Consider the following 51808-nt stretch of genomic DNA (forward strand, 5'->3'; position numbering starts at 1 on the left):
GCTTGGTGGCTAACTGGCTGGCATGGGGCCAGGTGAAGATGGGGGAGGCCTGAAAGGAGGTGCCATGCCTGGAAAGGGGCAGGGACCAGCCCAGGTCCAGAGTAGGAGGAGGAGACAGGCAGTGAGGGTGTTGGCTGAAGACCACAGTGTCTCAGTAGGGAAGGGGGGTTGTGGGAGCTGGGGTATCCGAGGCTCCCTGGTGGGTGGGGCCAGGGCCAGGGGCATCTGGGAAACAGACCTCCTGAAATTCAAAGTTGAGCTGCTAGCCACTGGCTCCTGGAATCTACAAGACAAAATTGAAGACTGCAGACAGGGGCACCCAGGGCTGCCACACTCCGAAAGGACAGCTTCTGGGTGAGTATGACATACTGCTGGACACATGGACTCCTAGACTCAGTTTCCAGGATTTTTCTCATTGCCTTGACCCGCAACTAGCAAGAGGAGGCCCTTTCCCTGGATCCAGGGTGGTTGCTCAGGGACTTAGCAGTCAACACACACAGCAGAGCAGAAACACACACCTGCAGAAATGAGGGGATGTCAAGCCAGGACCTCAAGGCCAGGACCTAGCTGGAAATAGCTTTGCCACTCCCACACCAGCCCACTGCTGCCTTACCTACCCCAATTTGATCTCCCAGTTGCCTGTGTAATCCTGATTACTCCAGAAACTCCACACTGAGCAGCTCTCGGCCATCCCTTGCTGGCAGGGCTGACTTCAGGAGTTTTTCTTGGGACCAACGTGGGATGAGAGAATGCTTGACTCCAGGTTCCCAAGCCCTACAACTGTCTGGAGGCTCCTTTCTTCCCTGAAGGCAACCCTGAGCCCTCCCGTTAAAGAGATCCCAGAACTTCAAGTGTGACCTACAAACCAGATCAGAGGCAAACCAGACTCACCTGTGGCTGGGCAATTCTAAGGATAAAAAGTGGGACAACCAATGTCATTGAAACTAACAAAATCTCCCTCAAGTCCCATGTTTTTACCCCAGTGGAACTTCCTCCCTATGGAAGCCTCCCACTAAAGTGTTATTAATATATGTTTATGCAGCAACTTCTGCGCACTTGGGGAGAGTTTACAAAAAAGCCACGTTCCCTTCTCTCCAGAAGCTCATGGGATGAAGACAAGCAAAGGGAGCTTACTGGGTTCAGAGACAGATGAGAGAGGCCTTCAGCAAAAGATTCCCTATGGGTGGTAATCCTTGAGTGAATTAGAGGAAAGGGAAAAGATTGGGGAAGGAAGGGCAGGTGCCCCGGTGTACATGCAGGAAATGATGGGGGAAGCAGGCAGGGGCAAAGTCACTCACTACACATCCCCGACGCAGGGATCAACCCCCGCCCTTCAGAGAACATCCAGGGCTAGGTTCTCCTGGGAAAGGGGCAGCGAGGTGGGGGCATTTGCCCCTTCTTGCGGGGGTTCCGCTGCATTTAATGGGCTGTCCCGCTGTTCTCTCCAGCCACTCGCCATGTGGTGGGCCCTGCTGCTGCTGCTGCCTTGCGCGATAGCGCCGCGACCCAGCCAGGCGGGGCCGCTCCAGAACAGCCTTGTTTTCCGGATCACTCAGCAGGGCCCCTGGGGGAGCGGGGCCGGTAACTCCACGGTCTCGCCCTGCGAGTGGCTCCCAGTCGCGGGGGTCACGACCCTGACTTTCGTGAACCGTGGCCTAGAGCGCCTGCCCGGCTGCCTGCCGCGCGCGCTGCGCAGCCTCGACGGCAGCCACAACCTGCTTCGCGCCTTGAGCGCTCCGGAGTTGGGCCACCTGCCGCAGTTACAGGTGCTGACACTGCGCCACAACCGCATCACTGCGCTGGGTTGGGGTCCCGGAGCGCCCGCAGGGCTGCACTCCCTCGACCTCAGCTACAACCTGCTGGCCACCCTGCCGCCGTGCACCGGGCCCGCGCTGCCCGGTCTCCGCGCGCTGGCCCTGGCCGGGAACCCGCTGCGGGCGCTGCAGCCCGGGGCCTTCGCCTGTTTTCCCGAGCTGCGCCTGCTCAACCTGTCCTACACCAAGCTGGGCCGCGGTGACCACGAGGACATCGCCGACGCTACCTTCGCGGGGGTGGGCGGCGCGCCCCTGGCCGCCCTCCAGGTGCTGGATCTCAGTGGCACATTCCTCCCCCGCGGTGAGTGCCGGCGCGGAGTGTCTAAGCCTGCGGGGTGGACGATCCCGGGAGGGAGGGCTGTGAACTTCCTCGAGGGGCGCTGTCCGGGGCGTCTTCTTGCAGGAAGGCTCAAAGAGACCCCAGAGATTCCCTGAGCCTAGGGCACCCTGTTTGAAGCGCCTCACTGGTCTGCACTCCTTGAGTCCCAAGAGTTGGGGAGTATTACCTCCGCTCTGCTTGTGAGGAAACCAGGGCACAGAAAGGAGAATGGCTGGCCTGCAGCCTCCCAGCTCCTTAGCGGTGCCTCCACGTCTGAACTGTGGCGTTCTGGGTCCAGAGCCCACAGGTTTAACCTCTGTTCTGCTCCCCAGCAGAATGGAGAATGGGGAGTGGACGCAGTGCTTTGGGGCTGATGAATGGACAAACCCGGTATCAAACATTTTAACATGAAGCACTTGATGTTCAGAGGATGCTTTCATTGATTTCTATTAATACTTAGTTGGCTAAAATTCTTTCTGTGAATGTTAAATCCTTCAAACAAGACACAGAAGAGAGGTGGGAATACCTATTCTCCTGTACTTGGGTATTCTGACTCTGATTTACAAGGTTGGTTTTATTTAAAAACACTTCACATGTGATAATCACCTGCTCCACCACCAGAGAAGGGGCACGTTCTCCATTTACTAGGAGAGCGATGAAATGAGATTTCCGGCCTCCTCCTGCCCCCTCCTCCTCTGAGCCTCCTTCCTTACATTCCTCAAAGATTTCCCCTGCTCCTGGTAGCCATCACATTGAAGGCTGGGGCTTCTGTGTGGGGTTTAACAAGAGGGTGGGACAACAGCGTACTTGGAGGCAGCGTCCTAGAGTCAAGCTCAGCCTTGTTCCTTCCTTGTCGTGTGGCCGTTAGCCAGTCATCGTCCTTTGGGACCTCAGCTGTGCGTCTGAGATTCCTGAAGCTGCCTGCTGTCCCCATGCTCAGCAATGACCTTCACCACTCACCTTGTCACTCTCATTGTTTCCTTAATGCTGTGCCAGCCTCATGGGTTCATGCCTTCCAGGATAGTGGGCAGTGTCCCATCTGTATTTCAGTTCGGTCGGGATGGATCAGAAACCTGCCACGGCTCACGTCGCTCTACCTGAGGAAGATGCCAAGGCTGAGGAGCCTAGAGGGGGACATTTTCAAGATGACCCCTGACCTGCAGCATTTGGATTGTCAACATTCGCCAGCACTTAGCTCTGTCCATACATATATCTTTCAAGACACGCCTCACCTACGAGTCCTTCATTTCCAGAAGTAAGTGTTTCTAAAACACATGACTGAATTTTGCCCATTATACTAAATTTAATAGTCATAACTATTTTATAGAATAAACTAGACCTTCCTTTCCCTCCCATTGCTCTTTCCTCGTTGGGGTCTTGTTCCTCCTTATGCTTTGGATGATATGGTGAGCACATCCCAGAGAGTCCATCCGGCCTAAAACCCAACCAACTCAGCGCTGTCCACAGTAATGTTAAAACTTCAAACTCTCACACGTGTCAAGTTTCCTTCAAGTCCAGGATGAGAAATTTCCAGTGGGAAGAGGGCATCAGGGTCTTTATTTCTCCATCCACCTGCTTCTCCATGTGTTTATGCAAATCAGCAGCCCCTTCCAGGGCTTGAGCAGCTCCTACTTGCACTGGGACCCAGGGGTGGTTCCCTCTGGGCCAGGGGTTATCCCAAGTCTCACCATATCCACCCTCCTTCCCAAGAGCAACTACTATCCTGACTTTTAGCAGGAAGGGCAGCATACCTCTGAAGATGATCCCTGGCCACCTGCTTTCCTGGGAGCCCACAGCTAGGCCCTGGGAGGCAAGCACCATTGTGCTGCCATCACTCTTAATGTTGCCACTTCTCTTTTTTCTTGACTAGCTCCAGAGTATGCACTTTGGGGCTTTTCATGAGGGGAAAGGAGATAGAACACACAGAGCACTTAGCTCAGTGCCTGGCACATGTGTGTGCTCTCTAACATTAGTGAAGATCATGGTGGTTGTGATGGTGGTGAGATTATGTTGACAGTGATGGTGATAATGGTGTCTCATGGTGGTGGTGGTGGTGGTAATGAATGGTGACAGGATGGTCATGGTGATGATGATGATGGTGGTGATGACGTGGATGAGAGGGATGTCACGTCTGGCTTAGACTCCTCTTTTGAGTTCCAGACTGATGAAGCATTGTTTGTCAGATGTGAAACCGAACTGCTTGGACTCAATCCTGACTCCACTTACCACTTCCTAGCTATGTGAGTTAGGGCAAGTTAACCTATGCTCTTGAGGCTCAGTTTCCTCATCTGTAAAATGGGAATAATATCCAATCCTCGCCTACTGCATTGCTGTGAGAGGAAATGCTTTGATATGTGTCTAGAACAGTGCCTGGCACAGAACAGGAGGTTTGTGTAATCACTACTGGGCATCTCCACTGGATGCTTCCCAGGTCTTTCAGGATCTAGGACATATCTAGATACATAAGCCTGGAGCTCATGGAAACTCTGGGCTGGAGATTCCTAAATGAGCATCCTCAGCACGGAGGTAGTTGAGAAAGCATGAGGAGATGACAGTGATGATGCTGATGAGGATAGTAGTGAAGACACCAGTAACCGTGATGGTGTTGATGGCCACAAGATGGTGATGGTGAAAGCATGGCCTCTGCTTTCAGGGAGCACACAGTTCTGTAGGGAGAAACATCTGTCAATTGTCATGATATATTGGGATCAGTAACAGAGGCACATGCCACGTACCATGTCATAAGGCAAGTAGGGTCAGTGATCAGCTTCAGCAGCCTGGAAGAAGAACATAATTGTTCCATATCTTCAAAGGTGAGTCTAAACTCCCCAGGTGGAGAGAGGCAACCTAGAGTCCAAGAAAAGCAGGCATCCCTGGATCAGACGTAGGGGCTGCTTCCTCTTATCCCTATACTTCTCAGTTTGCTGCAGTCTGACCACTGACTTCAGCTTCATGATTGAATGGAACCAGTGGCATTTCAGATGCTATGTCCAGTGGACACTTCTCTATCCTCTAAGCCCCTTCTTGAGTCCTTCCTCCCTCATGACACTCTCTCTTCTCATCCTTAGGATGCTGCTCTGGTGCTTCTCCAGATTTTCTGGATAGGCCTTCTTAAGGCCCTTGACTATTTCCTCATCTTCAAACTTTTCTGCATGTCATTACTCACCCTACATGCTTCCTCTAGCACTGTTTCCACTCACTTTTCCAATGCCATAGGATTTGGCAAAATGTGGGCTGTTGGCGATGTTCATTCTCAATAGAGCCAGAATGGAGCCCTGGTCACCAGGTCCAGCCTGGTCTCCATTCCCAATGGTTCTGTGCCAGCCCTTCCCACCCACCCTGCAGGGCAGTTTGAGGTCAAGTTCTCATCATTCCCTACCCAGCTAACCAAAAGCCTTCTAACCCATGACCTTCAGGAGTGCACAGGTTAGTGCAAGGAATCTTAAACGCTTTTGTGCCATGGACTTCTGTGGCAGTCTGTGAAGCCTGTGGGACTTTCTCAGAAGAAGGTTCTTATATACATAATATCCAGTTCCATCACTCATGGCAAATAGATGGGGAAAATGTGGAAACAGTGAGAGATTTTACTTTTTGAGGCTCAAAAATCACTGTAGATGGTGACTGCAGTCATGAAATTAAAAGATGTTCCTTGGAAGAAAACCTGTGACAAGCCTAGACAGTGTATTAAAAACCAGAGGCATTTACTTTGCCAACAAAGGTCCGTATAGTCAAAGTTACGGTTTTTCCAGTAGTCAAGTATGGATGTGAGAGTTGGACTATAAAGAAGGCTGCATGCCAAAGAATTGATGCTTTTCAACTGTGGTGTTGGAGAAGACTCTTGAGAGTCCCTTGGATAGCAAGGAGATCAAACCAGTCAATCCTAGAGGAAATCAATCCTGAATAACCATCTAAAGGGCTGATGCTGAAGCTGATGCTTCAATGCTTTGGCCACCTGATGCAAAGAGCCAACTCATTAGAAAAGACCCTACTGGTGGGAAAGATTGAGGACAGGAGGAGAAGGGGACGACAGAGGATGAGATGGTTGAATGGCATCACTGACTCAGAGAGGTTCCCTGGCTCAGGCGGTAAACAATCTGCCTACAGTGCACGAGACTCGAGTTTGATCCCTGGATTGGGAAGATCCCCTGGAGAAGGAAATGACAACCCACTCCAGTATTGTTGCCTGGATAATCCCATAGACAGAGGAGCCTGATGGGCAATAGTCCATGGGGTTGCAAAGAGTTGGACTTGATTGACTGACTAACACTTTCACTGACTCCATGGACATGAGTTTGAGCAAGCTCTGGGAGATGGTGAAGGACAGGAAAGCCTGGTGTGCTGCAGTCCATGGGGTCCAAAACAGCTGGACACGAGTGAGTGAGCAACAAATGTAGGATTCCAAAGAAACCAATTATAGTTATCAAAATATTTCTAAGTGTGTGTTTCAGGAGTATGTATGTGTGGTGTGCTTCTTTATTTTGTTGTTGTTGTTCAGTCGCTCAGTCATGTCCGACTCTTATAGACCCCATGGTTTCCCTGTCCTTTACTATCTCCCAGAGTTTGCTCAAACTTATGTCCATTGAGTCAGAGATGCTATCCAACCATCTCATCCTCTGTGGCCCCTTTCTCCTGCCTTCAATCTTTCCAAGCATCAGGGTCTTTTCCAATGAATTGACTCTTTGCATCAGGTGGCCAAAGGATTGGAGCTTAAGTTTCAGCAATTCAGGGTTGATTTCCTTCCTTTAGGATTGACTGGTTTTATCTTCTTGCTGTCCAAGGGCCTCTCAAGAGTCTTCTACAGCACCACAGTTCGAAAACATCAATTCTTGGGTGCTCAGCCTTCCTTATGGTCCAACTCTCACATCCATACATGACTACTGAAAAAACCATAGCTGTGACTATGCTGACCTTTGTTGGCAAAGTGATGTCTCTGCTTTTTAATATGCTGTCTAGGTTGGTCATAGCTTTTCTTCCAAGGAGCAAGCATCTTTTAATTTCATGGCTGGAGTCACCATCTGCAGTGATTTTGGAGCCCAGTAAAATATAGTCTCTCTCTGTTTCCACACTTTCCCCATCTATTTGCCATCTATTTGAAGTGATAGGACCAGATGCTATGATATTCATTTTTTGAATGTTGAGTTTTAAGTCAGTTTTTCACTCTCCTCTTTCACTTTTATCAAGAGACTCTTCAGTTCCTCTACACTTTCTGCCATAAGGGTGGTGTCATCTGCATATCTGAGGTTATTGATATTTCTCCTGGCAATCTTGATGCTGGCTTGAGCTTCATTTAGGCTGGCATTTCTCATGATGTACTCTGCATATAAATTAAATAAGCAAAGTGACAATATACAGCCTTGATGTACTCATTTCCCAATTTGAACCAGTTCATTGTTCCAGTCGATTCTAACTATTGCTTCTTCATCTGCATACAAATTTCTTAGGAGACAGGTAAGGTGGTCTGGCATTTCCATATCTTTAAGAATTTTCCACAGTTTGTTGTGATCTACAGTCACAGGCTTTAGCGTAGTCAATGAAGAAGTACATGTTTTCCTGGAATTCACTTGGTTTTTCTATGATCCAATGGATGTTGGCAATTTGCTCTCTGATTCCTCTGCCTTTTCTAATACTGCTTGTATATCTTGAAGTTCTGGGTTCACGTACTGTTGAAGCCTAGCTTGAAGAATTTTGAGCTAAACCTCACTAGCATGCAACATGAGTGCAATTGTGAGGTAATTTGCACATTCTTTAGCATTGCCCTTCTTTGGGATTGGAATGAAAACTGACCTTTTCCAGTCCTGCAGCCACTCCTTAAATTTAAAAAATCCAGCAGGAGGTCCAATAACTTCAACAATTTTGATGATCATTAAGTTCAGTTCAGTTACTCAGTCATGACCGACTCTTTGTGACCCCATGGACTGTAGCATGCCAGGCTTCCCTGTCCATCACCAACTCCTGGGGCTTACTCAAACTCATGTCCATCGAGTCAGTGATGCTATCCAACCATCTCATCCTCTGTCGTCCCCTTCTCCTCCCACCTTCAATCTTTCCCAGCATCAAGGTTTATTCCAGTGAGTCAGGTCTTTGCATCAGGTGGTCAAAGTATTAGAGTTTCAGCCTCAGCATCAGTCCTTCCAATGAATATTCAGGACTGATTTCCTTTAGGATGGACTGGTTGGATCTCCTTGCAGTCCAAGGGACTCTCAAGAGTCTCCTCCAACACCAAAGTTCAAAATCATCAAATCTTCGGCACTCAGCTTTCTTTATAGTCCAACTCTCACATCCATACATGACTACTGGGAAAACCATAGCTTTGACTAGATGGACCTTTGTTGGCAAAGTAATGTCTCTGCTTTTTAATATGCTGTCTAGGTTGGTCATAGCTTTTCTTCCAAGGAGCAAGCTTCTTTTCATTTCATGGCTGCAGTCACCATCTGCAGTAATTTTGGAGCCCCCCAAAATAAAGTCTGTCACTTTTTCCATTGTTTCCCCATCTATTTGCCATCTATTTGACATGATGGGACCAGATGCCATGATCTTAGTTTTATGAATGTTGAGTTTTAAGCCAATTTTTTCACTGTCCTCTTTCACTTTCATCAAGAGGCTCTTCATTTCTTCACTTTCTGCCATAAGGGTGGTGTCATCTGCATATCTGAGGTTACTGATATTTCTCCTGGCAATCTTGATTCCAGCTTGAGCTTCATCCAGCCCAGCATTTTGCATGATGTAATCCACATGTAAGTTAAATAAGCAGGGTGACAGTATACAGCCTTGATGTATTCCTCTCCCGATTTGGAACAAGTCTGTTGTTCCAATGTTCAGTTCTAACTGTTGCTTCTTGACCAACATACAGATTTCTCAAGAAGTAGGTCAGGTAACCTGGTATTCTCATCTCTTAAAGAATTTTCCACAGTTTGTTGTGATCCATGCAATAACTTTGGTGTAGTCAATATAGCAGAAGTAGATGTTTTTCTGGAACTGTCTTGCTTTTTCTATGATCCAATGGATGCTGGCAATTTGATGTCTGGTTCCTCTTCCTTTTCTGAATCTAGCTTTGAATATCTGGAAGTTCATGGTTCATGTACTGTTGAAGCCTGGCTTGGAGAATTTTCAGCATTACTTTGCTAGTGTGTGAGATGAGGGCAATTGTGAGGTAGTTTGAACATTATTTGGCTTTGCCTTTCTTTGGGATTGGAATAAAAACTGACCTTTTCCAGTGCTATGGCCACTGCTGAGTTTTCCAAATTTGCTGACATATTGAGTGCTACACTTCACCAGCATCATCTTTTAGGATTTGAAATAGCTCAACTGGAGTTCCATAGCCTCCACTAGCTTTGTTTGTAGTGATGCTTCCTAAGGCCCACTTGACTTTACATTCCAGGAGGTCTGGCTCTAGGTGAGTAATCACACCATTGTGGTTATCTGGGTCATGAAGCTCTTTTTTGTACAGTTCTTCTGTGTGTTGTTGCCACCTCTTCTTAATATCTTCTGCTTCTGTTAGGTCCATACCATTTCTGTCCTTTATTGAGCCCATCTTTGCATGAAATATTCCCTTGGTATCTCTAATTTTCTTGAAAAGATCTCTAGTCTTTCCCATTCTATTGGTTTCCTCTATTTCTTCACATTGATCACTAAGGAAGGCTTTCTTATATTTCTTTGCTATTCTTTGAAACTCTGCATTCAAATGAGTATATCTTTCCTTTTCTCCTTTACCTTTAGCTTCTCTTCTCAGCTATTTGTAAGGCCTCCTCAGACAACCTTTTTGCCTTTTTGTATTTCTTTTTCTTGGGAGTAGTCTTGATCACTGCCTCCTGTACAATGTCATGAACCTCTGTCCATAGTTCTTCAGGCACTCTATCAAATCTAATCCCTTGAATCTGTCACTTCCACTGTATAATTGTACGGGATTTGATTTAGGTCATAACTGAATGGTCTAGTGTTTTTCCCTATTTTCTTCAATTTAAGTCTGTATTTGGCAATAAGGAGTTCATGCATTGTGATTAAAGTGAAAGTCGCTTAATTGTGTCCTACTGTTTGTGACCCCATGAACTATACAGTCCATGGAATTCTCCAAGCCAGAATACTGGAGTAGGCAGCCTTTCCCTTCTCCAGGGAATCTTCCCAACCCAGGGATTGAACCAGGATCTCCTGCATTGCAGGCAGATTCTTTACTAACTGAGCTATCAGGAGAGCCCTTTGATGATCATAAATGACAGAAAACTACTGAAAAGTGATTTCAAAATATCTGTTTTGTTGGTGATTCACCTGTGGTTTGTTGCCTTCATTCGTCACTGAAACAAATGGTGAATTTCAGTTAGAGATTTGTGAAAGAGACCTCTATCCAAGTTCATATACCCTGTCTCCAAGGACCTCTGGTTGAGAACCCCTGTAATCCAGTCACCATATTCAGCCAGGAGATCTGTCTAAATTATAATCTGATTGAGTTTTAAGACAAATGAAAACTCTTCCATGGTTGGAGGAGAAGGTTTACCTCTTTGGCTGGCTCATCCCTGGACTCTATTGCACCATCAACCCCACCCCAACCCCGTGCTCCAGCTGGGGAAGGAGCCACTTCCTCTCTGGGAGCTCTCAAGCCTCTGAAGCTCATTAGATGTCATCTCCCCTGTGGAACCCTCTTCCCTTTTTCTCAAGCCCTCCTTGCTCTTGACTCTCCTTACCTCACCCAATGTCTCCCCTGGGACATTATCTGTGATAGATGCTGGCAACATGTGTGTTCCTTGGCACAGCCAGCACTCTCTGGAGAGGGGGTAGCACCCTCCTGGCTTCTCTGCCAACCTGGCATGCCCAGTGTCCTCCACCATCCTCTCTGACAATGCTACATGCGGGAGGGAGAGGCCTTTGGCAATATTTCAGCAAAAAAAGAAAACAGGGATTATTTGGAAGATAAGTAGAAACTTCTTCCACATTAAGGCTCTTTCAGTTCAGATGCAGAGAATACCCAGACACGGACACGCCTCAGGACCTGAAGCAGGCTCTCCCGTCCTTGGCATGTGATGGGAATGCAACTTGTCTTTATCATGTGCAAGTTGCAATGTGTGGCAGAAAGGGCCACCAGAGAAGGAAAAGGCTCTTTTTCCTTATATATAAAAATGAATGAAATATTGGAAATTCCAGTAGTTACTCGGCAGTTTCACTCCCAGGGGCCCAGGTTGAGTCCCTGGTCAGGAAACTAAAACCCCATAAGCTGCTGGTTTGGCCAAAAACAATAAATAAATAATAAGTGAGTGAAATATTACCTACCTCATGATTGACATAAAGATATCAATGAGATAATGTTATTATCTGAATACTAAGCAATGTTGTGTATGTTCAGTCACTCAGTTGTGTCCAATTCTTTGTGACCCCGTGGACTGTAGCCCACCAGGCTCCCCCGTCCGTGGGATTCTCCAGGCAAGAATACTGGAGTGGGTTGCCATTTCCTTCTCCAGGGGATCTTCCCAACCCAGGGATCAAACCCAGGTCTCCCACATTGCAGGCAGATGCTTTAACCTCTGAGCCACTTATCCCAAAATACAGCAATCCTTTTCTTCTCCCACTTCAGGCAAAAAAAAAAAAAAAATTCCTTTGCAAAATTAAGTGCTAAGTAAACTCCTTTCTAAGATTTCCACTCTAGCTCTGTGAAACCTGCTAAAAGCAAGTATTTGCATGTGTGTGTGTGTGTGTGTGTGTGTGTGTGTGTGTGTATATACACATACATACATTCATTACCACACGTATATGGGGCTTCCCAGGTGGCACTAGAAATAAAGAACCCACCTGTCAATGCAAGAGATGTAAAAGATGCGAGTTTAATCCCTGAGTCCAGAAGATACCCTGGAGAAGGGCCTGGCAACCCACTCCAGTGTTCTTGCCTAGAGAATCCAATGGACAGAGGAGATTGGTGGGGAGTCTATAGGTTTGCAAAGAGTCAGACATGACTGAAGTGACTTAGCATGCACTCATGCATATACAGGAGAAGGCAATGGCAACCCACTCCAGTACTCTTGCCTGGAAAATCCCATGGATGGAGGAGCCTGGTAGGCTGCAGTCCATGGGTCACTGAGTCGGACATGACTGAGCAACTTCACTTTCACTTTTCACTTACATGCATTGGAGAAGGAAATGGCAACCCACTCCAGTGTTCTTGCCTGGAGAATCCCAGGGATGGCGGAGCCTGGTGGGCTGCCGTTTATGGGATCACACAGAGTCGGACACGACTGAGGCGACTTAGCAGCAGCAGCATGCATACACATATATGTGGGTTCCACCTAAGTTTCAATATAATGGCACTCACATATGTTCAATGCTCCACAGGGGACAACTATCAGGTGCCCACCAGCCAGGAGTGTTAGAGAAGATCTGGGTGGTGAGCCCTTCATTGCCCAGAACATCTGCATCTCCCCTAGAGCAATAGTAGAAAGTTCCCAGGTAGATGAAGAAAAGCCAGTCTTCAGTTGGAAGAGGCCTGTGGATACAGTGCAGTTCCTGTTGCTCACGATTGTCAGATTGTAACTAGAATGTGTACAAGAGGCTGGGAGACTCTAGGAGTTGAGACAGTTGAGGCCAAATACTTTGGGCAGAAAGAGCAGAAAACCAGGAGGGAGCCTGCCATTGCTAGGTGTGGTACATTGTTGGCAAATATGGCCCCAGTAATTCCTCCCATCATCCTTGTATACACAGCCCTTTGCAAATGTGACTTTGCAGCTCTTCCCACTAAGAAGTAGAGTCTATTCTCCACCTCTTAAAGCTGGGCATAGCCTTGCGACATGTTTAGGCCAGAGGGACATTAGCAAATGTGATGTAAGCAAAGACTTGAAAGTAGTTAAGCAAATTGGGGCTCACCCTGTCTTGCTGGTAGAGACTGGCACACGACCATGTGCAGAAGCCTCCTGGGTGATGAAAGACACAGGCAGAGAGGCCCTGGCAAACCAGTGGAGACTCCATATAGGTGAGGCAATCCTAGATCTTTCCGGCCCAGGTGAGCCGGCCCAGACCATACGAACCACTGAGTCAACCCACAGAAACACGGAAAAGAATAAACATTTATTGTTTTAAGTTAAGCTGCTGCTGCTAAGTCGCTTCAGTCGTGTCCAACTCTGTGCAACCCCATAGACGGCAGCCCACCAGGCTCCTCCACCCCTGGGATTGTCCAGGCAAGAACACTGGAGTGGGTTGCCGTTTCCTTCTCCAGTGCATGAAAGTGAAAAGTGAAAGTGAAGTCGCTCAGTCGTGACTCTTAGCGACCCCATGCACTGCAGCCTACCAGGCTCCTCCATCCATGGGATTTTCCAGGCAAGAGTACTGGAGTGGGGTGCCATTGCTTTCTCCATAAGTTAAGCTAGTAAGAGCTAACTGACACACTTCACTGAGGCATCTTCCAAAGGACTGGTGTGGAATGCCATCAGCTACAGTCCACCTGCAGTAGTATACAGACTGTTCTCATTAAGAACATGTGTATACCTATGGCTGACTCATGTTGATATTTGACAGAAAACAACAAAATACTGTAAAGCAATTATCCTTCGATTAAAAAAATTTTTTTAAATTTCTGCCCTTTCTTCACTGGTCTATAATAACAATATCATACTTTTATGTAGAGATCTACATTTCTAAGTACTTTTATAATCACCAGCAGGTGATTTTTTATATAGCCAGCAGGGAGAATGTCTCCATTTGTTATGAGAGGTGATACTGACTAGGTTAGGTTGGTATCTCCACAGATTAAAAAAAAATCCAAGGTCATTAATAGTTTTCTCAAAGCAAACTAGCCCCTAACAGAATGGTTTTCCCATGACACTACTATGGCTGTCTGGGTTTAGTGTTGACCTAATTGTACAAGCCTGAGTTAATTAATTTTTGTGTGTTTCAGCTGCAACTTGAGTTCCTTCCATCCTTGGAACTTGCATTCCTCCCAGGTCCTGTCCATCAACCTCTTCGGCAACCCTCTCACTTGCAGTTGTGAGTTGTCCTGGCTCCTCATGGATGCAAAGAGGATTGTCCTAAGCAGGTAGCACGTTTAAAAAGCAGATGACTGAGGGGTGAGGATCAAATCTCTGGGGCTGAAGTTCTCAGTTTGTATCCTGCTCAGGTAACAATGCTGGGCAGGTTGGCAGTGCTGGGTGGAACTGTTCCCCATGTAGTCACAGTCAGGGACCCAGGAGATGAAGGCTCTGCCTCCATCCCAGCAAGCCTGAGGAGCAAAGAGCTGGAGGAGCCCACTCAGGAGGCTTTAAAGGGCCAGGCCATCACTTTCACCCACATCCCATTGGTCAGATTAACTTAGCAGGTCATGCCTACTGCATTGGAGGCTGGGAAATGTAGTGTAGCTGTGTGCCCACTAGGAAAAGAAAATGGGCTAAGTAAACAGCTAACTCTTTCTCCTAAAGTGGAGTTATCATTGCTCATTTTACAAATGAGCAAACTGGGGCAAAAAGAGGAAGGTACTTGCTTAGATTCATGCAGCCACTGGGTGGAGGAGGTAGGATCTATTGTCTTCCAAAATTCTGCTCTTGGGACTTCCCTGGCTGTCTGGTCATTAAGACTCTGCTGCTTCCAATGCAGGGGACCCCGGTTCCATCCCTTGTTGGGGAACTAAGATCCCATGTGTGGCCAAAAAAAAAAGACACAAAAATGTGTTCCACTGAGTCCCCAAAACAGAGCCTGGCTTTCTGTGGCATTCAGTCCAGTACCAGTGGGCTTATAGAGCTCTCATGGGACAGAAGCCTGAATATCAAGTGAGGCTCAGTCTGCCACCCCTCACCCCTTCATCTTGCCTATAGCACCAGGCTCTTTGCAGTGAGTGAAAATGTTGAGAGTTCAAGCTCTTCACACCACTTACTACTATTGATTTTGGCTGTTACTTAATCTCTTTGTGCCTCTACCTCCTCATCTGTAAAATGGGTATCTCATGAGGTAGTGGAGATTAAATTAGTTTCTACATAAAAGTGTTAGCAATAGTCCCTAGCATGTAGCAAAGTACTCAAAAAATTTTAGCTAGTATGAGTGTTGTTACTAGTACTCACCACCAGGAAGCAGAGAGGTGAGAATAGAACGACAGACCGCACTTAGGGCATCTGGACTGCCCTTCACTATGCTCACCCTGGGTTTAGGCTCTGCATTTGCTAGCCATGCTATCTTGGGCAGTTAGTTCCTCTTTCTGAATTCCCTTTTCCTTCTCTGTCCAATGGGACTTACAAGGGGAGCCTCCTTGAAGGTCACTGAGGTGACCCATGTTGAGTGTGTACCATGTGGCAGATGTGTTACACAAGGCTTGGGAGAGGGATTATCTGCTCTAAGGACTCAAAGCCCAGCACAGAAGCAGCCCCTCTAACTGACTGACCTCTCCTCTAGGGCGGCAGACATTGTGTGCAAACCAGCTGCAGGATCCAGTGGTACCTTCTCAGCCCCTCTTTTGCTGTCCCAGCTACCAAGTGTGTGCCATTCGGATCAAAACACCACCCTCCTTGATTCCAACCCACCCTCCTCAGTCATCTCCACCCACACACCATCTGCTCAGGGTTCCTCCACCTTGCGGAGCACAACACCCTCCACCACACCTGCGGGAGGCCAACAGAGCGTCACCAGATTTCCCTCCCTCCCTGTGGATTCCCCTACACGAGCAGCCAGGCTGCGGTACAGCCTTGCCAAGGATGGGGCCACTCCCTCAACTACTGTCTCTCCAACAGGTTCAAGCAACTCTGGCGACCCACCTAAGTCTGTGAGCACAGCCTGGGCAGAGCACCAAGAATATGCTACCGGGCTTATCCTGGAGCCTAGTAGCTCAGCGGCCTCCATCCCATGGGCCAGCAGACACCCTGGTCTCTCCCCTGCCTCCCGGGAGTCAGTGAGCCTGCCCCAGCCCGCCTGGGAGACTCGAGCCACCCTGCAGTCTCCCCACCCGCCTCCTTCCGAGGGCGGGATTCCTGTCCTGCTGCAGGACGACTCCAGGGAGGAGGAGGAGGAGGAGAGCGGAAAAGAGGAGGTAGGGGCGCCAGCCTGGGATGTACCCTGCGATTACCACCCCTGCAGGCACCTCCAGACACCGTGCGCAGAGCTTCAGCGGCGCTGGCGGTGCCGGTGCCCCGGCCTCAGCGGAGAAGACACCCTGCCAGAGCCTCCCAAGCTGCAGGCGGTGGCGGAGACCACCGACACGACGGCACTCGTGCGCTGGTGCGCCCCCAACTCAGTGGTGCGCGCCTACCAAATCCGCTACGCACCAGAGGGCTGGCCAGGGAACCAGTCGGTGGTGGGGGACGTATGTGCCACCGCGCGCCAGCACGCCCTGCATGGGCTGTTACCGGCCACCGCCTACCGGGTGTGCGTCCTGGCGGCCAACGGCGCGGGGCTGAGCCAGCGCGGGGCGTGCGCCGCCTTCACCACCGGGCGCAGCCCGGTGCTCATCACAGCGGCGCTGGGCTCCGCTGGCGGCCTGCTGCTAGTCAGTACAGCGCTGCTGGCCACCGGTCTCTGCCGCCGGGGCCGGACGCCACGCACCCCGCCCTGCCACACGCAGCTGCTGGCCTACCGCAACCCCGCCTTCGGCCCTGTGCCCGAAGCCCCGCTCTCACAGGAAGCGGTTCACTGAGCGTCCACCGCCAGTGTGGAGGAGGCGGTCCTGGGGTCTGGAAAGACCCGTCTGCCTATTGCTTCCTCGAGGCTTGCGCTCCTTGGGCACATGTGGCACTGGCCGAGCTGGGATCCTCAGCCCCGGGAACCTCTTGCCTTCCCTTCTTGCTGCTTCTCTGTTCCCAGAAAAGTTGCGGGTCACCTTGCTGGGCACCCTGTGTTGGTTTTTCCGCAGCCGGTGTCCCTCAGCACCCGATAGAATAGAATTGTGTCAGCCGTTATTGTCCTGTTGGAAGCGACATCTTCAAGTCATTTCAGTAAAGTTCCCTCAAGGTCAATCTCTGGCTAAGGTTCTCCAGCTAAGAGATCGACTCCAGCGGATTCTCTCCCCAGCTCCCTGTTCCACACACCCTGACCGCCCCCCTCCCCCTGGACCCCTGCCAGTGGATTCTTAACCTGAGAACCAGTTATGGTCCCTGAAGCCTTCTGTTCATTTCAGGGTATGGCAGCAGGTGTACTTCTAGCTTTAAACTGCAGTCTTCCCAGAACATCTGTGAAACACAGGCAGGGGGAAGGCTGTCTTTTCAAACTTGGTTAGTGCATTTCACTTAAGACCAGGTGGGTAGAGGAACCATGAACTTTTTGAAGGAAGCATGTTCAAGAACTTTTCTGAGAGAAAAAATGAACAGAAGGAAACCCTCAAGGCTCTAGCTAAACGCCAAAGCACTTCTCTGCTCAAATTGCATCAAACTTTCTCTTATTTTACTTCTATACAAACTTAGGAAGGAAAGTGATTTTATTAAATTAAAATGGGGTCATAGTTCTAGATTTTAGTTTTCTACCTTATCATTTATGTAAGTTTCCTGTGGCAGCCGTAACAGACTACCACAAACTTGGTTGCTTCAAACAACTTAAGTTTATTCTCTTACAGGTTAGGCCAGAAGTCCATAGTCAAGGTATCAACAAGGTTGGTTTCTTCTGGAGACTAAGGGAAAACTGTTCCATTCCTCCCCTCTGCCCTGGTGGGTGCGGGGAGGGGGGTCAAGTAGCCAGCAATACTTGGGTTCCTGAGCTTGCAGGTTCCTTATCCATGCCTCCTTGTCTTCTGACAGTGTCTAAATCTTGCCCCCCTCCTTTTTTTCCATTATCTTTTCTCCAGTCTTGAGATATAACTGATGTATAACATTAAGGTGTACCATGCAATGATTTGAGACTCCTGTGTATTATTGAGAGATAATTATAATGAGGTTAGTGAATACATCTGCCACTTCATAGTTATCTTTGTGTACATGTGCAATAAGAACTTTTAAGATCTTAGCTACTTTCCAATATACAGTATGATTAACTGTAGTCATCATGAACTTTCTTATTCCATTTGACCACCTTCACCCATTCCCCATCCCACCTCCCACCACTAGGAACCAACAATCTAATTCTTGAATTGGTTTTGTTAGATTTTGCATGAGATCATGATGAATTTGTCTTTGTCTTATTTCAGTTAGTATAATGCCCTCAGGATCCATCCATTTTGTTCCAAATTGCAGGACTTCCCTCTTTTTATGGTTGAATAATATTCCATTATATATATATATATATATTTTCTTTATCCACTTATCCATTGACATTTAGGTTATTTCCATGTCTTGATTACTGTAAATAACACTACAATGAACATGGGGAGTGAAGGTATCTTGAGATAATGATCTTATTTCCTTTGGATATGTACCCAGAAGTCAAATTTCCCTCTTCTTGTAAGAACACTAGGCGTTGGCTTAAGGCCCACCCAAACCCAGCACGACCATCCTAATTTTGATTACATATGCAAAGACCCTATACCCCAATAAAGTCACTTTCACAGGTACTGGGGGTTAGAACCTGAAAAATATCTTTCTGAGGCACAGTTCAACCCAAAACAGCATTTACTTCTAAGAAAAAAAAAATTAAATTTGATTCTCATGGTACCTTTTGTTTCTACAACATGCTGCAGCACAGAAACCATGCTGCAGAAATTAAGCATATCCAAGTTTATCGGGATAATGGAATTGTACTACATATTTCTAGATGTTTGAAGTTCTGAAAAAGCTTCCCAAAATTCTAAGGTGGGTCCCTAGTTTTATCACATACGTAGCCAAGAAAAATGGACTGATTTAAAAGATCTACCAGCTCCAAATTTAAAACTGCAAGGCAAAAGCCCAAAATGTGACTAATATAAAAGCCCTCAAGCATGTAATTAAATTATCCCAGTGCCTTTTTAAGTTTAATATCAAGATTGAATCTGTTATGTAGAGGCACCAAAATGAATGTCATGCTTGGAGTCTGTATGCATGACTCAAATATACCTAATACAATTCCAGTGTTTTATAAGCCAGCAGAATTTATTTTATAGCAATTCAGTATCCAAAAACCTACAGGTTCGGGGTTGGGGAGTATATTAAGAAGAATCAGATTAAGACTTGACTACTAAAGAGACTACGGATCCAACTATAAGTCACTCCAAATAGTACCAACGCTAGAGCACAAGTGAGCATAACAAAAAACAAAATTCTAATTTCCCCCCTACTTTATTTCAAGTTCTCCCTTTTAAAAACATACTCATGTGCTCATACTTTGCTAGTACTGAGACATGTTCAGTGTGCCTCTTGGGTAGTCCAGCAATCTGACTTCCACTTCTCACTGCCACCCAGGCCATTAGGAGACATTAAAGGAGGTTCCAGAAGGGGAGAATGACTAGCTTCACACACCTTCTCTCACCCACTTCCACTGGAGTCCATAGCAGTGTCCATGGCTGCAGGCTTCTGTACTTTTCAAGCCAGGGGTGACTCAGCAGCTAATCTGGGAACAAGGAAGCCAGGACCAGCAGACAACAAAGGACACACTGATCCAACGATGCCACAACCGAGAGGCATGGATTCTGCTTGTAACTCCTTATAATTTTAAACACAGCTTAACAGGCTACATTTAGATAACCTCACGGTATGAGGCTATATTACACTTGGGTTAGAACCTAGGACAATGAGCAACAACGGGCCTCCACTCTGAAGGGGAAGCAGCCAGCACTAGCCACACGTCTTCCTCTCCTTGTACCTTCCATTCTCTTAAACATAACAGTGTAGTGAGAAAAGGACTTTGAAGTCAGATGATCCTAAATCAATTATTTTTATAACATAAGTGCAAGTGACACAGCTAAATGGACTTTATGAATCATAAAACTTCCACAACAGCAGATGACCATAGGATGCTATACAAACAACCCAAGTTGAGGGTCATTTTTTTCCCAGCTCTTTTATTCCTTTAACATCTTAACAAAAAACATCTTAACATTCCTCAAGTTTAAAAAAAAAAAAACTTTGAAAAATATACAGTTTCATATTATTTACATAAGATACAAGTACAGGTCCCAGTATCATATAAACATATGTTAGAAATATAGTGGGAAGGTACGATATAACTCACTGTCTCCTGAATGGCTAGGGTAACAGACATGTTTGCATTTTCCAACTACCTTTGTCGCTTATTATCCTGATGCAAGGCACCTGAGAGGTTGGAAGACTTCTGAATGTGAACTTCAATAGCTTCTATTTTGATCTTATTGATTTCAAAACTGACTACATTTTAAATCTCTTTACAAGTTTACTTTACCCAAAACTAAGCTACCTTTATAGTCATTATCCTAAATAATCAAATATTAATCACACGTACTGTTAATACGTACACAGATCTAAGTCAAACATACAACTGTGCAGCTAAGTTATACATGATTTTATATTTAACCCCAGGACACTCCCTAGTGCTCTGTGAGCAATCCAAATTTATTAATGTGCCAACTCTTCAGTTTCCATGCTCTCAACTGGCTTTTTGAATGTATTCTTTTAAATGGCTTAAAAAAAAAGACTGACAATAATCAGAATAATTGCTACTTATAAATTAAGAAACCTAAGATAAAAAATCCTAAATTATAGTTTTATTTGTATTTAAAAATATGTTGGAAATTCTGCATATGCCCATGATCAAGCTTATTGTCAATGCACATTACTTAAAATTTTGATGACATGGTTTGTTCTGACAAGTCCTCCTTCAAGCTGAACCAAAATAAGGGAACTCCTGTAGACTCCCACTGGCCCTGCCATTGTTGATGTGTGCTGCTTCCTTGTTGATGATAATGATGACTTTTCATCTGCCTTTTATCACCTGGACAGTTTTCCGGCCATAATGATAATAACTGTAAGCTGATGCAGCTGTGGTAAAAGCTGTAAAACACCTTTTATGGAAGAAAAGAAAATTTAGTTTAAATGGTAACTATAAATATACATAAAGAATATACATAATATATACTAAAGAATACATTTAAAAGAGTTGTTTAAAAGTAAAAAAGGCTGTTAGTATAATTTTTTTTAACAAGAATCTAAATATATCGCTTTTCCTTAAGACTTCATTTGAATCAATAATGTCAAACAATTAATCTAGTTAATGAATCTGAAAAAAATAATAATAGCAATTGTCATTTTTACCCAGACATTTTTGTATGATAGGTAGTTTTATTTTCACAGCCTTACCTTACAGAGGAAACACTGCCCCAGAGAGCTTGCTCAGGGCCACAGAACTATGAGTCTGGCCTGGTTCCAACTCTAGAGCCCTCGTGCTCCTCCCACTGTTCCATGCTGCTTAGAGTATTAGTATTAGAAGCTATTTCTTGCAGATTTGGGGAATTCTAATAATCTGAGTCATTTTAAATACAATTCAGCTTTCTTTACTTAAAATTAATAGAAATTAATCAGATTCTCTTTGAAATGACACGTATGATGCCCATGGCTCGCTGACTGTATGCAGCTTTCTGCACACATGAGCTTCTGCTTCTGCCAGGTGAGGTGCAGGCTCATCAAGACCATTTTTGTTTGACCCCAAACCTGTTTATGCCAGTTTAATATCCTAAATTCACACATAAATTTAATGAAATATACATGTAGGACAAGTTGCTATTTCTGGGAATTAAGCTAGAAGCCTTGGAAAGGCAAGGCAATCTGCTAAACACTACTGCTGAAGTAAGTAGACAATATGGGCTTCCTTGGTGGTTCAGTGTAAAGAATCTGCCTACCAATGCAGGAGACACAGGTTTGATCCCTGGGTCGGGAAGATCCCCTGCAAAGGAAATGGCAACCCACTCTAGTACTCTTGCCTGGGAAATCCCATGGACAGAAGGACCCTAGCAGACTACTACAGTCCACGGGGTGGCAAAGAAGTTCAATGCAGCTTAGTGACTGAACAACAAGTAGACAATATAATTGCTAAAATACTGGAGAAAATAATAAAAATCTACAAAGTTTCTATACTCTGCTTCATAAATGTCTTACATTCTTATATCATTTTAAAAGAAAAGAAAATGAAAATCAGAGTTTATATTATGGATGCAGTTTTTTGCAAGAAAGAAAAAATATCCTACTGATAAGCCTATAATCAAAGAAAATGAGTTGGGCTTATACCAGAAGATATAGGACGAATGAGTGTACAATTTATATTTTAGCAAATAAAATGTTCAGCATGTGTATCATTTTTAAAGCTTCTTAGCTTAGCTGACTTTAGTTAACCATTTTCTGGCTCAGACTGCATCAAGCAATGCTTTAATTAAACTTTAGTATCGGTGTGATGTACGTGGACTCAAAGTATGAATCTGACACATTTTCAAGGCTACACATAATCTTAACAAAATAAAATTCAAACTCCTTTCTCCAAGTTTCTTCCCCACTCTGCCCCATTCATTAGGCTGGGTGCACTTCCTTTTACCCACTCTCCTATACATCTGAGTTTGCTCAGGGTCTGTCCTTCACCAGAAAGGCTTCCCCTCAGTCTCTTTTCATCTAGACTTCATGGCTCAAATGCCACTCCTCCCTGAAGTTTTTCCTCTTCTTCCTACTTGGAATGTATTTTTCTCCTCAAAAACCCCAACATAGTATCTCTCATCCCTTATAACTTGCATGAAAGCCCCTATAACTTCTACATCCTATAATTGATAGTAAGCTTCTTAAAAATGGTATCAATCAAAAAATATAGCCCCTATAGCTTTTCCCAGTGTTTAATAAACATGATTAAGGACAAAGTAATTCTAGGATTGTCACAATAAGCCATTTAGTTGACGTCCTCAGAAAGTACTTCTAAGTTAAGCTTACCATAGGATCTGAAGGTAAATGCTGTCAGCATAATTGAAAACTGGAGCTGCCAAAGAAGCTGCCACCAAGATTAACTGGACTGCTGTGTTCACCTTTAAAAAAAGAAGTCACAAAAAACAGTGCCAACCCAGTCGTGTTTCAGGCTTACAAGAGAAAGGCATAACCCATCACAGTATAACACAACAGACTCTCAGCATGCCTGATATTGTAACATCTCTGCCAAAAAAGCTGGCATTCACACAAATGGCTGAACTTCACTAACTGGCTCATCTGTCTGCATAGCTACCCTTTGCAAAAGGTGGGGAAGGGCAACTATCAGAAAACACCATTATCTTGAATTTTCATAGCAATTCAGTAATACTGTAAAGTTCTTTGCCTTTTTCTCAGTTACCCATTAAAACAGACCTGAGAATATGGAAATAGTGAGGCTACTCTTCACAGGTGAAAAGGTAAAGAGTTAAGTGACTTGCCTACAGTCTAGCAGGTTACAGATCAAAACTGAGAACCCAGATTTCCCGGCACTTCATTTAATGCTCCTCTCACTAGCATTAGGTTAGATATGCAAGTTAGAAAGTTGAAATGCATTCATCTCCATGAGAGGCTCTCAGGAGGAAATGAGGTTTCCCTACCCTAAAAGACAGTATGGTGGAGAAAAGGAAGACGACAAAACCACTGGAGATTTTCTCTACTCATCTAGATGAGCATTCTGGGAAAGTAGGTGATATGTTGAAGGAAGCACCAATGTTCTCTTATCCATTCTGCAGCTAGATTATAAGGATTCCACTCCATTTTTAAAAAGAAGTAATAAAAATTGTCTGAAGAACTTCTTGCAAGACCAAGGAGTTGAGGCATTTGTTCCTAGCACCTCTTTAAGCCACTTTCCATATGGTGCTATACTCCAATTACTGTACTTGATACATATATAAGTCACAGAAATAAATAAATAGGTAAATAAACAAATAACCAACCAACCAATCCATACTTGTAGGTAAAAATTAACCCCAGGGAGTCTCTGGTTTAAGAGTAATCATCCTTTTGTCCCAAAGATGATTGGCATTCTTAACCTGTTAAACCTCTGTCACAAGGGATGGAGCAAAATAATTAGAGCAAACTTATGTGCCTCAATAGGCATTAACAGTTTCCTCTCTGTGTGCAAAGACTAGCATGCAATTATTGTCCTGAAAAGGGCTCAGGACAACAGATGGATAACTAAGAGCAGGAGTTGTTTATTAGTGAATAAAACTTTCTCCTATCTTTTTCCATGTAACTGCATGGATATTGCACCTGAAAGAGACCTTATTATATGATGTTTCCACTACAGGGAGGGGTGGGTAATGAAAGCAGAAAGAAATCTTCATACTCTCTTTGTGTCTCAATCAATATGCAATTATGCTTCTACTTTCTCCACCTCCCCTAAGTGATGGCCCTAATACTTCATTCAGAGACTTAAATTCTTAGACCACCAGACCACTAACACAAAACACACATGTATACTAGAGCTCCAGAGAGCCTGGACGACAAAAGAACAGGGTTGGTGACTCCACTCTATCCACTATGGTCAATGCATTAAAATCTATCTTATTTTCAGCCGCTCTAGACTGAGGTTTATAGTCATTATAATAATCCACAAGGGAATAATAACTTAAAAGGATGTTGTGTGTCTCTTACCTTACTGATGAAGGTTGGTTTTAACCTAGCAGTGGCATAACAAGGATTGAAATACTTAGAAAGTGTTCGCTGGCAGAGGACAAAAAAAAAGGATAAACTTTATTCAATTTATTAAGTTTAAAATAAATATTTTGCTATTATTAATATATGTAACAGTTACTGAGTATATACCACATGCCTGGCTATATTCTAGATCTATCATAAAGTCAGGCTGATGACATCTTTTTACTAAACAAATTTCCCTCATCATTATTTTTCCTTTATAGGCTAAAAATCAAAATGAATAAAATGTTGACATTTTCACTGGACTGGGAATCAAAAGATGAGACTGTTACGCTCATGTAGTGATTATTAGCTACGTTATACTTATCTGCTCAAATATTTGTAGAACCAATGAACAAAAGTGCAAACAAATTATCCTATGCTCATAAAACTATAATTTTTAAAAACCAGTTCTAGAGAATCCGTAGTAGAAGCTAAGTTACATAGGAAAGGGTGCTTAGTCATACAAAACACTCTTAAGAAGGGACTTCCCTGGTGGTCCAGTGGCTGAGACTCTGAGTTCCCAATGCAAGGGGCTGGGGTTCAACCCCTGGTCAGGGAACTAGATCCCACATGCCACAACTAACAGAGCCCACAAGCTGCAATGAAGATTGAAGATCCTGCATACCACACTAAGAGGCAGCACAACCAAATAAATATTAAAAAACAAAAAACCTTCCTAACAGAGTCTTCTGCAACTAGCCCTTCTAGGGACAGGGCTAGTGGCCTGAGTTTTATGGGCTATCAAAACAATTTTAACTTAAAATAAAAACATGCTTTTAAAAAATGGATTATTCACATGTTCACTGAACAGTTACTATAATGGTGATTCAAAAGCAACATGGCAGTCTGTTTTCTTTAAATTCCTAGTAAATGGATTAAACACATAATTGTCATAAATTATTCCCATAAAATCCCATAAAACTCCCATGAAAATCAGTACACAATAGTGTTTTTTTCCTTTTGCCTTAAGTTACAAACACTACTAAAAAACATTTTTTTGAAACAAACTCACCGGTGTTGGAAGAGTTCGATATCTGACATAAAAAACAGCAGCAATCAACATTACATCTCTTGAAATTATCATATAAGTAAGTGGAACTGAAAATCAAATATAAGATAATTTTGATTGGAATTCTGAAAATTATTTAGACATTACACATAACATAAAGCCTTACCATAAATTGGTGTCACCTAAGTAAAAATTTTATAATAAACATTTATTGATGCCTGTCTAGGGTCCTTACCATGAACCAGTAATTTTTATATTCTTCTTTTACCTGCCTTCAAAACAAGGCGACAGACAAACTATGTTTTTCAGTTGTAGTTATCAGTGTCAGCTCTACTCAGGCACCACTATTTCCTCTTTACTTCTCCGCTTTATAAGTTTGGGGAAAAGATAACCTCACTATAATTACATGGAATGAGATTGTAAAGAGGTTGGAAAAGATGTCAGGACTCAAGCCATTCTGACTTTCAAGAACTGACTGCTTGCTTCTGTAGTCTAGATTATTTTATGAACAGCAAATTTTGCTACATGTACCACTTGTGGAGAAACAATATCTTCAATTTTGCCTGGCCAGTTCCTAGCCAAGCAATTTCCATTTTTCTTTCTGCTTATTCAGTCAATGAATTCTAACTAAACATGAACTCAATTTGTTGATAGTTTTCTCATTATTCCTAAGATCCTACAGGATGGCCCCAGAGCCAGAAGGACATTTTAAGTGGACACCCAAGGAACTCCTGCTCCCTTGTTCAGTGAGAATGGGAGGGCAGAGGTCTTGTTTCACTGAACATCCTCCCACATCGAAGGAAGTTTTAACCATGACTATAAATCACATTTTATTAGAAATATTTTTTAAAGGAAAAAATCTTGAGGCTAACACTCAGTTCAAATTGTTTCAGTTACTAAAATAAAAGGATCATGCATAGCCCTTCCATAATACCTTCAAACAGCTCTTCTTGAATTACTTTTAAGGCTATCATTATGGTCTGCTCCAATTTTGACATTCTATTGGTTCAGCAACTTAAGAACAATTTCACTAATTAATTACAGATTTAAAACTCTGCTGGTTGTGGCTGTTATATACATATAAGTGTTGATCTACGGTGTAGTACTTCATGACAAGATGATTCCAAAGAGAAATGCTTATCCACTCAAATCACGGCATTTAGAGCATAAAAAAGACTCCACTGTATGAGCCAAATAACAAAACAATCCAGTCATGATTTTTAGCAGGATTTCTGTGCCTGTAAACCCAACTTTTCTATATAGCAATAATCAGCTGCAAAATCAAATAACAATCAGAGTTTAAAATGCAGCAAACTCATGCAAATTATATATAGTAAATACAACATTAGAGGAAAATAAACATCTGTTATTGCAGTTCATCACCACAGGTGGAAAAGAATATAAATAAGAGGTTTCTACAGAAGAACAGATGAGGTGATTCAATATACTGCAAAGCAGTAGGTTCTAGTTCTCCTAACTACCAAAATTACCATTTATTGAGCATCTGGCACAATTTAAGCATTATATACATATTATGTCATTTAATTTACATATCATCTCCATGAAATGTGAACCATCATTATCCCCATTTTACCAATAGGAAAACAAGCCTCAGGCAGATTATATATCCTGGCCAAGGTCACCAGTTAGTCAGTGGTACTGCAAAATGCATCTCTGGACTCAGTTCACCATCTGTCAATCTGTCTGATAGAGGAAAGGACTGTTTAAAAAATCAAGTGTTCCCCAAACTAACTACTCATCACAGAATCACCTCATAAAAGTTTTGTAAAAGCATAGATGAAAGCTCCCTGGGGGTTCACAGTGCAGCCAGACTAGGACCCGGGCTGCAAGGCCTCTGCCAACTGACAGCCTGTATACTGTACATACAGGCTCTTAACTTGCATTCGAGGGGCAGTTTTTGTCCAGTTCCCTGGTTTTTGAATCTCCTAACTGTTCCTGCCTTCTCTCTCAGTCTTCCCTTGCCTTTTCTTCTGGGGCTAAAGCAGCTTTCCTTTTGTCTATTAGAGTACGACAGTGTGTTGGTGGAGGTGTAAAATGTGTTAGGGAATGCTCCAAGGTTTTCTTCTCTATTTGCTAATTCTGTCTGAAATACAGTTTCTGCAACAAGGAAGTACATCATGGGCAAATTTTATTCGTGTTAAAGGGGAAATAAAATCAAGTCACTTTTACACATAAAGTGATCACTATCACTAGCATACACTGTTGCATTGAAAATTTAACACACAGTCACACTCATTTGTTTATGTATTTTCTATGGCTGTTCTCACACTACAATAGCAGACTTGAGAAGCTGCAACAAAGACCACATGACCCACAAAACTGGAAGTATTTATTTACTATCTGGCCTTGACTGAAAAAGTCTGCCAACATTTGTTCTACATGCTAACCTCTAAATCAGGACCTCCACAACCTCTAAGGAGCAGACAGAGAGCTCCTATCTACAGAACAGACTTACAAGTACTGAAAATTCAGGGCCATGTCTGGTCCCTCCCTGTCTGTTCACCCCAGAGGGAACGATACCACTCCATGAATTCCACCAATGCTCAGAGAGCACCCAGTTAACATTTTACAGAGTGAGGAGCCAAGGTTCACTAGGCATTTTAACAGTCTCCGTTACAAGAGAGAGACCAAAACAAACAGGAAAAAAGAAAGAGTGTACACACATACACACACACACATAAACAGAAGATATCCTGAAATGATGATATGCACCTATGATATAAGAAAAAGACTTTAAAAATGTCAATAAAGGGATAGATTACAAAGTTGAGGAAATCTCCCAGTAAGAGAATAAAAGAGAGTTTCCAATAAGAAGAGAATCTGGAGAGAAATGTGTAGAACTTAAGGATAAGCTTTCAGACTGAAGGGGCCTTCTCATTACCCAGCACAATGGAAGACAAACTCTAGAACATAAACTATTATAAACTCTCAGGCCAACAAGGTTAAAAAAAGATTCTCAGGTTCAGCCTCCGTTAATACCTGAGTAGGTAATAATTCTCCTGCTAACACAATTAAAGACCATTTTTTAAAAAACTTGAAAGTGAAAAGCTTATAAGATGCTAAGAAAGTATCACAATGAGAACTTGGGAAAATAAGCCTAGGCACTCAGAGCCACTGTCCGTGACCCTAGAGAAGTAAGCAACAAAGCCGAATAAAACAAAGGGGTTTTGGCAGCCTTATGTGACGGCGGAACCATAGTCAAAGCCCAGAGTCCTCAGGTTGGGCAGTGACAAACCACTTCCTAGCTTTAAGCTAGGATCTGAACAAATATTCCCACAGGGTTGAGAGAAGAGCTGGCCCTAAGTAAACTAAACCTTAAAAGAATGTTTTATCTGGCCATCTAGGTAGTCCCCAGAGAAGGCAATGGCACCCTACTCCAGTACTTTTGCCTGGAAAATCCCATGGACGGAGGAGCCTGGTGGGCTGCAGTCCATGGGGTTGCTAGAGTCGGACACGACTGAGCGACTTCACTTTCACTTTTCCCTTTCATGCATTGGAGAAGGAAATGGCAACCCACTCCAGTGTTCTTGCCTGGAGAATCCCAGGGCCAGGGAAGCCTGGTGGGCCTCCGTCTATGGCGTCGCACAGAGTCGGACACGACTGAAGCGACTTAGCAGCAGCAGCAGGTAGTCCCAGACTATCAGCATTCCTAGGCACCTGGCAGAACTGAACGCAAAATCTCTTCCAAAGAGTGATGCCATCATCCTATACATCAAAATATTTCTCCAAATTCTTATAAAATATTAATACAGTGTTTAACAGTTTAAAAATACCAAAGACATAGATACCATGAGTAAAAATCAATAGAAACAGACACATGAAAGAGACCCTCAAAAGATATTATAAAACTAAAGCTTACTATGTTCAGAGGGCTATATATAAAAATTAAAGGAATATACATGAAAATTTCAGCAGGAAACTGAAAACTGTAAAAGATGATTTGCTAAGTTTGAAGAAGAATAAAATAGAAATTCTATAACAAAAAAATACAATAGAAGATTTAAATGAATTTGGCTCAGCTGACGAGAGAAGCAGTGAAATGAGAGAGTGTGCTTCAGCTTCATTAGTAATCACCTAGAATGGAGTTCAGAAAGATAAAATGAGCAGGTAACATGCAGAAAAGAGGCTAAGACACAAAGGATACAGTGAGATCTAACACAGATATACTGCAGTCCCAAAAGGAGAAAAACAGGCAACAATACCTGAAGATTGTGGCTCAGAATTTTTTATAACTGATTAAAGATATCAATCTATATATTAAAAAGCCCAACAAATCACAAGCAGGATAAATAAAAAAGAAAAATCACACCAAATACTATGAAAAACCAAAGAGAAAGAAGAAATCTTAAAAACAGCCAGAGTAAAAAAATACCTTGGAAAATGAAATGAGTTAACAGTTGATTTCTTATTACCAATAATAGAAATGAGTAGACAATTGCATGGTATTCTTGTGGGGAAAGTAAGATCCCACATGCCATGGAGCAGCTAAGCCCACATACCACAACTACTGAGCCCATACGCCAGAACTAGAGAGTCCATGTGCTGCAACATAAGACCCTGCATGACGCAACTAACATGACACAGCCAAATAAATAAATATTCAAACTTTACATAGACAAAAGTAGAACAGAACATGCAGCTCAAATAAAACACAAAGTAAAATGGAAGACTGCTACACAAATAGCAGTAATCATAGTAAATGGATTAAATGTTCCAGTTGAGAGAGAAAATATTTTTAGACTGGCTATATTAAAAACCTATTATATGTTATTTATAAGCAATACCTAAAATAGATGTAGACAAGTTGAAAGTGAAAGATTTATTTATCATGCAAACACTGGCCAGAGATAAGCTAGTGTAGCTAAAGTAATATTCAAAAAAAACAGACAAAAGCAAGAATCATTTCTAAAGATACAGAAGGTCACTTCAAAATAAAATGTTCAATTCACCAAGAAGACAACAATTTTACTTTATATGTACTTAACAGCATAACTTCAAGAGACACAAAGCAAAAATCAGAGCTAAAAAGTAATGGAAAACTAGACACAGCAGGAAACTTCACTCTCTCAGTAGTTGACAGAAAAGCAGACTAAATGTAAAAAATAAATCAGTAAAGAAATAAAAGTTAAAAAAAAAAAGAAATAAAAGTAATTTATTAGGACTAAAAATTTGACAAAATGGACACACATAGACCATCACACCCAATGATCACAGAATACAAATTCACTTGAAAAATGCCTAAAAATTTTGTTTATAAAATTTGACTGTATACTGGACTGAAGGGCTGAAAAATCACAGAGCACGTTCTCTGAATACAGGTAATTATGCCCAAAATTAGTAACAAAAAAAAATTGTTAGAAAATCCCACAAATTGAGAAATAAATTTTTATTAACTCCACAGGCCAAAGAAAAATCATAATAGAAATAGATTACTCTGAATTCAGATAATGATAAGAATACAAATACCAACATATGAGAAATACTGAAAAGGAAAATGCAAAATGCCTTAAATGCAAACATTAAAAAAGTAAAGCTGAGAGAATTCCCTGGTAGTCCAGTGGTTAGCATTCCATGCTTCCACTTAGGGGGCACAGGTTCGATCCCTAATCAGAGAACAAAGATCCCACCAGCCACAAAAAAAGGAATGAGTTAAACATTCATCTACAGCTGTACTGTTCAATACAATAGCTACCAGCTACATATATAAACCACTTGAAATATGGCTAGTCTGAACTGAGATGCTGTAAGTGCAAACTGCACACTGGCTTTTGAAGATGGCTTTTGAAGACAGAGTATCAAAATAAACAAAAATCTCATTAATGATTTTTATTGATTATACAAAGAAATGACTATTTTTGATCTAGTGGATTGAATAAAATGTTATTAAGGGAGGTAGCACAGGCAGCAATGCATGCTCAGAACATGCTGTCTCCACTGCAGCAGGAGAACAATCTCACACACACACATTTCACCTGTTTCCCTTCACTATGAATATAACTACTAAAAAAATTTAAATTAAATCTATGGTTCCCATTACATCTCTACAAGACAGGACTGATCTAAAGGATTTAGAAAAGAACATCGGAGAAAAGCCAAAGGATGACACAGAAATAAAAGAACAAGATTTAATGAAATAGTAAACATATCAGAGAAGTTTGACAAAGCTCAAAGTTGGTTCTTTGTCAAGAGTCACAAAACTGACAAACCTCTGGCAAGACAAGTCAAAGAAAAAAAGGACAAATAACTAATAATTAGGATGAAAGGAGGGACACTACAGACCCTACAGACATCAAAAAGTTAATGTGGGTAACTTTAACTTACAAATAGCTTATGGTAATTTTTTTTAATGTGGCCGAAATGAATCAAGTTCCTAGAAAAACATCGTAACTCACAAAACAGACAAAAGATGAACCAGCAAAAACTGAACATATATATATTTTTAAAAGTGAATTATTTTAAAACGTTTTCCCAAAGAAAACTCCAGGAATCAATGGCTTCAACAAGTTCTACCAACATTCAAAGGAATAATTGAAATCTCACACAAAACATCTCCAAAGAATGGGGGGTCGGGGAGGAAGTACACTCCCTAAAATTCATTTTATGAGATTAGTATAAAACTTGATATTAAAACCTAACAAGGGCATTTTTAGAAAAGAATTTTAAGCCAATTTTGTGAATCTAGATGTGAACTGACAAAATATTAGTAGTAAACCAAATACAGCAATATCTTCAAAATATATCATGATCAAGTTGGATTTATAACAGGAATGTCATCAGGTTTAATTTAGAAAATCAATAATGTAATTCACCATACATTAAGCTTAAAGGGAAAAAATATAACTACCATAATACATGAAGAAAAAGAAATTTCATAAAATTCAATATCCAACATAAAAAAACTTCTGAACAAACTCCCTGTAGAAGTGAACTTTATCCTTACAAAGGGGTTCTACAAAACTCGACAGGAAATGTCATATTTAATACTGAAATACTGAAATCTTTCCTTCTGAGACGGAAAATAAGACACAGACCCCACTCTTAGTCAACACTGCACTGTGTACTATAGTGAGGCAAAATTTTAAAAAGGTAAAAGTACTGATGAAGAAACACACTGTCATCAATTACAGACAATACATAATTGAGGATGCAGAAACTCCAAGAGAATACACATTTATATTATTAGAATAAGAGTTCAGCAAGTTTTGCTAGACACAAAAATCAATATTAGAAATGGATCTTATAAACAATAAGCAGCTATGACAAAATGAAATATTAACAGAGCTACATTTACAAAAGAATCAAGAATTATCAGTTACCTAGGAATAAATCTAATAATTATTTATTACTTCTCTAGAAATAACTAACATTTTGACATTTTAACAAATCTAAATAGAGTATATACAACAGGTTTGTGGACTGGAAGACGATATTATAAAAATGTCAATTCTCCCAAATAAATCTGTAAATTCAATGTATCCCAATAAAATCCCAACAAGTTTTTCTGGGAAACCTGAAAGTTGATTCTAAATCCACATACAAATGCCAAGAGGTAAGAATAACAAGATAGAAGAACTTGTTCTATCGTATATCAAGACTTTTAGCAAAGTAGTAGTTATTAGGGACAGTCCTGATACAAAGATAGACAAATCAATGGGGAGTAAACTAGACAACCCAGAAATGGACTCATATATATATGCACATGGTTTTTTAATAAAAGTGCTGGGATGGATAATTGAGTGTCCAAAGAAGCAGTTAGAAAATTAATCTCTAAGACAGAGAATTTTTTAAAACCATCAACTAAGAATAATGTTTTTTAAAAAAATCTTAAAAGCTTTCTAATACAAAACATAATCACATATAAAGGAAAAGGCATCAGAATGGCATGAGACTTCTCAACAGCAAGATGGAATCTGGAAACCTATAGAACAAGGTCTTCAAAATTCTGAGTGAAAACAATCTGCAACTGAAAATTATGCCCCTTTTGAATCTCAATCAAGTATGGAGGGTAGAATGAAGACATTTTAGACATCTGTAGAATAAAGACACAGTACACCTCTAAAAACTTGCTGCCATGCTGCATCCGAGCACAGGAAACAACTGGAGATTACACTCCACATGGAAGCCATGGGAAAAACAGACCCAACACAGAAGACAGAAAATGCAAGTGCCCAGAATGATAATGAGTGATAATGAAGGCTTGAAAAGCAACCTACACCAATTATATCAACATTATCCATAATGCCAAAACCTAGAAACAATCTCTATGTTCAACAGGAAAATACCTGGCTAACCTCTGTGTAAAACAATACAACAAAATACAAAGTAACTCTGAAAAAGCTTTAGGGGAAGCATGAAAATACACACACCACAAAATAATCTTAATTATGAATGTTAACAGAATGGTCCTTAGGATCTTTTTCCCGACAAATTATCTATATTATGTATAGCATACTCCTGCCCGTTCAATACCCCCAACCATATACACACCATAATCATGACTTTCAGAGAAGCACAAAAACAGTAGTTTAATTCATTTTTAAATTTGGTTATGCGGATTTAAAAGCCTAAAGATAGAGGAGAAAAAGAATCTCTAGATTGAGAAGAATGCACTAGACTGAAACACCACTACACTTCTTCCTATCAAATGTCAGTAACAGCATGGTACTGAAGGAGCAAGTGGCAGTTTCTTTGTTTTCAATCCTATTTCTAACTCAGAAATAAACAGTTTAATCTGCACCAAAGGATAAAAACTGAGAAACACAGCTGAAGTAGAAAATGGACAACCCAAAAAACAGTACAAAATACAAGAGATCATAAACTTTTGTTACAAACAGTATTCAGACAGTATACAAACTACACGATAATTGAAATTGCATAATAGTGTCTAAGTAATAATAATAACTTCAGAGCTCTCATTTATTAAACTGTACTTAGTAAATAAGACGACTTAGGAAAACTTTAAATTGCTTTTAAAAAGCTACGCACTAAGAAAATATAATAGTTTCAAAAGATTCTAGGATAATGTAAATTAGCACTGTGAAATATGTGTTCAATTTTAATTTTAAACAATTTTACTAAGAAAACAGATTCTACTAGTGTATACAAAGTTATAAATTTGAAAGTAAAACAAACAGCTTGGCAAGAAAAACAGTTCAATAGTTTAAAATTAGGGAAACAAAAAAATAAAATAAAATTAGGGAAACACTTTAAAGTTGAAAAACATATTTTTGGAACAAAAATTATTTGTCTCTCAATCAAGAGAAATCCTAAGCTGACTAATGTCACCCTTCCCTGTACTATTTAAAAGCACACACAACGGCGCTCTTACCTGGAATAAGATCTGCATAGGTCAAGCTAATATATAAGATACTGATAAGTATTTTATCAGCAAGTGGATCAAGAGCACTTCCCAAAGCTGATTTCTGACTGGCCCAGTTTCGAGCAATAAATCCATCCAACTGAAAATAGAAGTTTTTTTTAATAAATGTCATAATGGGTACAGAGTAGATATCTTGAAGATTAAAAAGGTACCAGAATAACTATACTTTCATAAAATGTAGATAAAACCTCTTCTGTTTCTTACTCCCAAACCTCCTGTTTTACTGGTATACATTTAACTTTTAAATTACCAATTGGTCAGAAAATAATTTTACTTTCCTACAGTACTTTTCTTTTTCAAGGCCTTCAGCTATTTCTCAATGTTTCCACAATGCCCCTCTGAGGGATGAACCCAGACACAAATTTAAAGATGTAAAGAACCCAAATAAAACTCAAAGAAAGCATGACGGACAGAGCACAGACTCGGTACCCCCTATTCTCAAATCCTCGGCTATTTCACTACCCCCAAATAGCTGCTTTTACTTGCAAGGGCTCCTCTTTAACGGCAAGATTTCCTAACTTCCATTCCTACCTACCTTTCTATAACAGTATCCAATTCTCTAAGTTTTAGCTGTTATTATTTTTATTTTAACTGTTATCAATATTTTTTGTCTAGTGCCACTGTTAATTCCATGGCTGACTAGATTTGCATGACTTGTACCTGAATAAAATATTCAATCCTTTGCATTTGGCCTACTTAAAATTTGATTTTCACTACTCTTGGAAACAAATTATATTTTACAGCAGAGGTCATACTTGGTTTCCTGGGAGCCAAGAGGCCTGAAGGCTGGTTTTGTTTGAACTGCCCAGAGGTTTTCAAAGTATAAATTACTTGCCAATATTTAAATATTCAAAGTCTTACCTCAAAAAATCCACATCTCCAAGCTCACTTGAGGAATGGGAAGAAAATTGACTGAAATCAAGTACTGCCTATTTTCATTAAACAACGTAGATATTTTCTGATTTTCCAAGTCCCTACCTGGCTTTTATTCATTTTATTTAACTTCAAGCTTCAACAAATGTTTGAATTTTCTAGTCCTATTTCCAAGGAAAAAGATCAAATTACTTTAGACACAATTTAACATGGTACATTTTAAAGGATAAGTCCTCCATATCTCAAGTATTCCAATAACTTAGAGACAGCTGTCATACAGGATAATGGTTAAGAACTTAGTCTTCACAGCAGAATATAAGTGGTGGTTCAAGCACTTGCTCTCCTGCTCACTTAACTATGTAACTCTGGGGACAACATTTGGCCTAAGCCAAAACTGAGGCTTAGGCCTTTCCTTTCCTTTCCTTACTTCCTGTAAGAGAGAGATAATGCTACCCACTTCAAAGGATAGGTTGTTTCAGTACATAACATGATTAAAATCTGTTTAGCACTCAGCACTCAGTAAATCCTCAAAAACATCAGTTATCAGCTATTACTACCTCAACTGAAAAAAATCTATTTTCTTAAGTATACTAGAGGTAACACTAACAGAAAGTGCCTAGACCTGGGGGTTAGGGCCTCGGCAGATTCAGGTGCCAGTTCAGTTTCTGTTCTCAATCTCCCATTTTTTCACTGTCATCTTCTCAGTGATGAGAAGATGACACTGTAATCTTCTCACTCTCATTGCTCCTCTACCCACACTGGATTCCAAGGTCATCAACACCACTTTTTCTTTGTAAATCTCTATAACTCCCTATTCCACTCTCTCTCAATACTACTTAAATACATCTATCGTGTACTCTAAGCCGACACCCAAACAGCTGAACACTGAAAAACACCTAAATGAGCTGATGAGTCTCACTTTTACATGACCACAAATCTCCTGTGGGCACTCGATACAGCCTGGTAAACCTACACCTCCTTACTATGTTTACCTTCTCTTTTCAGCCTGCTCTTACCACAAACTGATTCTGTCCCTCCCAAAGCCTCTCTCTAGCTCATGATCATGTCTGTATTTCCTCGAAAAGTAAAAGCAGATTGCCAGCACTCCCTCATATTCCCACCTCTGAATCCCACCACCCACCACTATCTAGGCACATTTATCTCTATTATCCTGATCCCTGACCCCAGGTCCTCTTACCTTCTGTGAGTTTCCCCCACCTCCCAAGCATCAACCTCTCTCTTCCTACTCAGTCATTTAATTAATTAGTTAATTAACAACAAAAATTTCCCCAATATATATTTCTTTATAAACTACCCTTCCTTGACTTTATTCCCCTGTGAAGTAAAACTTCCTCAAAGTGACATCTATTGCCATCACTACCTCACATATGCTCACCAACTCACTCTGACTGTCCCATCCTCTAGAGATGGTACTCATAAAGGTCACAAACCTATCCTCAACACAACTGAAGCACCTTCTTAATATCCAGGACAACTTACTGCTTGATTTGCTTCCTTTCTAACTAGTTTTTCCTTTTCAGTGTCCTTTACCAGCTCCTTCTCCATTTCTCTACTTACTGCTCTTTTCTCTGACCCATTCTCTTCTTTTACCACAGCTTAGATGATTTTATCCAGACTTGACCATCTACATAATAACTCTTAAATCTGTCTCTAACCATGACTTCCTCCAACTTCAAACTACTGTATTCAAATACCCAATTGTTACCTCCACCTGAACAGGCATAACAACTCTTTTCCCACAAACTTTGTCCTACTCTGAATGTTAACCATCATAGAAAATGTAAACCTCCATGCATCTGCTTGTTGAAAAGAAAAAAGTAACTGCCTAGCACTCATATTTAATTCCTTTCTTTCATCCCACATATCCAATCCATTAACCTATCAATTCTATCTTCAAACCATACTCTCAACCCACTACCCTAGATTGTTGTATGCCCTCTAACCAGCTTCTCTGTTTCTACTCTTGCATTCCTATAATTCCCTTCCCATACATAACAGAAATCAGGCTTTGTCATTCCCCTGCTTAAACCCTCCATGAGCCTAACCATCTGCCCAGTGGCCATTCTAGAGGCATCAAAACCTCCATGGAGTATAAGTGTAAAACCATGCCAGTTAACTTAGATTTCTACACACATTGTCTTCTATATTTAGAAAAATGTAAATGAGGCCTCTTCCACTTAATGAACATTTCAATCTCATGTGGCAACTAAAGAAAACGTACAAACCAAAAAAAAAAAAGCAAATTCAGGAACCGAAAAAGATCTTGTCTATTACAAAAAAAAAAAAAAAAAAAAATCCATTGTCAGTATAATGGTCTTTGACAGACCTGGAGACCATTTTAATAAGTAGAGGCCTTCACACTTCAGAGGTAAAAGTAGGGACAAACCAAGAGTTTGTGTGAATGGGGAGAAATTGTGACAAACAGGAGCTAAATTCTGGAAAAAGAGAGGAGGTAGCCATTTTGAGAGACTGTATTTGATGCACATTTGGAAATGTCATATAACAATGCAAACACCCTCCTTTGTTTATCCTGCAAAACCTTCAGCTAATTCCATACTGCTCAACAGGTGGAATTTTGTTTCTATGAATCTCAAAGGGAATAGCTGATGTTACAAAGGAAGATGTTATACAAACTGCATTAACAGAAAATAAGTTTCTCTTTATTCTCACTAAATACTGAGCATAACTTTTCAAACACACATCAGTTTAAAGAGGCACCAAATTACTATTGCTTGTCTGGGTGCTTACTTGGATCTCAGACCAGCCTTGTACAAGAATATGTAATATATATACACAACATCTGTTTCTACATGCTTTTGTCCTGATTTAAAATTTTTCCTCTACCATTTCCCCACTTCCTTCAATTTTGTTTTTGCAGAACACATAGTTTTATAAGCTATTTCAATTTTTTATGCAACAGGTAGCTGATAAATACAAATAACGTCATACATGACAATGACTGGCCAGTCCAAAGAGCTTATATATAACACATAGAGCAGCTTTCTGTTATTAAAATTATTTTCCAAGCTCTAATTTGAAATAACCTGAATTAATCTTTCCCTCCCTCTAAGCTGACACAGTGGTGTCAAAGTATTCTCTTCTCCTCTGTCCATCTACCAGGAGAGTAGAAGGAAGGAAGGATGCCTAATGCCCACCTAGGGCAGGGTCTTCTGGAAGATAGTCGGAGGGGTATGGAACAGGAATCAAGGACCAAACCTGTGGGGTGCCTATGGCCTCCTGCCAGCATAAACCTGAGCAGAGATCTGGCCTCTACAAGCTCCCGGTCACAACAGCTGGCCCACTACTTCCCTCTCCATCAGTAAAACCAACTGTTGTTGCAGATCAGATACTTCTCTCTACTACATAAGCAGAAAAAAACAGTCTCAGCTTCTCTCCTTTATTTATATCCCTAAAGCAAGTAGTTGGCCCTTTGAGAATTTCTAAGGCTTCTTTCTTTCTTGAAGAAGTTCTCCAATGCCTCCCTACAACCTCTACTTCCTTCCTTAGATAATATGGAGAATAACAGAGTCCCACACAGATGCTAATGACAAGCCTTTATAAAAGTACTAGGTGAAATGCATCTTTGAGGATTTTCTTCCAAGGAAAAGCAAACTGAGGCTGCATTATTTCAGTGTAGTGGAGACTGGGATTTAAAAGGGGAGCAGAACAAGAGGAGTACCTTTACAACTTACCAAGTCAGTTAGCCCAGCTAAAGCAAAAACTCCTAATGCAATATTAAAATCTTCTTCAATAATCAAATAGCCCAAAACTGGGGCCAAGCCAATCCTCGTCATTGACAACATATTTGGGATTGTCCAGGGGTTTTCATACTGAAACATAAAGACAACAAAATTTAAATACTATAAATTCATACTTTAAATAACTATATACACTGGAAAATACACTCCAGCAACTTATAGGTATGTCATGTACCCAAACACAGACTAAAGTACTGACTATATAGATTTTCTTACTAGAGAGAAGGAATAAAAATATCATATAAGTCAAGATTGTAATGCACGACTTCACAATTAGAATTCAACACTAAAAACATACTGCTTTTAAAAATGAAACTTCAACACTGCAAATCAACTATATTCAATAAAATTGTTTTAAAAAGAATTACTTTCCCTTTATACAAAATAAAAAATTTTTAGAAGTGAAACTTCAGGAAAATCTTATACTTCAAGGAGATAAACAGTCTAGAAAGTGTCAGAAAAAAGCCAAATTATCAACCATGGGCATTCTGGCTAAAAAACATTTATTGCAAATAACCTCTCCTCACTCTTCTATACATACCCATCAAAAGAATGCTAAATGCCATACACAGCGTTTGGAGATACGAATGAAGAAGGGTTAAAACCATCTAACTCCATAACGTCATCACTAAACTGGAGAATTGCTGGAAGAAAATGGAACAAGGGACAGTGTCTGAAATCCTTGGGAAATCTGTTCAAAATAGCCACAGCAATGTTAAGATCCCCAACCAGAAGCTGAGGGCTTTCACAGCTTCCCTATGGGAGCTTTATGATTCCTTGAAACTTCATTGGGAGGCAAGGTGTCTGAAGTTGGCACCAACAAAAGGGCACCACGGCAGCTGCTCTGAAGAACATTCCTTCCTTGCCAAAACAAAATCTGTTTCACGAAAGGGTCCTTCAACTTTAAAGAACTAAGACACATGGCACAAAACTGGGTACAGAAATAATACAGAGAAAATGTCATTTTCTAAAGGTTAGTTTCGCCACTGAGTCAAGACTGCCAGTTCTATCTCATGGGACTATCTCCTCACAAGATAACCATATTTAACCTCATTCTCAACCAGTAAGCAATTTGTCTGAATCTTAATCTTTTAGAAAAGTAACAGCATCCACCTCTAAAGGCCTCTTTTAAAATACCTTGAACCATTCTGTAAGAAAAGGCAATCCTCTAAAGATACTAAGCTTGTGTTTATAAACAGAACCAGGCAAGAAATGTTCACCTCAGCCTGGAAGGATAATGGGGTTTGGGGAGTCAGGGAGCAGAATACTGTCACTAAAGCTACAGAAAAATTCAAATTTTCTGGGAAACAATCAGCACTACAGACCTCTATTGGAGGACCTTTTATTGAAGGTAAACCACAATATTAATTAAATGGACTCATTCTTGGAACATTCCAAACTCAAGTTCAAAGGTCCAAGTGTTCAGAGTCCAGAAAAAAAAGATAAGTCTATTGACCATACTGCAGTACAGATAAATCAAACACTGATCCAATATAACCGCAACTCACTGAGGAGGGAAGGGGAGGGTACAGTTCGTGACTGAGAAAAGGGAAACACAAAGCAAAAGGTCAGAATACAGACGGCCAAAATTCATAACAGAGATGCCCATGGGACAAAATTAAAGACAGGGGCAAACAACCACATCATTTCATTTGGTGAATTAATAAACCAGACTGAATGGTCCTGGACCAATGAAAAGGATTCTTTTTAGCGCCACACAAAATATTTCAGTTAAAATACCTCATTAATTTCTAATTATTAAATTTGTAAACGTTTCTAAACTAAAATTAAGAGAGCTAATCTCAGATTACCCAACCAGATAACCTGTGGCATACTCGACCAACTACTGCCGTTCTGGGAAGGACTTCAGCCAGGATATGGCAACCTCAAAGCATCCAGCATTCAAACCCCAACATGCTTTAGCTATTAATGGAGCTGAGACCACTGCCAGGATGTGGCCAACCCAACCCATGCTGTACAACTGATGAAAGCGGCACAGGGGCCCACTGAAGACATAACAATTGAAGATGTAATAATTGCATGAGTCTTGCTACATGACATCAAAAGCTCTCCCACACTCATGCTCTGATGTCTTCTCTTTGGTCAGTATTTCAACAGGTGAGCAGACAAATATTTTCCTCCTTTACCTCAGAAAGTCTTAATCTTTTTCTATAATTAGAGGTTAAAAGATGTTTTAATTACGATCTAAATTAGTTACCCTTCATCCTATACAATGTTTAAAGTTACCAAAGGTCAAACGGTAGTTAACCAAACCTGCACAAGCAAACAGAAAGGCCTGTATATATTTCTGAAGACGCTCACAGACTTGCCTTAAACATAGGGGATTCGCTTCATAAAATTTAAAACGGGCTTTTAAAAAGATAAGTGAAGGCTATTTTTACCAATGCAACATCCAGAGGCGCGTCCAGCTACAGGTGAGGATAGAGGGGGAGGAGAGGATTCTAACTTCACCACCGAGACGCAAAGAGGATCAGGCTGGTACCGCTGATATTCGTCCCGACCGAATGACCTACCCGTAACTTCTCTTGAGGGAACGGCTTAAAAGTTCTGAAATGGAAGCATCGGACCTGACCAGCCAGGGCACGTTATTCGTGTCCGGGACCAAGCCCGCCGGAGCCGTCGCCTCTCCGTCTCCTCCTTGGTACGTACCAGGTTGGAGGCGCTCGTCGGGCCCCACTGGCCACGTCGGGCCTCAACAGTAGCGTCCTCTCCGGTCGCGGGCCCGGGGGTTGCCTTCTCCGCGCCCGAGCAGTGGGCTCGCGGGCTAGCCCCAGGCAGCCGCAAGCCGAGCGCAGCCGGGCGCAGCCACCAGCGCTCAGCCAGGAAACCCAGGCAGCCGGGCGCAGGCGGCAGCAGAGCCCCGCGGGCGCGCCCCTTTCCCGGCCGCGCTCCTGGTGCCCACGCGGCAACGCGCAGGGCCCCCCAAGAGGCGCGCGCCATCCGCGAAGCCAGCATGACCCTGCTGGCGCTCGAGGGGGACGCAGTCGGCGAGAGCTCAGCAATCCAGGGCACTGGCAAACCGCTTCCTCATCGACTCCCCGCAATATTGGAGAAGATCGACGGCCTCCATACTGGTTCTCAAACCCCAACACGCTATCTTATACAGGTGGCCTTAGATCGCCAAGGACGGAAGCCTTCGCGACGCTTTTGCGACAGCGTCGCCGCTGGGCTTACCAGCGCCCCTGGCGGCGGCTGCACTCGCGCGCCGTTAGGCCCGGCGGGCTGCAAAGGAGGTGTTTTGTGCAGCCGCTGTCTGCCCGCCCACCGGCTTCGGGGTCGGTGGGGAGGCGAGGGGAGGAGCGCGCAAACCGGACGACGGCGCGGCAGCTGTGGCCGGGATAGGGCAGAAGTCGTCTCCGGTCCTGCCCCGAAACCAAAGGTGTCCGCGGCTCTGGAAGCAGGCGTTGGGAGTGGGGCGCTTCGTGAGAAGTATAAATATTACTGAAATACCTAGTACGGAAGAAGTATTTAATACTAGCTCTCTGTTCTTTTCCCTCTTTTGAACTTTCCATATGCCAAAGATACGGGTATTAGAAACTGTCAATAATAGCAATCGTTTCCTGAAAAAAAGTATTGTAGCCAAGCTAGAGTGCATCATCCTGTTTAATTCAACAACTTTAAGATGGCATTACTAGTTAATATAGAAATTATACATTATACTGATTATTGATATATTATTATATTATTGGTATTTATTAATATTGCAGTGTTACGGGACTGTCTTCTTGTTGAGTTCTATGTCAAAGTGAATTTGAATGGTGGTTGTGGCCTCTGAACCATTTCCTTCCGCTCTGTGATGACAGACCCACATTGGAGTTCATCTTAAACTTAGTTCAGAGTGGCTTAGGAATTTTAGGGGCTTCACTCATGGCTCAGTCGGTAAAGAATCTGCCTGCAGTGCAGGAGACCTGGGTTCGATTCCTGGGTGGGGAAGATCCCCTGGAGAAGGAAATGGCAACCCACTCCAGTATCCTGGGAAAATCCATGGACAGAGGAGCCTGGTGGGCTGCAGTCCACGGGGTCCCAAAGAGTTGGGCACGACTGAGCGACTAACACTTCTAGGAATTTGAACATCATTGTAGATCTGAGTATTTATCAAAAGAAATCTTTAGCTTCTTACACAGGTATTGAAATGCTGATACTGAGAGAAAAAATGAAAATGTATCTACTAGAAATGTAAAAAGGATCATTAAAAAACAATGGAATTAGAATTAAATACCATATATAGACTTTCTGGATAATCCTGTCAAGGGGGAGTGAGCAGTATTTCAGTCTCCTACCCGTTCCAATGGGTGAATTGCCTTTACGTTTTACGCCTTGTCCTTGTTTAGGAGACTTTCTACTTGTCTGGAGATTTTTTTCTTCTCTGTGCTCCATGAAGTTCAGTCCGACTGCTTCTGCCTCTAGTAGTTGCCATGAGAACATGATCTGTGTGTGTGTGTGTGTATGTGTGTGTGTGTGTGTGTGTGTGTGTGTGTGTGTTGAGTCTTAATTATGGCATGTGGGATCTTCTTTGGTTTTGTGGAATCTTTCACTGCCACCCAGCTACTCCAGTTGTGTCCTGTGACAGACTCCAGAAGGCGTGGACTTAGTTGCTTAGAGCATGTGGGATCTTAGTTCCCCTACCAGGGTTCTAACCCATCCATAGCCCCTGCATTGCAAGACAGATTCTTAACCACTGGACCATCGAGGAAGTCCCAAACATGATTTTACTTGCTTTTCTCTTTATATATATTTTTTCCCTTTCTTGCTCTGATAGGTTTTATTTCTACTCCTTTTGATGTTTATCTCATCTCACTTTTCTGAATTCTAGTTTAATGTTTAATTATTCAACCTCTTGGAGAAGGAAATGGCAACCCACTCCAGTACTCTTGCCTGGAAAAGCCCATGGATGGAGGAGCGTGGTAGGCTACAGTCTATGGGGTCGAAAAACGTCACTATTCAACCTCTATACAGTGAAATGAAGTCACTCAGTCGTGTCTGACTCTTTGCGACGCCATGGACTGTAGCCTACCAGGCTCCTCCCTCCATGGAATTCTCCAGGCAAGAGTACTGGAGTGGGTTGCCATTTCCTTCTCCAGGGGATCTTCCCAATCCAGGGATCTAACCCCAGTCTCCCACATTCCAGGCAGACACTCTAACCTCTGAGCCACCAGGTAACCTCTGTACAGTACTATCAGTCTATCTGATCTTATCTAATCCTTTTCTTATCTAATCTTGTTTGTTGTTGTTTAGTCCCTAGTTCAGTTCAGTTCAGTCGCTCAGTCGTGTCCGACTCTTTGCGACCCTATGGATCGCAGCACGCCAGGCCTCCCTGTCCATCACCAACTCCCAGAGTTCACTCAGACTCACGTCCATCAGTGATGCCATCCAGCCATCTCATCCTCTGTCATCCCCTTCTCCTCCTGCCCCCAATCCCTCCCAGCATCAGAGTCTTTTCCAATGAGTCAACTCTTCGCATGAGGTGGCCAAAGTACTGGAGTTTCAGCTTTAGCATCATTCTTTCCAAAGAAATCCCGGGGCTGATTTCCTTCAGAATGGACTGGTTGGATCTCCTTGCAGTCCAAGGGACTCTCAAGAGTCTTCTCCAACACCACAGTTCAAAAGCATCAATTCTTCAGCACTCAGCTTTCTTCACAGTCCAACTCTCACATCCATACATGACCACAGGAAAAACCATAGCCTTGACTAGATGGACCTTTGTTGGCAAAGTAATGTCTCTGCTTTTGAATATGCTATCTAGGTTGGTCATAACTTTTCTTCCAAGGAGTAAGCGTCTTTTAATTTCATGGCTGCAGTCACCATCTGCAGTGATTTTGGAGCCCAAAAAAATAAAGTCTGACACTGTTTCCACTGTTTCCCCATCTATTTCCCATGAAGTGATGGGACCAGATGGCATGATCTTCGTTTTCTGAATGTTGAGCTTTAAGCCAACTTTTTCACTCTCCTTTACATAGAAAAGTGCTAAACTGCTTAAACTGATATGCTGCCTCCCAGGTTTGAAGTCCTCAAAATTCCTGCCAAATAAAATATAACTCTTAAGTTGTAAATATTTTTTAATTCTGCAGGTGTAAATGAGACACTTCCATATACGCATAAAACAAACAACATTTGCTTTTTTTTTTTTTTTTTGGCTGCACTGGGTCTTCATTGCAGTGCAAGGGCTTCTCATCATGGTGGTTTCTCTTGTTGGGGCACAAAGGCTCAGTAGTTGTGGCATACAGGCTTACTTGCTTCACAGCATGTGGAATCTTCCTAGACCAGGGATTGAACCCATTTCCCCTGTACTGGCAGACAGATTACTCTCCACTGCACCACCAGGGTAGTCCAAGAAGCAATATTTGTAACATTGGCACTGATGGCAGACATGCCCAGAGAGATCCATATGACAAGACACAACAGGAAACAATTAGAACAGTCATTGCTCCTTTCTCCATAAGATTGTGAAATGGTCATTGACAGTGGGAAATGGTTACAGAGAAGAACTGACTCTATGTTGGATCTGTTTTTTAACTTTAACCTTTCCTCCTCATTGCTTTTGTTTACTAAAAGGATACTGTCCGCACATAATGGTCAACTTGGGGAACCCTGCCCTCTGCCTGAATGTTAAACCAAAATGCCTTATTCAGGACCTTGTTCTAATGTGAATGGCTACAGGAGAGAAGAAATTAATACATACCCTCCCTGAGGCTAGCCATTCCAGGAGATATTTGTAAGATTTGTTGTTGTTGTTTACTTGCTAAGTCATGTCCAACTCTTTAGTGACCCCATGGACTGTAGCCTGTCGGGCTCCTCTATCTATGGGATTTTCCAGGCAACAATGCTAGAGTGGGTTTCCTTTTGCAGGGGATCTTCCTGACCCAGGGATGGAATCCGAGTCTCCTCCATTGACAGGTGAATTCTTTACCACTGAGCCACCAGGGAGGCCTATTTGTAAAACTGTTGTTGCTGTGTAGTCACTAAGCTGTGTCTGACTCTCTGCAACCCCATGGACTGCATTACGCCAGGCTTCCCTTGTCCTTGACTGTCTCTTAGAGTTTGCTCAAAATCATGTCCATTGTGATTTCATCCTCTGTTGCCCCCTTCTCCTTCTACCCTCAGTCTTTCCCAGAATCAGGGTCTTTTCCAATGAGTTGGCTCTTCCCATCAGTGGCCAAGTATTGCAGCTTCAGCATCCGTCCTCCCAGTGAATGTTCAGGGTTGATTTCCTTTAGGATTGACTGGTTTGATCTCTTTGCAGTCCAAGGGACTCTCAAGAATCTTTTCCAGCATCACAATTCAAAAGTATCAATTCTTGGGTGCTCAGCCTTCTTTATGGTCCAAATCTCACATCCATATATGACTAGTGGAAAAACCATAGCTTAGAGTATATGGACCTTTGTAGGCAAAGTGGTGTCTCTGCTTTTTAATATGCTGTCTAGGTTGGTCATAGCTTTCCTTCCAAGAAGCAAGCGTCTTTGAATTTCATGGCTGCAGTCACCATCTGCAATGATTTTGGAGCCCAAGGAAATAAAAATCTGTCTCTGCTTCTACTTTTTCCTCTTCTATTTGCCATGAAGTGATGGAACCAGTTGCCATGATCTTAGTTGTCTGAATGTTGAATTTTAAGCCAGCTTTTTCACTCTGCTATTTCACCCTCATTGAGAGGCTTTTTAGTTCCTCTTCGCTTTCTGCCATTAGAGTGGTATCATCTGGGCATATGTGAAGTTGTTGATATTTCTCCCAGCAATCTTGATTCCAGCGTGAGCTTCATCCAGCCCAGCATTTCACATGATGTATTCTGCATATAAGTTAAATAAGCAAGGTGACAAAGTATAGCCTTAACATACTCCTTTCCCAATTTTGAGCCCGTTTGTTGTTCCATGACTGGTTGTAACTGTTGCTTCTTGACCTGCATACAGGTTTCTCAGGAGACAGGTAAGGTGGTCTGGTATTCCATCTCTTTAAGAATGTTTAACAGTTTGTTGTGATCCACACAGTCAAAGGCTTTAGCACAGTCAACGAATGAAAAGTAGATATTTTTCTGGAATTCCCTTGCTTTCTCCATGATCCTATGCATGTTGGCAATTTGATCTCTGGTTCCTCTGCCTCTTTGAAACCCAGCTTGTACACCTGTAAGTTCTTGGTCCACATACTGCTGAAGCCTAGGTTGAAGGATCTTGAGCATTACCTTGCTAACATGTGAAATGATTACAGATGTACACTAGTGTGAACATTCTTTGGTATTGCCCTTCTTTGGGATTGGAATGAAAACTGACTTTTTCCGGTCCTGTGGCCACTGCTGAGTTTTCCAAATTTGCTGACATATTGAGTGCTACACTTTACCAGCATCATCTTTTAGGATTTGAAATAACTAAGCTAGAATTTCATCACCTCCACTAGCTTTGTTCATAGTAATGCTTCCTAAGGCCCACTTTGGAGAAGGCAATGGCACCCCACTCCAGTACTCTTGCCTGGAAAATCCCATGGACGGAGGAGCCTGGTAGGCTACAGTCCATGAGATCGCAAAGAGTTGGACACGGCTGAGCAACTTCACTTCACTCACTTCATACTTTATCACTGGAGGAGAAAATGGCAACCCACTCCAGTATTCTTGCCTGGAGAATCCCATGGACAGAGGAGCCTCGTGGGCCATAGTCCATGGAGTCGCAGGGAGTCAGACATGACTGAAGTGACTGACCACAAGGCCCACTTGCCTTCACACTCCAGGATCTCTGACTCTAGTTGAGTGGCCAAACCATCGTGGTTATCCATGTCATTAAGACCTTTTTTATATAATTCTTCTGTGTCTTCTTCCCATGTGTTCTTAATCTCTTCTGCTTCTCTTAGATCCTTACTGTGCCTGTCCTTGACTGTGCACATCTTTACATGAAATATTCCCTTGGTGTCTCCAATTTCTTGAAAAGATCTCCAGTCTTTCCCATTCTGGTTTTTTTTTTTTTTTTTCTATTTCTTTTCATTGTTCATTTAAGAAGGCCTTCTTATGTCTCTGGAACTCTGCATTCAGTTGTCTATATTTTTGCCTTTCTCCTTTGCCTTTGGCCTCTCTTGTCAGCTATTTGTAAGGCCTCCTCAGACTAACACTTTGCCTTTTTGCCTTTCTTTTTCTTTGGATAGTTCTGGTCACCACCTCCTGTACAATGTTATGAACCTCTGTGCATAGTTCTTCAGACACTCTGTCTACCAGATCTAATCCCTTGAATTTGTCACCTCCACTCTAGAATCATAAGTGATTTGATTTAGGTCAGACCTGAATGGCCTAGTGGGTTTCCTTACCTTCAATTTAAGTCTGAATTTTGCAAGGAGTTCATATCTGAGCCACAGTCAGCTCTCAATCTTGTTTTTGCTGACTGTATAGAGCTTCTCCATCTTTGGCTGCAAAGAATATAACCAATCTGAATTCAGTGTTAACCATCTAGTGATGTCCCCGTGTAGAGTCATCTCTTATGTTGTTGCAAGAGGGTGTTTGCTGTGACCAGTATGTTCTCTTGGCAAAACTCTGTTAGCCTTTGCCCTGCTTCATTTTGTACTCCAAGGCCAAACTTGCCTGTTACTACAGGCATCTCTTGACTTCCCACTTTTGCATTCCAGTCCCCTATGATGAAAAGGACATCCTTTTTTGGTGTTAGTTCCAGAAGGTCTTGTAGGTCTTCATAGAACCATTCAGGTTCTTTGGCATTAGTGGTTGGGGCAGAGACTTGAATTACTTTGATACTGAATGATTTGCCTTGGAAACTAACTGAGATCATTCTTAGTTTTTGAGATTGTACCCCATTATTGCATTTCAGATTCTTTTGTTGACTATGAGGGCTACTCCATTTCTTCTAAGGGATTCTTGCCCACAGTAGTAGATATAATGGTCGTCTGAATTGTTCACCCATTCCTGTCCATTTTAGTTCATTGATTCCTGAGATGTCAGTGTTCACTCTTGCCGTCTCCCACTTGACCACCTCCAATTTACCTTGATTTATGGACCTAACACTCCAAGTTCCTATGCAGTAATCTTATATCACTGGACTTTATTTTCACCATCAGACACATCCACAACTGAATATTGTTTCTGCTTTGGCCCAGCTCTCTTTCTGGAGCTATTTCTCCACTCCTCCCCAGTACCATATTGAACATCTACTTACCTGGGGAGTTCATCTTCCTAGATTAACCTTGGTTCCTAAATGCATGTATTCTGGATGTGGGAGAAACTGCACCATAAAGAAGCCACTGGCCTGGAGAAGATAATTTATCCTGTAGGACAGTACCCAGACTTGCTAGATATGATCAACTAGCTGGCAGCATAGCAGATTTTCCATTTTTCATCCCAGTGTTTGCTAAGACCAGGTGCTCTTAGATGATGAGGTACATATTAAAAACAGTACCTATGAACTTCAACCCATTGCCTTACTCTTTCAGTCATAAAATGACTTCCTTCATGAGAAATAATATGTGGGATATCCTGGTGGTAAATAAGTTCAGTAACGTCACATATGGCATTGCTGAAAGAAGTAAGGCAGCAAGAAGAGACCTATCCAAAATAAGCTCTCATCTTACTTCCAGAGAGAACAAATTGCTACCCTTTTGGGGTCCAGTGTAACTGATCTGTCACCAAGTGGTAAGCTCATCCCCCTGAAGTTTGGTGCTGTGTTGTCTCAGATGAGCAGCTCTGCTGTCAAGTTAGACCCTCAGCAATGGTGAAGTCTAGGTCAGTTTTGTTAAAGGGATACTCATGTTGTTGACCAGATGCCTAACTGCAACCCCTGGTCACATATGGCTAGAGGAAGAGACTAGCTGACATCCGTTTAGCTGTGAAGCTCCGTTGGTGCACATTCATGAGGATACAGGTGTTCTCAAACTCAGGAGTATATTCTGAGAAGCTTTTTCACGAGCCTCTTCCCCAGACTGAGTTTCATGCATTGAGCAAGTATTTACTGAGTGCCTGTCAATGCAGATACTGTTATAGGAACAGACAGCTTAAAAGTGAAGATAATAGTTTAAAGTCCCTGTCCCCATGGGACTTACATTCTAGTGAGATAAAGAAATAGACATAAACAAGATGAATAAACTATGTAGTATATTAGATTTTCAACACAGAATGAAGAAAGGATTGAGGGGAGTGCAATTCTAAACAGAATGTCCAGGGAAGATGTCACTAAGAAGGTAATGTTTGAATAATGACCCAAAGGAATTGAGGGGACAACCCATGTGGCCCTCTGGTTGAAAAGCATATCAGATTGAAGAAACAGCATATGCAAAGGCTCTTTGGTAAGAATGTGCCTGGTTTGTACAAGGACCAGCAAGGAGACCAGTGTGACTAAAGCAGAGAGCGTGAGGGAGATGAGAACAGTAGTTGAAATTAGAGTGTGAGTTAAGTGCAGGTGTGACCAGCTTGTTTCTTATCTGTCCTGACTGGCTAATCCATATGACGTATGCTTGCAGTTGTACCCACTGGGAAAAAATTGTTTTCTCAGTGTCCTTCAGAGCACTGCATTCTCCTTAGATTCCCTAATATGCCAGCAGATCGCTTTTGGCTAGTGCCAGACTTAATGCAGAGCCATCTGTAAGCCAGGCTCAAATTGTTTCCCTCTCAGTCAGCTAACTCCTTCATAAGGCCCCAGATACAGAAGGAGAGGGCAGTATGACAGGATCAGACACACTGGGAGTGCAAGTCACATTTCTGAAAATATACTGGGCCTTTGGGACCAACTTGGGCCTGTTCTTCCATATCACTTTATGATGGGTGCAGCCACACCCACTCAATGTTATGACTTATGGATCAGAGAATACCTCTTAGCGTCCTGTGGCCAGTAGATGAAGGCTCAGTAGAAAGCCTGGAGCTGTTTCTGAAAAGGAGGTATAGTTATTTGCTGAAGAGTACCTGGCTTTATGCCAATCTAGGAAGCCTGTGTCGTGATTGGTGTATGAGGACCTGCCTGGACCAGCCTCTGTAGAGTAATCTGACACACAAACTTAGGGCAGCAACATCACAAAGATGTCTGCACTGCAGCCTGGACCAACTAGAGAGCGTTCTCTTGCTCTGAGCCTATTTGGGTCCTGGACCCAATTCCAGTGTGTGGGGTGGAATTTTTCCAAACCACCAAGCAAATCTCTGGACATGAGCTGGATGTCCTACAATTTGACTCAGTTCTGACACTATCAACTTGAA

At 42.3% G+C, this 51808-nt stretch overlaps 2 protein-coding genes across 4 annotated transcripts; one reads left to right on the forward strand and one right to left on the reverse strand.

Annotated features, from left to right (window-relative positions):
- The first annotated feature begins 222 nt into the window (after positions 1 to 222).
- LRRN4 (leucine rich repeat neuronal 4) lies at positions 223 to 17953 on the forward strand. Its single transcript, XM_027559398.1, has 5 exons — positions 223 to 354; positions 1449 to 2115; positions 3184 to 3388; positions 14000 to 14137; positions 15481 to 17953. The coding sequence occupies exons 2-5, from the start codon at positions 1458 to 1460 to the stop codon at positions 16712 to 16714; spliced, it is 2235 nt and encodes a 744-aa protein (XP_027415199.1). The 5' UTR covers positions 223 to 354; positions 1449 to 1457; the 3' UTR covers positions 16715 to 17953.
- A 1998-nt stretch (positions 17954 to 19951) lies between these two features.
- Positions 19952 to 42798, reverse strand: CRLS1 (cardiolipin synthase 1). 3 transcript variants are annotated; one of them, XM_027559400.1, is made up of 7 exons: positions 42301 to 42798; positions 39565 to 39702; positions 34928 to 35057; positions 25582 to 25667; positions 24525 to 24593; positions 22857 to 22948; positions 19952 to 20953 (listed from the first exon to the last, which is right to left on the reverse strand). In XM_027559400.1, the coding sequence occupies exons 1-7, from the start codon at positions 42604 to 42606 to the stop codon at positions 20866 to 20868; spliced, it is 909 nt and encodes a 302-aa protein (XP_027415201.1). In that variant the 5' UTR covers positions 42607 to 42798; the 3' UTR covers positions 19952 to 20865. The 3 variants fall into 3 exon arrangements, with proteins under 3 accessions (XP_027415201.1, XP_027415202.1, XP_027415203.1); XM_027559401.1 differs by lacking the exon at positions 42301 to 42798 and adding an exon at positions 42165 to 42270; XM_027559402.1 differs by lacking the exon at positions 42301 to 42798 and adding an exon at positions 40172 to 41362.
- Positions 42799 to 51808: the final 9010 nt, after the last annotated feature.

This window comes from Bos indicus x Bos taurus, chromosome 13, assembly GCF_003369695.1.
Source record: "Bos indicus x Bos taurus breed Angus x Brahman F1 hybrid chromosome 13, Bos_hybrid_MaternalHap_v2.0, whole genome shotgun sequence".
Lineage (NCBI taxonomy): Eukaryota > Metazoa > Chordata > Mammalia > Artiodactyla > Bovidae > Bos > Bos indicus x Bos taurus.

Coding starts and splice junctions, on each gene's coding strand:
- LRRN4 (XM_027559398.1), top strand. CDS start 1,458: ATGTGGTGGGCCCTGCTGCTGCTGCTGCCTTGCGCGATAGCGCCGCGA. Junction 2,116..3,183: donor TGGCACATTCCTCCCCCGCG/GTGAGTGCCGGC, acceptor TCTGTATTTCAG/TTCGGTCGGGATGGATCAGA. Junction 14,138..15,480: donor AAGAGGATTGTCCTAAGCAG/GTAGCACGTTTA, acceptor CCTCTCCTCTAG/GGCGGCAGACATTGTGTGCA.
- CRLS1 (XM_027559400.1), bottom strand. CDS start 42,606: ATGCTGGCTTCGCGGATGGCGCGCGCCTCTTGGGGGGCCCTGCGCGTT. Junction 35,058..39,564: donor TAGCTGGGCTAACTGACTTG/GTAAGTTGTAAA, acceptor TTCTATTTTCAG/TTGGATGGATTTATTGCTCG. Junction 24,594..25,581: donor ATCGAACTCTTCCAACACCG/GTGAGTTTGTTT, acceptor GTCCTCTGCCAG/CGAACACTTTCTAAGTATTT.